Source organism: Xenopus laevis, chromosome 5L, assembly GCF_017654675.1.
Source record: "Xenopus laevis strain J_2021 chromosome 5L, Xenopus_laevis_v10.1, whole genome shotgun sequence".
Lineage (NCBI taxonomy): Eukaryota > Metazoa > Chordata > Amphibia > Anura > Pipidae > Xenopus > Xenopus laevis.
In genome coordinates, this window is record NC_054379.1 from 119,030,703 (window position 1) to 119,086,212 (window position 55,510).

At 39.3% G+C, this 55,510-nt stretch overlaps 1 protein-coding gene across 3 annotated transcripts; it reads right to left on the reverse strand.

The window, feature by feature from the left end:
• Positions 1–301: 301 nt before the first annotated feature.
• LOC108717013 (claudin-11) lies at positions 302–36,836 on the reverse strand. Of its 3 annotated transcripts, none has more exons than XM_041563342.1 (3): positions 36,415–36,836; positions 17,239–17,403; positions 302–4,675 (listed from the first exon to the last, which is right to left on the reverse strand). In XM_041563342.1, exons 1-3 carry the CDS (start codon positions 36,638–36,640, stop codon positions 4,440–4,442), a joined length of 627 nt encoding a protein of 208 aa, XP_041419276.1. In that variant the 5' UTR covers positions 36,641–36,836; the 3' UTR covers positions 302–4,439. The 3 variants fall into 3 exon arrangements, with proteins under 3 accessions (XP_041419276.1, XP_018119194.1, XP_041419277.1); XM_018263705.2 differs by lacking the exon at positions 36,415–36,836 and adding an exon at positions 24,199–24,516; XM_041563343.1 differs by lacking the exon at positions 36,415–36,836 and adding an exon at positions 19,079–19,706.
• Positions 36,837–55,510: the final 18,674 nt, after the last annotated feature.

The following is a 55,510-nucleotide window of genomic DNA, read 5'->3' on the forward strand; positions in this document are numbered from 1 at the left end:
AAGTTGTATGGGTGCAACACTGCCTACCCTTTTATATACAACTTCAATCTCCTTTTGATAAAATGAATACATTGAACACCTCTATACATTACTTCCTTATATTAATTTCCCACTTACAGATCTCCTGGTTCCATTGACACCCTTTGTCCTTCAGGGCAAATTACAATGCAACACTGAAAAACTCAGGATCGTGGATGGAGCAGAAGGGTAACTGACTGTGCTCTGTGCTTGTTCCAAAACATGGTGACCTGCTATTTCATACATATACCAATATCAATTATTAATAGACATAAACAACTTATAGACTGAGAACATTTTATTACATATCTCAATGATACAAATGGCTTTTGGTTTGTACGATACATATAAATGTTAGGATATTTATTTAAAAACGGTCATACAAATTTTGGCAAACTAACCAGTTAGTACATCTGTATTACAGATAATCTAGTTACATTATTATTTACAGTAGAAATGTCAATATTTTCTTTATAGTAATAGTATATTTTACATCGTTTATTGCCGAGTTAACAGAATTAAAGTTCTGGTGAATATACATCAAATATATACCCAAAGTATGTACAATGGAGAAAGAAAATTTAGAATTCAAGGCTAGATACCATTTCAGTGGAAAATTGATGGGAGTTTGTCAACATTTTCCCTTCACTCTGATCTGTTTTCCATACATAATTTAGCCAATGGATTCCAGATGAGAACACTGAAGCTCCATTTCTAATACAAATGCAAAACTGTAATTCACCAGGTAAAGAAAACCTTGGATTGAAGAATAAATACTGCATGCGTTGCTATGGATTGCAGCACTGCTTCAATTTTGGATAGTTATAAACCCCGCCATTTGTGTATATTACCCTTTTCTTGGGCTTAAGTACAGCATTCAAATAGAATTATGCCATTACCACTCAATCATACAAATTAAGGGCAGTGCAGACAGGATGCCATTAATATTTCATAAACTGGGAAGTGTAAATAAAGAAAAAGGTACACAAGAAGAACTTAATATGTAGTTTTACTTTAAATTGATATTTGCAGAGCAAATCTTTAGCCTGTGTGGACAAATAACCACTGCACGAGTGGATTTGCAAGTATGAACCAATCAGCAAATAGTTTTCTATAGAGAGTAGCAAAATGTAAGCTTTCAGGACAACTTATACAGCATGCCATGATACTGCAACCAAAAACCGCATGAAAGGCAGAGGAATCAAAAAACTATTTTTGCAACAATGTTCTTATACCCAGTGCTAGTGTGTATAACTGTCGTACTATTCCAGATACTATATGACACCATGCTCAAAGAAGGGACCTTAGTAGTCCCCAAAGCTCTTAAGGAGTAATGAAATACAATTTGCATGTCGCAATGTAATATTCTTCATTAGGCTTTTATTGCATTGCAAATCTTAATTGCACATTGCGAACTTTTAACACCTTAAAGTTTTGCTGCAAACATAACTTTTTCATTAAGAAGTTTTATTATATATACTGCGCACTATCGCAAACTAAACAAATGTAATCACTATCCTACTGGCGTGTGAAGGGCAAATTGTATGCAAAGCCAAAACTGTTCACTTTGCGAACATTTATTCACATTAGGAACGAATTAGGAATGATTTTTGCTTTAGAGACCAATATTACATTCCCCCCTTAATCTATATTTCCCTAGTTTTTTTATCAGCCTACTACAATGACAGCAAAGACCTGATTTGTTATCACTGGAAACAAATCAGCATCTATGTTAAATGAGCGCTTGCATCTCTGCCTTAGCTCCCACTATTCAAATTCAAAGGTAATTATTGTTTTACAACAGTTATTCACTGATTTCTATTGAGTAGTACACAACACCACTTCCACTGATAGCTGACTCTCCGATAAGGCCAGATGAAACAGTCATTTAGAAAATGACTGCTCCAAATCAGCCCTCTCCTTAGTATACAATCAAACACTGTTCCTGGCAATGCTGTGCCACAATTTCACTGGGTGCTTAGCCTCCAGCATAGCCTAGGCCCGTATGCATAAAAGCCTGATGCAATAAATTGTTGCTTTTTAAACCACAGTGCCATCTGTTTTGCTTCAGAGGAGAGTGACTTACAGATCACTGAGAGGAAAAATAATCAGGTGTATAAAGCAAATCCACAATGGTAAGTTTGTCTCTCATGTATTAGGGGGGATTCAACATGAAAAAGGGCAGCTGAGGTGTCCAGGGTAATGGACTGCAACTGTTACTGTGCTAAATGCTGGGTATTGTATCAAACAACCACAAGCCTGCATTTGAAATAATGGTGTTCTAATGATTTCAGCAGTCCATTGCATTAGTTGGTGTTGTTACTGCAAGGGCATATGGCAGTAGTTAACTGTAATGTGTCTGCTTGTTCAGCATTCCAAGTACAATAAAAGCCCGTAATTCATTTGTCAGATGTGTAGTTTTGCTTGGTCCAATATGTTTGATTTAATGACAAAACTACTACTGTATACACTGAACATCTAAGAATTGGTCACTTTATTATACACAAAACACAATGATGGTATTTATCTGTATATGATTTGGTGATTTCTGTTGTTCTGGGCATTCACATCTGGATTCTTACTTATTACAAAAGGATATTGAGTCACACAAAAAATATAAAAGGGCAGTCATCTTTTTGCTCATGAAAACACAACCTTTCATTCACTTTTTAGGAATAATTGTAAAATAATCTAGACACAATTTTTCTAAATATTTACCCTACAATTCGGCATTGATTCTGTGAAGGAGGGGTTGGGAAACACAGTTTGGCAAGAAAGAGCTGTTATTGGTACTGTTTGTTCACTTTACAAGGAGCAGATTGTGTGCTGGACTGAACCCCAGCTATTGTTTCTCATGCAGCGACAATGTGTTCCCTTTATTTCAGTTGGACTGAAGACCAGAAGGCATTGCTTGTTTAGCATGAAGAAATATAAACAACAAAACAGGACATAGTTTTTCAGCAAGCAATATGCAACTGACAATTACAGAAAAAGGGGATTTAAGGCACCATAAAACTGTCCTGTTAAACCACGTACACAATTAGAACGATAACACGCAGGGAGATTTGTCACCCATGTTAAAAAATTGTTACCATGGGCTAAAAAACTCATTGAAAATACATTGTCGCTTGCTAACCTTGTAATCGCTGCAAGTGAATTACATTACTAGCGGCGATTCAGTTTGATCGCGGGAAAGCTCATTTTTAATGTAGGCAACAAATCTCCCCATGCAACATTGCTCTTTCAGATGCAAAACGATTCACTAATGAGAATTCTGCTTGCCAGCAACATGGCACTCCTTTTATCTGCTGTCATAAACAAATGGACAATTAGGTTACCCACCAGTACACTATAATCAAACATGGGAAGGGAGAATTATACTAAAGTTATAGGAATGAAGTACATGGAACCAGATGTACAAAGTTCTCATTGCAGGATCCTCTTGTATTTATTGGGCCACAAGCCCAATTTAAATGGGTCAATGTTGCTTTAAAAAGGTAGTTTGAAATTCCAAATTGGTGAGCTGCTGAACAAAAACATTAAAGAAAACACAAAAACTAAATTGCAAATTGACTTAGAAATGTATGGTAAGAAAAGGTATGCTCCTTAAAGGACAAGCAACACATATATGTTCATGGATATTTTACTGCCTTCTTCTCTTGTTGAAGCCACAGTAAATGGCTTTAAGAATTAGGATACTATGGCTTCCTCAAGGTAGGGTTCAGGGGAGGCCCAGACCCCAGAATTAGAAGGGCAATTTTTGGGGGGGGGTGTAGATAAAAGTATTACATTTTCTAACAATTAAAAGGCTGTAAGTGATTTTTTAAGTTGTGGATCAACAACAGGATATCCTTGATTACTATAATCCCCTTTGACAGGTACCCACCCCCCTCTCACTGTGGCCCTGAGACCTCACACTCATTCCCAATTCAATCCATTAAAATGATGAACATTTTAGGCATATCTTAAATTAGATGTTGCAGTCAAACTAGAGGTACCAGAAATAGGTGTGGGAGGCCAGCGAAAGAATGATAACACCCACATAGCTAAAGGTGTTGCTTGTCCATTACAGCGTACTTGAATTCATTAATAAAACAGTATTAGGCAAGTTACACACAGAACATCTTTTCTATCAAGAAACATGTATCTAACCTGAACTCTGTTTACCTTACCGAGCTCTTCATCTCCAAGCATATTACTCTAAGCACCAATGGAATAAAAAAAAAAAAAACAGAGGTGTCTAACATTATTAACTGTAGAGGATAACACTTAGACACCTGGCACATTGCTTCATATTATGTCATTTATGTTTTAGAACAGCATACACAGATAAAACCGGAGGCACGTAAGTTCTCATAGTTCATCAGCAACAGTGTAATGGAGGTTCAGGTTAATCAGCCTTGGCTAAAATCACTGTATCCTTAGACATTAGCACTCTTGGCGTGAGATGGAGAGCCGGATCCTTGGGATGAGTAATAGAATCTGTTTTCCATGAATGCATTGAATTCACCCGCACAACAGACAATGACAGAGCCACCAAAAAGGCAAAATGCTGCCCCTATCCATCCAGCATACAAGGAGTATCCAAATGTAACGATGGTGGTCTCCCTGTGGGTGGAGACTGGAAACCATATAGTGGCTATAATGGTGCACAGAGCTAAAATTAAAAAAAAAAGGAAATAGTATTAGTATAATTTTTATAAAGTTATACCGCAAACACATCAGATTTTGTGAACTTATACTTTATAGTTAAATATATTCATTAAGAACAAATAGTCAGAGAGCTTCCAACATGGTCGCCACAGTGGTGACAACAGAGATGCATGCTATTATCAGAATTACATTTTTACAGCATGCGACCTATAAACTGCATTGTCCAAGTTAAGCAAAATGCAATGCAAGTTATCATGCCGGTATATTTTTTCATTGAGATCCTTAGCTAAGCCATTTCCTTTCATGTGGCACAGCTCAAATAATACAAATGTTAATGTCTGAAACAGACCAAAAATAGAGTTGTATGACGTTAAAGTTTTAATAATGTAAACATTTTCTAAATCCTCAAATTCCATTATCCTGCCATGGTTCCAGAATATGAATGTAGAAAGACTCATGGGCTTTAGCAAAACAATGTACCAATGGAATAGAAAAACTATTGTAATTGCCAGTTTCAAAACAATGAATGAAAAAAAAAATTTGGTACAGTTCCCAAAACAATGTACAACATGAGTACAAGGCTTATGCGCAGACAGTGTTTATATACAATAAATCATACACGTGTTGGATTTTACACAATTTTTATTCACTGAAATATAGCATCTTATGTATACGGATGTGTGTACCATCATAAACTATTGTGTCCCTGTCAATCCCTTGTAGGGCCACATCCATCCTACACTGTTCTAGTTGGAGAGCTCTGTGCTTTTCCTTGGACTATTTTAAGAGGAGAATGCAACAATTCTTATTTATCATGGGATCATCAAGTGTCATGCCTTTTCTTGGAAAGCACATTAATTTCACAAAGGACATCCACAGAATGGAAAAAAATTCGATTTAGGGTCACTGAGGGAAATTCAACTCATCAAAACAAGACTTTAAGCTCTGTTGGCAAGTAACATCTTTAAGGCAGTGAAATTCTAGCTGTCTGGGTAAGAGAATGAAAACTTCACTACAGAAATATGTTATAAAGCAATGCACCATCACAAAGGAATGAGTTTAACATATCCATTCAGTTTCAGTGAATTGATTATTGGAAGAGCATTAAACACATAACATCAAGAATGCAAAATAAGGACTCCTAGAGGCATTTGTAAAGAAGAAAATGAGTAATAAAAGTGATTGCCCGTGACTGGAAAAGATTAAGTGTGTTTTGCACTGGTCCTGTGGTCATCTAATCTGAATCTGACTAATCTTTTAATTATATGCAATATAAGTGCTCTTATGATACTCTGCCCAACTGAATTAGTTCCAAAGAAATTTAAGACACCATTGAGGTGAAAGTCATGACTGAAGATCCAATTCGTTAGTTATATGAAATCTGCAGCATGAGTCTACTAAACTCTGTTAGAGTAGGAGTCACTACTGAGCAGAGATCCACATATTTTAATTCATTTTCATTCACCACCAGACTTTGCAGATCAGCAAACTGAAGGTGCTAGCTGCCTTTGCTGAGGTTCGTTGAAGCTCTTTTATTCAATGATAGACTAATTGTAACCAACACTGGGCCGGGAAGGTTTTAAACAACATGAAGCCATTGAGAGCACTGAATTGTGTATTTGCATGTGTGTTTTTCAATGCCCAGTTATATGTCCCCACCCAGTGCCTGAAAGGCATGCATCTGTGGTTTATTATTACTTGGAGGAGGGGGTCAGAGCAATAAACTTGCCAGTTTCGCTCTCCTATTCAATATGCTAAAGTTTTATGTTCATATCTATGCACCTACTATATGTAAAGCATACAATGATGACCCTGATGCCAAGTAATGTAAATACTTCGAAGATATTGCCTTAGGCAGAATAACTTTGCAGCAAGTAGAGGCTCCCTTGCCCCCTCCTAATGCATTTGGTGCTTATATTCTGATAAGCAGATCCTTCTTAAGAAATTGAAAAATATGAAAGGATAAAATATACAGTAAGGATACTCTTTGCTCCATGTAAAGAGTAAGTGAATTTGCATCAGAATGAGACTCCTATAAAATACTTTTTACATAATGCAAATGAAATTTAAACAAATGCTACTTAGGGGCACATTTACTTAGCTTGAGTGAAGGAATAGAAGAAAAAATACTTCGAATTTCGAATGTTTTTTTCGGCTACTTCGAAATTCGACTACGACTTCGAATCGAACGATTCGAACTAAAAATCGCTCGACTATTCGACCATTCGATAGTCGAATTACTGTCTCTTTACAAAAAATTTCGACCCCCTACTTCGCCAACTAAAACCTACCGAACATCAATGTGAACCTATGGGGAAGGTCCCCATAGGCTTTCTAGCAAATTTCTGATCGAAGGAATTTCGTTCGATCGATGGATTAAAATCCTTCGATTCGTTCGATTTGAAGGATTTAATTGTTCGATCGATAGCGGTAATTCCTTCGATATTCGAAGTCGAAGGATTTAACTTCGATAGTCGAAGGGTTAATTAACCCTCGATATTCCACCATTAATAAATGTGTCCTATAATGTGATCCCATAGGTCCAAACCAATCCCCAGTCCCCCTGGACAGAGCACAGTTTCAGACGTGCTGTCAAGACTAAAACCCCTGGTCTGGCAATAAATGGATGAGCCATTGTGATTGATCCATCAATACTTCTGTGATGGTATCCTAGAAACATGTTCTACTTTGGGTACAACTAGTACAGTAAATGTGAAATATTGATGTTCAATATCTCTGGAGAGAGAAAAACAATTTAAGTGAAGTATCCTGCAAAACAGAGAATACAGGTATGGGACCTGTTATCCAGAATGCTTGGGACCTGGGGTTTTCCAGATAACGGATCTTTCCGTAATTTGGGTCTTCATGCCTTATGTCTACTAGAAATTCATTTAAACATTCAATAAATCCAATAGGCTGGTTTTGCTTCCAATAAGGATTAATTATATCTTAGTTGGGATCAAGTACAAGCTACTGTTTTATTATTACAGAGAAAAAGGAAATCATTTTTAAAAATTTGGATTATTTGGATAAAATGGAGTCTATGAGAGATTCCGTAATTCGGAGCTTTCTGGATATCGGGTTTCCGGATAAGGGAACCTATACCTGTACTACCACCACTATGTCAACATCTGCCCCACTGCTTCACACAATGACAGTTATTATTGTATGCAAAGAGTCGTCATTATACAGAATCATTTCTTGTAAATAAAAAAAAAAGACCTACAGCTGCCTGGGTGCGAATCATGAAAATAAGACAAACAAACTTTCTAGTCTTCATGCTATTGCTTGTGTCACCCCCCATTGTTATTTTAGAAGATCGTTATGTTTTGAGGAATCAAACTAAGTTTTTGTGGTTTACTTATGCTTTAGGATGCCTTTGATTTGTCAACATGCTGTATTTAGGAGTTTCTATCACATACTGATTGTTAACATAAACTGTTCAGCCAAAAATAGGATTTAGGAAGCATCTCCCATAGTCCATAATTGACATAATTGTAGCAAGCTAATACAAGAGCAAAATCACTCACCAGGTAGTAGAAAAACATTTTATTGTGGTATAGGTGAAGGCAAATGCAACATTTATGGTTGAAATTCCAACTTCTTGCCATCAGTGATGTTAATACCACCCTGAAAAACTGTATACGCATGTGCTTCTGCTACAAGAAATGGGGTAACCTGTGTTTTCTACTAGGCACTATCTAACTTTCTCACTTCCTTCTTTATGTTGTTTGCTCCTGTGGCCTTGCTGATGACCTTGTTTGCCCTAATCATGGGACTACCCTTTGTACCTTTGTGCCTGGCAATATCTTGGATGCGATTTTTAAAATAAGGCAAAGTGGAGAGAAAGATTTTCTAACTGTTGCTGTGATAGTATCAGGAATCCGTAGCTAGAATTTTAGTATGGAAAGGCTTACCCTGGCCTTATAGTTCACTCCATCAGCTCTCACTGCATCAGCCAATGCCGCAGGCCCACAGTTCACACACTATGGGAGGGAAGTTAGTCATGTATCGGTTCAGAAAAACTTCAATATAACATCATTAAAAACTAAAGTGCCACTATGTTACAAGTATAAATGTCTACCTGATGTTCCTTTATTAGCTCATTATCACTCATTGTTTTGGCACCTAAATAAAAGCAGATGTACCTAATCGATGTCATCAAAGGCAAAGCACGAGCGAGTGGTGGAAATGTCTCATCACCGCCCTAGACCCCGGACTAGAGAGGAAAATGCTGAATTTTCAGCCATCTGTTGATTCCACTCTCTTGTTTCTGCTCGACTTATGAACTGTAGTTATGCTATTCAAGGGCTGTGGTTGGACACTGCACAAAATATGGTTGCACTGAAATGTACATAAATGTTGCACATGGTGATGCCAGCATCATAGGCACAGCAGACTTGATGTCTCAGTCTCAAAGCAGGTGCATATTTTTGAATTCTTGATTTGGAGGCAAGTTTTGGTTGCATAATTGATACAAAAGAGAAGGTTCTAAAAGCTTTTATCTGGTCTTCCTCCACAGTAAATTCCAAACTGTACAATGCAAAGCTTCAGCTAGAAGTTCAATTCTACAACATAAGGGAACATGAGTGTGCAGACTGCAACTTTCTTGCAGCTAAGCAGTTAAATTCAAGTTCTGAGGGTCATACAGAGCAAATGAAAGTGGATCAGTTCAGCTGTGGAGCCTGATGACTCAAGGATGAATCACTCTTCTACATTACAGAGGATATTACTCCCCTCCCTTCCCAGCTCACCATGACTAATCTAATGTGTGCCGGGTGATAGATTGCCGTAGATTGAAACAAAGCCTAAACCCACCTAAACATGAGGTAGAAACTATAGTGCTACACTCAAATGATGAATCACTCCTCACAGGTTCAATACTTTATGCAAATATCAGCCATGGATGATGACAACTAAGATGGATCTTCAAAGTGATGTTTTTCAGAGCAAATGAGCACAGGACAGATTATTCTATAACAGGCTGGGCAAGATACTGCATTCACACTGCGCTCCCATTAAAGGAGAAAGAAAGTCGTTTAGCACTTAGGGGTGCCAAATGTTAGGCACCCCCAAGTGAATGTATTTACTTACCTGAAACCCAGGGCAGAAAACTGCACCGCCCCGGGGTTATTCCAGCGAGCACCACGGGGCGATCCTCTTCCGGCTTCTTCTTTCTTCACGCGGCTGACAATGCGCATTTGAGTGAAAAGCCAAACTTTAAAGGGCAAGTAAAGTCTAAAATAGAATAACGCTAGAAATGCTGTATTTTGTATACTAAACATAAATATGAACGTACTGCACCACAAGCCTAAGCCTAATCAAACAAATGATTTTTGTTTTCAAAGCTGGCTACAGGGGGTCACATGCTCAGTGTGGTCTGGGCTGCTTAGGGATCGTTATAAACAAAGCTGCTTGAGTTCTGCATGGCTGGGAAGTAAGGCGGGGACTCCCCCTGCTGTTCATAAGTATGATTGTTTCCCTGCTCAGCAGTTAGGGACCGTCTGACAATTCCTATCCACAGCAGTAAACGAAGGGAGAATTTCACTGCATACAGTCAGGTTTCTTATAAAAACGGTACACATTTTTAAATTAAAGTATATTGGAGATGGGTTTCGTTTGCATTAAAGAAAGTAGAAATGGGATTTTATTTTTTTGCCTTTACATGCCCTTTAACTAAAAAGTCCGCTTTTTCATTCTACTGCACATGCGTCCGTCCTGGAAAATTTGAAGAAAGAAGAAGCTGGAAGAGGATCGCTCCGTGGTGCTCACTGGTATAAGTAAAAAAAAATCAGATAAGTAAATACATTCACCTAACATTTGGCAGCCCCAAGTGCTACATGACTATCCTTCTCCCTTAAAAGGTATACTCTTCCTTTGAGATCAATAATTAATGGGGCTCATTTATAAAAACTAGGCAAATTTGAAACTGGGCAGTAACCCATAACAACCAATCTGTTGGAAGTCATGTCTGTGCTAAGAATGGGTGATAATCTCAAGCCTTTGTACTGGATATATCTTCATATAGTGTGAAAAGCTATGTTATCTGGAAAACCATTAACCAGAAAACTAGGAAATATGGAAAGGCCATCTCCCACAGATTCATTTTATCCAAATAATTTAGATTTTTAAATAAGATTTCCTTTTTCTCTGTAATAATAAAACAGTACATTGTATTTGATCCAAACTAATTATTGGAGGCAAAACCAGTTTATTTGTACGGAAGAGCACTGGGGCCAGCAAAAAAGGTTTGAGTTTAAAAGTCATAATTATGAGATTGAAAATCATTATTTCAACTTTATGAAGTCATAATTATGAGATTAAGGGGCATATTTATCAAGGGTCGAATTTCAAATTGAAAAAACTTAGGAATTCAGAAAGACCAACCGAAATTAAGTAAATTTTTTTTGGGTTGAATAGGTGAGTTTTTGATCGAATAGGTCCGTATTCGGCCAAATTCGAATCATATGAATCGAAGGAATAGCGCATTCGATCGAATTCCATTCAAATTTTTTCCCAAAAAAAACATTTATTTTTCAAAGTCCACCAATTGTCTCCAAATAGGTTCTAGGAGGTCCCCCATAGGCTAAAACAGCAATTTGGTAGGTTTTAGATGGCAAATGGTTGAAATCAAATTTTCAATATTCGAATTTTCGCATTTTTTTCAAATTTGACTAGTCGAAGTACACAAAAAATAGCTCGAAATTCGAATTTTTCATTCGAAAATTCACCTCAACCTTTAATAAATCTGCCCCCTAAAAGTCATAATTTCATTTTTTAAGTCATAATTATGAGATTACACGTCATCATTTTGGCTTTTTAAATCATAATTATGAGTTTTAAATGTCATAAATGATCAGAACTTTTTATTTTGCTGGCTAAAGTGCTTTTCCGTATATATTTTTTAGTAGTCTTAAGGTATGAAGATCCAAATTATTGAAAAATCTGCTGCATAACAGGTCCTATACCTGTATATATACAGGTGCTATGCCTCAGTACTGATGAGTAAGGCTTGTTATCCACTTTGGGTTCCCTATATTTACAATAAAGCTACAATGGCAGGGCAAGGGTGTCATTTGACTAATCTCGGGTACCCTGTAAATGGATAGCTGCACAATTTCCCCACAGTAGCCTCTTATTATTTTCTTAGGGTTATTTATCAAACAAATCATACAGAGCAGCACACTATTTGCAGCGGCACATTTTTGGGTCCATTTACTAAACTATGACAATTTACAAAACAAACAGGCTTATTTTCTATCACACAGTTTCTTGTCATTTGCAGGCTTAAATAAATGAAATCTAAAGAAAGGCCATAAAGATATGTGCCAATACATATGCAAGCATACTTGGATACTGATAGTAGATGACGTTTTGGAACTTTCTTTTATTCTGGGTGGTTTTTCCATCAAGTGAGCTTTCTGTCAAGATTGGTGATTGATTTTCTTGCAGCTAGACCTATTAATATAACAGACTGCCATAAAAATCCTTGGCAGCTATTGGGGTCTCTCCAAATGCGTTAAACTAATCCTAGGTTAACTCTAGCAGCTGCCTCAAGTGGATTTTTTATAACTAAGATTTTTAGGAATGGTGACAAATTGCATGGGAAATGTGTTAACCACTGGTGTTCTCCCACCCTTACTGTAGCTAGTGTCTTGTCTGAAAACTACCAAGTCAACCATGTTTTTTCCTATAAACACTTCTGGAAAATATTACAGGAGTATTGTAATAAAAGCCACTCTAAGGGTAATGTAATAAAAGGCACCCAGTTTTTCCCATGTCTAGTAATCCATAGCAACCAATCAGATTTTTGTTTTCAGAATCTGTAGATGCTAACTGCTGATTGGGTGCTATTGTTGACTAGACCACCTTTACATTACTACAAATGTTTGCACCGGATCAAGTAAATCATGGCAGTCAGATGATTGCTTTACAACAGGGGGCTAGTAGATGCTGCTAGCATTCCAAGGTTACCTTGAGCAATCTTTGCAAATTTTATTAAAATACATAATGAGTTCCCCATAGGTACTGCTTTAAGGTAGCACCCTATGTTACATGCCTGTTTTACTGTAAGAAACTAGTTATCTCGCCAGTAAATAAAAAATAACAAAATGTAGATATTTTATAACCAAGAACGCATGCAACTTTTTGGTGATTTGTTTTCCTGAATTTTTTTTCACTTTTTAAACATATTTTGTTCTAGATATTTAATCTAAAAACAATACAACAGTAAAGAAAGGGAAAAGACCAGAGAATAGATTGAAGAAAAGAAGGAGAGTGGGAAAACAGGTATGCAAAAAGGGAACGAAAGAGGAGTAAGCAGAAGAGTTGAAATAAAGGGGATAAATTAAAGAGCAAGAAGAGGAATGTAAGAATAAGTAGGTACTGTCAAGCTTTAACACATTATATATACAGGACACACTAGTTGGGTATTTGTACTATTATTGACAATTAGTGATGGGCGAATAAATTTGCCTGGCAGGAATTCGCTGCAAATTTCCGTGTTTCGCCGTCGGCAAGAAGATTTGCGAAAATTCTCCGGCGAAATTTCGTCGCAGTCAAAAAATATTTGGGCATGCATCCGAAAAGTAATTTGTGTCAACACTATTCGGACGCCCATTCACTTTAACGACAGCGTCAGCTTGACGCAGGCGCCAGTTTCCAATTTTCACAATTTTTCGGAAAGATGTGAGATTTTCATGATTTTTCTGCGCAAAATGTCAGATTTTCAAGATTTTTTTCGTGAAAATATCTGAATTTCGCGATTTGTCATAGAATTTTTGGTCGTTTCACAAATTTTGCAAATTTTGTAGGAAGTTTGCGGATTATTCAGAGAAGTGAAACGGAAGAAATTCGCCCATCACTACTGACAATACACATAAGAAGAGGGGAAGGATTAGTAAATGCCTCTGTATACAATAGCAGCTGATGTCACATATGTTTGACAGAAAAATAAAAACTTGTGAGAAGCAACTATGAGCATTAAATGGTATAGTAAAATATGCCTTGAGGGCTTCTTCTTTCTTCTCATCAATCAACCTGGACCACAGAGTTTGTAATCAGTTGTTTTCCCCTATTCCTAAACACGGATACATGAATAAAGCATAGAGATACTACTGGAACTGCTGCCAAAGTACCCATAGGTTATTTCCATGAGATTACATGCTTGAGCAGTATATTTTACCATTGCAGTTTGGCCATGTGTTGTAATTGCAAATAATAATCCAGAAAGAGTTTGTAGCATGGAACTGCTTATTTTAGTCAACTCTTAATAACCAGCCCTTACTTTAACCAGCAGTAGAGTTTATTAACTCCCCCCCCCCGCACAACTAGGAACAGTTTTATCAATTAATCTGCAAGGGTATTTTTGACTGTGGGAGGAAACATAGCATACAGAAACATGAACATACAAAAATAATCTAAAAATCAGCTAATATGGAAAAAATGAATCAACAGTTAGTTAACTTGATGGGAAAGGAACTAATGGCTATGCCACCATCCTGTGACAGGAAGTAAATACGAGTGGAGTATAATGGAATAATGAAGGCTTAGCTTCCCCAAAAAGAGTCCAACTTCTACCTATAACTCCAACTGTACATTCTTCAATGGTAGTCTCCCCAAACATTAATTTCAAAAAGGAAAGGAAGTAAATTAAATATAAACAAATAGCTATCTCACATTACTGGGATGGGAAATTAATAAATAGTTATATCACCCTACTGAGAGAGTGAATCAGTTCTAGGACAGGATTAAAATCAATGTGATTTAATAATTACATGTATTGGCATTACAGAAGGATGTCTGCTTAGTTTTAAGGTATTCTATGGTGAAAGTCATGGTTCAAAGTTTTAGAGTAACTGGTCATCTTATTGCAAACACACAAAGTAGTGCTATACAATCACTCTCACTGAGCAGACTGTGACTCTGTGTGCTCAGGTCTGGTCCATACTCCAAAATATATTTCAGCAGCACTCCGATGTAGTGAAAAAATAATTTATTTGTGCAAAAAGTGAAGCAACGTTTCGACTTGACCAGCTTGATAAGGGGCTCTTCTGGATAACGGGGAAACCCGTTCTCCAGAAAGCTCCGAATTATGGAAAAGCCATCTCCCATAGACTCCATTTTAATTAACTTTTTAAAAATTATTTTCTTTTTCTCCGTAGTAATAAAACAGTACCTTGTACTTCATTCTAACTAAGATATAATTAATCCTTATTGGAGGCAAAACAATCCTATTGGGTTCATTTAATGTTTACATGATTTTTAGGGCCACATGATCGGATTATAATGCATCCGATACAGGCGGTCAGATCGCGGGACCGCATAAATGCACAGATGCGGCCGCCATCCGACAGAATTTTTTAACCTGCCCGATCGAGATCTGGCCGACTTTTGCCCAGAGATCGATCGGGAAAGCCCATCGGATGACCCCACACGCGGGCCAATAAGCCGCCGACTCGGCCTTTTGACAGCTGTTATCGGCATGCGTATGGGGGCCATTAAAGTATCGAAATCCAAATTACAGAAAGACCCCTTATCTGGAAAGCACCAGGTCCCAAGCATTCTGGAAAACAGGTCCCACACCTGTACAAAAGTGAGCATCTTCTCTTTATACATACTCATTCAACACACAAAATATAACTGCTGTGGGCCACACACTGGCCAGGGAGATACTATGCCTTCAAAGGTTTTCATTGGCATTTTAATTGACATGGTTTATCCTCAATTTTTGCACATGGGACCATTTGCCCCTTATGTAAAGATGAAAGGTGTGCTATATACCAGTAACACTAAGATATACAGTGAGACAGTGAGCACGTCTGATACAGTATGAGTTGGAAGTAGAAGTTGCAGAGGCAAAATGTAAAACTATTCAGCATTCTTACTGGAAATTGATGTAATGCTCACTTATCCTATGCAATTTAAACCTGATAATATGCTGTGGCAGCACTGTCCAACCTTTTCCACCATGCGGGACTATTATTTAATACACTTTGGGGCAGATTTATCAAGGGTCGAATTTCGAAGTGAAAAAAACTTCGAAATTCGACCATCGAATAGGAAAGCCCGACATTCGCAGTCAAAGGATTTTTTAAGATCGTACGATTTAAACTAGGATCGTACTTCGATCGTATGATTTAAACGTACGATTGCACGATTTTACAAAAAAATCCTTTGACTTTTCAAAACTTAGCCAAATACTGGCTATGAGTTCTAGGAGGTCCACATAGGCTAACATAGCAATTTGGCAGGTTTAAGGTGGCTAAGTGTTGAAGTCGAAGTTTTTTAAAGAGACAGTACTTAGATTATCGAATGGTAGAAATAGTCAAACCATTTTCACTTCGAATCGAAGTCGAATTTAGTCTATTCGATGGACGAAGTACCCAAAAATTACTTCAAAATTCAACGTTTTTGAATTTGAATATTCACTTCGACCCTTAGTAAATAAATGTGCAACGCTCACATTATTAAAATTAAATTGCCATTATTTAAATCTATGTAGCCCTTGGGCTTGCTGGCTGGGGGTCATCCAAATCATTTGGAGGGGAATCTATGGCCCAGGGGTAGCCAAATGGACAGCCCTGGTCTATGGTAAGGAGTTTTAATCAGAGAAATTAGACACACAGCCACATGCATTTCTTATATATAAACTAGTAAAGCACCGAATCCACTATTCTGGATTCAGCCGAACCCCCGAATCCTTTTCGAAAGATTTGGTCGAATACCAAACTGAATCAGAATCCTAATTTGCATATGCAAATTAGTGGTGGGAAGGGGAAAACATTTTTTACTTCCTTGTTTTGAGACAAAAAGTCACGCAATTTCCCTCCCTGCCCCTAATTTGCATATGCAAATTAGGATTCGGTTCAGCCAGGCAGAAGGATTCGGCCGAATCTGAATCCTGCTGAAAAAAGGCCGAATCCTGGATTCGGTGCATCCCTAATATAAACGTATATGGAATGTGTAGTGATAAAAAACAAATTGACGTGGTTTGTGGGGTTTTTTTTTTTTGCGAAGCAGTGTTTTTTTTCTGAGAATTCCAGTATAGCTATGGCTAGATTTGGTAAATTGTGCACTATTTGTGGCACAAGTTTTATTGAGCGTGAAAGGGTGTCACATAATGTCGCTCATATGCATCAGAAACAGCATTGGCATGTGATTCATTAGACCATTGTGTGTGTACCCCAAATTCTAGCCCTGCTCCAAAACTCCTAGCAGACCATTAAAAGCTGTGACTGTTCAAGAGTCTTGTACACTGTCCTGCACATTGTTCATAAAGAACTCTAATAGCTGTTGCTCTGTACCACCAATAGCATATACTTTGTTCATCAGCTACTGTTTAACTTCAAATCCAACAGCTGTAGATGTGCAGCCTCTGACCCACCACCAGACCTCGCCTATCCCCGACACAGCATAGGCTGCCTAGGAAATGATCCTAAACATGATGGAACAAGACTGCATTATCATCACTTTCTTATCCAGTCACCAGGGCACTCGTGAAGAATAGTAGCTATAGAAATGCAAAAGAGCAATTAACAAACCAAAGACTGTTTCCTTTTGCCTTACCTAATATGACGATGAGTATTCCTCCCAGGCGAAATCGCTTGTGTTTCTCCGCGCCAGGGTCATGGCCCATTCGAATAAAGGGCATGGCAGAAAGAAGCAGGAACACTGCTGGAAGCCCCAGGAAAGAGCTTGTTATCATCAGGGCACGGGCTGCCTGGATATGAGCTGTCAACAGCAACAGGATACATTTAATTGCATGATAAGCATTGGAATACATCATCTGACATCAAGCAACACACCTGCACAGAAACCATGGCCCAACTTCAAAGCTCCACGCACAAGCCTTGACAGTGCAATATATACAGTAAAAGTCATACAAAGGCGTACAACAGTTCTATTAAAGGATGTGCAATGGTTTCAGCTTAGCAAAAATAAGCATCTGACATTGAGGTTTGATCACGGACAAGACCATATTCCTCAGTAAAACATCTTAGTGAACAATCACTTTCAATAAAGTAGATAACAAGGTCAAATTAGAAAAACATGAATTGCTATAAAAATAGTTTCCAAGGGGTTGCCATGAGAACATTTCATTTTTACACAGGTTTTATCAGTGTTCTGTTCATTTCCATCACATTTGAAGTTCAGATCTTATATACTTATATAGTTTAGCATTTGAAACACACAGTAAATGTTCTTAAATTGTTATTTTAATTGTTATTTGAAACTGGCATGCTACTTTTGATAACATACTCTCTCCTACTGTGTTTGAGTGTTACATTTGTTTTTACTGCGTCCTAGAATGGCTAATTCTAAGCAAGTTTTCAATTGGTCCTCATATTTCTTTCTCATAGTTTTTAAATTTTAAATGAATTACCTTCTTCGTCTAAATTTTCCAGTTTTCAATTGGGGTCACTAACCCCATCTAAAAAAACAATTGTTTTGTAAGTACGAATGTATTGTAATTGTTTTATGACTCATCTTTCTATTTAGGCCCTCTCCTATTCCTATTCCAGTCTCTCATTCAGATCAATGCAAACTGGAGAGTTACTGAATAAAAAGTTAAATAATTCAAAAATCACAAATAATAAAAAATGAAAACCAATTGCAAATTGTCTCAGAATATCACACTCTACGTGTTACAAAAAAGATCATTTAAAGGTGAGCAACCCTTTTGAAGTCATTTGAACTTGATTGAACATATGTCAAAATGCCCCAAATGCGTCTCTATTGCAAGTTTCGATAATGATACAAGCTCATATGCATTTTATTTATAGGTTGAGTCCTGCTGCATTTTTTGGACACGGCATCTATGGATTTTCCTAAAGCAATATTACCGTATATACTCGTGTATAAGCCGACCCGTGTATAAGCCGAGGTACCTAATTTACCGAAGAAAACTGGAAAAATTTATTGACTCGTGTATAAGCCTAGGGGTGAGAAACTGGTACTATTTTTGCTTTATGCTATGTGTTTACTGACCACAGGCTAGATTACAAAAAACTAAAATGATTTAAGGAAGGCACTCATCAAAAATAATTTTTATATTTGTACCTTTAAAAGGCATTTAGCTGCAGGGATCATGAACTGCTGTGCTTTCCCCCATATGAACAAGGAAATCCTTGTATGGGTAGCAATAGTAGCAATAGCAGGTGAAAAGTTTGCTCCAGTTTTGGTAACCCTCAGCAACCCCTGATGGGTGTATTATTTATGTGTGGGACGTGCATGTACGGACATAAACTAGATTTGCTACATAAGCAAATGTCCTTATAAGCGTTTATATACAGATGTGTTCCCTTCATGACATCATGCCTGTTACGCTACGATGCTGTGAGCGCTATACACCTATGTGCGTGTATGTGGAGTGTTTACAGACGTTGCTACGCGGGGCCGGTCTCACCTTCTCGCACAGGTTGCGCACTTGGCTCTCGTTGAGTTGCTTGCAGTCATTCAGCTGCTCGATCCACTGGTCCAGCTCTTTAGTAAACGTCTTGTCCTCCATACCAGAACCTTCCCTACAACCACACTATCCCACGGCAACACACACTACAAACACAAACAATTCCGCACTGTGCCGATCAGTTTGTTCCCCCTCCTCTCTGCCCCCGCTCCTGTCACACATTCACTGACACGGCCTACGCCTCTCGCAATACGGTAATGCGCACACATTGCAAAAAGGGGAAGGGCTGAGGAGTACTGTGTGACGAGAGCTTAGAGGGGAGGGGCTGAGGAAGCCACGAGCGGGGAGAAGTACGGGCAGCACGGAGGAGTCACTACACACACTGAGTAAGCGTCAACCTTTTTAGCTGACCCGCATATAAGCCGAGGTAGAGTTTTTCAGCACATTTTGGGTGCTGAAAAACTCGGCTTATACGCGAGTATATACGGTACATTGAACAAAGATTTTTGCGCAGAGACAGAATTAGAAATCTACAGAACGTGTGAAAAGGAACGGCTGTTAGTTTCTAGATTGTTATCAACTTTTTCCAACAAGCTTACATTTTTCCATACAATCTCTGGAAACAAAGGCTGTTAAAGTTTTATAGACAACAAGAGGTCCTGCAATGGGGTCCTGTCACTTTGGATTCATGGGAAATACAAGAAGAAGAATTGCAGGCCACTCCCCAGGATATGGAATGTCAATGCCTGTTGACTGGGGTATTTCCGTTCATGGAGTTTACAACAGGAAAACTAGTGCCATCCACTTAACTTCATTTGTAAGTTGGCATTTTACGTCTGCTGAGCTGATGAGAGGTGCCATTAACACTGTCCTTTTATATTCAACTTAGCTTCCGCAAATCCTCAGGAAATAACAGTAAACACTGTGTGCAAGATCATCAGCACAGATATAGAAACAATTAGTAAATCAATATAATTAAGCTGCGCCCAGTAAAAGTTGAACTGATTCAGCTGGGGAGTCTATGAGCATTGAAGGCCTAGTGGGTATGTGACTAATAATTTCAGTATATGTCACTGAAACAGATAATAATGCTATTGGGGAGGTGTAACTTTAAATAAACACTTCCAGCAACAAAGACTACTGCCAACAAAAGCAAATAAGAATAGATTTATAAATACTGTGTTGAGATATATGTCCTTCAACACAATACACGTGAATTATGCCCCAAATTAAGGTTTAAACATATTCTGTCCCAGATAGAATATAGGCTTCTCAGCCTCACTGGCTATACATAGTTTATCTGCAGGAGTGTAACTACAGAGAAGCAGACCCTGCGGCTGCAGGGGGGCCCCGTGAGGCCATAATTAATGTGCCAATTCCATATATATTGGTAAAACAGAAAACCTCTGGATATTTAGGGAGTCCCTAAAATTAATTTGCTGTGGGGCCCAATAACATCTAGTTCCGCCACTGTTTATCTGCCTGTGTATCTGATTCAGCCTAAGACATTAAAGGGGTGGGTCACCTTTCAGTTAGCTGTTAGTATGTCATAGAATAACAAATATTAAGCAACTTTTCAACTGACATTCATTTTTTATAGTTTTTGAATTATTTGCCTTCTTCTTCTGACTCTTTCCAGCTTTCAAATGGGGGTCACTGACCACATCTAAATAATAAATGCTCTGTAAGGCTACACACCTACTGTTATTGCTACTTTTTATTACTTATCTTTCTATTCAGAGCCTCTTCTATTTATATTTGAGTCTCTTATTCAAATAAATGCATGGTTGCTAGGGTAATTTGGACCCTAGCAAAAAATGGCTGAAATTGCAAACTGGAGAGCTGCTGAATAAAATGCTAAATAACTTAAAAACCACATACAGGTATAGGATCCCTTATCCGGAAACCTGATATCCAGAAAGCTCCGAATTATGGAATGGCTTTCTCCCATAGACTCCATTTTATCCAAATAATCCAAATTTTTAAAAATGATTTCCTTTTTCTCTGTAATAATAGAACAGTAGCTTGTACTTGATCCCAATTAAGATATAATTAATCCTTATTGGAAGCAAAACCAGCCTATTGGGTTATTTAATGTTTAAATGAATTTCCAGTAGACTTAAGGCATGAAGACCCAAATTACAGAAAGATCCGTTATCCGGAAACCCCCAGGTCCCGAGCATTCTGCATAACAGGTCCCATACCTGTACAATAAAAAAAATGAAAACCAATTTCAAATTGTCAGAATATCACTCTCTACATCGTATTAAAAGTTAATTTAAAACTGGCCACCCTTGGGTAGATTCACTCATTTAGTGAGGTTTTCAAATGAGGCAGCCTCACTACGCCATGCATGTGCTAGAAAAAACTGGATTCATACTGTATGATCTTTTGTCTCCTGGGCCAACAATTATATCACACAGGCATCATACAGAATGTTCATAAGTGTACTGTATTCCTGGCCAAAATTGGTCCTCAACCTTTGGGATTTTCTAGCCTTTCTAAATTATATGTTTTGACTGCCATAATCTGGAAATTACATTCTGGGATATGACAGAACAGGCCATAGCTAAATGTAATCCAGTAAACATGGTTTCTTAATGATTCTGACCTCATTTCAAAAGCTTGTTCTTAATCCTAAACTGTATTAATATATCTGTAAATCCTACTAGTAATAGATAGAATAATACATGCATCATCTGCACTAAATCACTCTGTCTTCCTTATCCCTAGGAGGCATCCACACAGTCTATATAAAATGCATATATATATATATATATATATATATATATATATATATATATATATATATATATATATATATATATATATATAGAGGCTTGGGATCTGTTTTTCGGAAACCCGTTATCCGTTATTCCCCATGATTGACACAGCAATCACTGATCGCCCACCCCTCTATGTCATGGCCCCGCCCCCTACCCGGTCTCCACTGGGGGAAAAGGTGGCAACCCTACTTGTACTGGATTATAACTAATATGCAATTACCCCTTATTGGAGGGAAAACCAGCCTATTGGGTTTATTTAATGTTTATATGATTTTCTAGTTGACTTAAGGTTTGAAGATCCAAATTACTGAACAATCCATTATCCGGAAAACCTCAGATCCCGAGCATTCTGGATAACAGGTCCTATACCTGTGTGTGTATATATATATATATATATATATATAAAATAAACAAATAGGCAGGTGCACACAGAGTACCAGAAAATGGCTAGGTGCTGGAACAAGGAATCGTAATTACAACCAACAAAAAAGTCCGCACTCATAGGTCTTGTGAAGAAAAACGTGGATATACAGTATTCAATGTTTCGGCTCCTAAACGCGAGCCGTCATCAGGAGGTCCTCCTGATGACGGCTCACTTTTAGGAGCCGAAACGTTGAACAAATCCACTTTTTTTCTTCACAAGACCTATGAGTGCGGACTTTTTTGTTGGTTATATATATATATATATATATATATATATATATATATATATACAGTATATATATTACATTATATAAAATGAGTGTAATATTTGTTTAGGTATAACTGTTCTGTGCTGGTAGAATTGAAAGCTGGAGAATTATCAGACACAAAGTTAAAGATGACCCTTGAAAATATAGAGTCAAAACTATGTGGAAATGTATGTAGACAGTTATCATGTATTTTCATAAACGTGTTTAATTGGCAATTGAACCACATTGAATTTTCCTTTGTAATTCCCATATGGGAATATAAGGATATAAATATTCTGTTGTTTTCCTGTTTCAGAGTTGTTAAAGCCTAGAGGGTACTTTTAATACTGCTGGCAAATTCTACAGCAATGGACTGTTGCACCAAGAACTGTACCCCATCTGATAAATCTGCTTTATGGGCCAAGATCAAATGAACTACAACTACCACTGTCATCAGACAGCCACTGACACTTGCAATGGCCTGCCCTGGCCCCAAACAACCCAGTATAGACCTGTAAGAACTGCATAAGGGTAAGTACCAACAAGCCAACTATAGAGTAGTATATCAGGTTTATGCTTTTATGGCCTGTTATGCATTGTAGTATGAGGTTTATGCCATTAATGATAATGTCAAATCAGGAATTATTTCAGTATTTTTTAGTTGCAATTGATCTTTGTAAAAGTAGCAGCAAAAAAATGTGAAATTGTTGATGCGGTGTGGGAACCCATTATCCAGAAAGCTCTGAATTATGAAAAGGCTGTCTCCCATTGACTCCATTTTATCCAAATAGTGTATTGTTATCAACTTTTCAAGCTAAATGTATAGTTTTTGAAACTATCCATAAACTGGAAAAAAAAAGCTGTGCCTACAAAACACTGGCAAACTCTTGGTGTGACATTAGCCAAATATATAAGCAAATAAGTAAATAGTCTGGCCAGTCTGGAACTGGAGGAGAATGCATTTGCGTACTTATTAAAATTTGGTTCTTTAAAGCAATACACTAAAAGAAAAAAGGGTAAAAGAAACAAGAATGGAAAGAAAAAAAGAAGTGATAAAAAAGGTGATATTGCAAAACTTCCACAGCAGCAGAGAAACTTGTTATTTTTACTTTTCAAACAAAAAGATCTAGTGATGAGTACAGTGAATCATACATAGTAACAGAACCAAGGCCAAGCTGTTCTGGGAGGTTCCTACCAGCAGTCCAGATAGCCAAGTTCTACGCATTTGTATTGGCTACACAGCCCACTCACCCAGGGACACATATTTTCCAGATGTTTCTAAATAAGCTAAATATTCTTCCAGTACATCAACAGTTCCCAGGATAGCACCCTTGGATAGTAGGCAATTAAACCCTCCCCATAGCACCCTTGTATAGAAGGCAATTAAACCCCACAGGATAGCAACCTTGGATAGTAGGCAATTAAACCCCACAGAATTGAAAACTTATTTGCAGTGTGCCAAATGCAACTACATTCCCCTCTAATCGCTATTCCCAGATATCATTGAAAAGTCAGTTACATTAGTAGAGATGCATATTATTGTGTGCAAGCTGAGTGTCCCCGTGTGTAAGGCAGCTGGGTACAAGTCTGGGTGCAAGTCTGGGTGCAAGGTGCTGGTGCTAATTCCCAGCAGGGAGAGTAAAGGGAAAGTTGAGGGTCTCACCAGGCAGTGCCAGGATGTCAGCCAGTGGCTTGCAGTGATACAGTCCCACAGAGATGATACAGTCTGCCCACAGCCCCCTGGAGCCCAGCTCATCCAGCTTCCTACACGTATTGATGCTGTAGTCACAGGTCAGCACCCAGTCATTAGTAGTGGTGGCCACTATCACCCCGATCCATCCGATCACACTGGAGATGAAGCCAAAGAACTGCAGGCACGTGCCACCCATTGCTAGTCACTGGCACACTGATCAGCAGAGGGAGAGGCAGTGACCCGGGGCTGAGGAGCTTCTGTAGGTGTATTGGGTGCGACTGTTCCCTCGCTACACACAGCACTCCCCCCACTCCTCTTCTCCCACCCACCACTGGCTGCAGGGACGCCAAAACCACTCCCAGCCAATCACAGAGCGCTGCCTGCGCTGGATTCTGCCCCACAATAAAGTGCAGCGGGACAAGTTGCATTCATGGCGCAGTTATAGATTAATTGCGCAATCTCATGTGTGCCATTCAGTAGCTACAGGTTTAGTAGTGTCGTAGTTATTAAATAGTGGTTACAACAAGGGGGAAGTTTCCTTCTTCTGCAACATAAAGTAACTTCAATGCTCTTCTGTGCCCTTGTACAAATGCTTCTGATTTAGCTGATACTTTTTACTCCTCCGCCACCAAACGCAAACTAAATGCCAAATAAACCGCTTTCCAGCCAAGATCTCTCCGTTATACGGGGACCTCTTTAATAAATGGGCAAAGAGCGACCACTAGTGGTGATGGCGAGTATCGCCGCTGCTTTGGGAATGGTCGCCTTCTTGTTTTTCTGACAGACCTGCTGACAATCTAGGGACGCAAACTGCTCCTGCTCTGTGTGGAAAAGAGAACTTTGTGGCATCCAAGCTACGTGAAAAAGATTCACATGTTGGAGAATGGTTGGGTCAGGGCAGCCATTGGAAATCACGGGGCCGTACAACAACATTTCCCACTCTACATCACAGTTAAAAGACCATGTTCATTTAACAAAATTTGGCAGGTTATGAAAGTTTGAACACATTTCTATGATTTTTTTCAGTAATTACAGTTTTGCTAATGAAGGTGAATTGCCCTTTAAGATGCGAGTCTAACTTTTCCCAAGGGACCGTTATCTAATATTGTTACAATTACTTTTTGCTTATCTGAAATTGTTACAAATGTTTCCAAGTGCACCTGGTGGCTGTTCTGGGCTCTCTGCCAAAAGCCAATTAAGTGAGAAACTTTGTTTCTTTTTCTGGCTGTTCAGTGCAGAGAAAAACGGGACTTTCCAGTACAAATGAGGGACTGCGGGCTGTTCTGTCAAATGAGGAACTGTTGGAAGGTATGCTTCGGCTTTTCGGCACTTCCGCATTCAGGACTTCGGAAGGAGGCGGCACTGCTTTGTCGCTGTCAACAGGGCCAGATTTACATAGTGGGTGCCCCTGGGCCCACTGTCGTTCGTCTCCCCTTTCCCCTCCCCTTTATTCTAGCAAATTTTCATCATCCGGACCGGAGCAATAGGGACTGTCGCACAGGAAATTTAAAAAATGATTGTATCTCCAGCACATCCCCAGTGTTTTTGAACCAATGTGGGTGTGATTGGCAGCATGCCGCCCCCCTAAAATCTTGCCACCCTAGGTGACCTTTCCACAAATCCGGGCCTGGCTGTCAAGGGGGGCCCGACTCTTTCAAAAGTTCAGCACTGCCGGGCCCCCTTCAGGCCCAGGCCCCGTACACTCGTAACCTCTGTGCCCCCCTGATGGCGGCCCTGGTTGGGGTAGACAGAAACGTTATTCTTATGTATGATTCCGATTTAAGCTGGCAATTGATGCAAAGATCCGATCTCGTACGATTTTCGGACCGCGCGTGGAGAGTCCCGACATTTTTTGTCCCATGGAGATCGGTCGTTTGGTCGATCGGACAGGTTAAAAGATTTCTGTTGGCTGCTGATATTATCTCTGCATGTATTGCCGATCTGCTGATATCACTGTGAGTTTCCCAGTAGAATTTGTCGGGCATACTTTCGTACGATTGTTGTGATGGGCAGGACTTCGGCTGGTTTGTTCTCTTTGCTGCTTTATTTTATCTAAATGGTTAGTGGCAGGTCGGGAGATGGCACCTAACGATCGTTCGTCCGATGTGATGGTAAATCTGCACATCTATGGCCACCTTTAGTCAAATCCTTAAGACCCCCATACACGGCCGATAAAACAACAGACCGAGACCGAGCCGGCAGCTTATTAGCCCGTGTGTGGGGCCATCCGACTGGCTTCAGATAGATATCTGCCTGAAAGTCAGGCAGATGTCGATTGGGCAGGTTAAAAAAAACTTGTCGGATCGTGCCTGCATCTGTGCGTTTATGCGGTCCCTCTATCTGGCTGCCCGTATTGGATGCATTATGAAACTGATTTTTAGGCCCAATATCGCCTACCTCAATGTGGGCATATCAGGGAGAGATCCACTCGTTTGGCGACATCGCCTAAGAGGCATGAAATGTGTCAGGTGAATATATATATCACAACATATCCATTCCATGTGTGTGTGACCCATATACTGTATATTTTAAAGGGGTGGTTCACCTTCAAGTTAACTTTAGTATGTTATAGAATGTCTTTTTCTAAGCAACTTTTCTTTTGGCCTTCATTTTTTCTTTTATATAGTTTTTGAATGATTTGCCTTCTTCTTCTTCTTCTGACTTGTTCCAGCTTTCAAATGGGGGTCACTGACCCCTTCTAAAAAAAACAAATGCTCTGTAAGGCTACAAATGTATTGTTATTGCTACTTCTCTTTACTCCTCTTTCTATGCAGCCTCTCCTATTCATATTCCAGTCTCTTAGGGTAGGACTACACGGATGTTTTTGGCACGATCCAACATGCTGCAACAAAACGCCGGCGACAAAACGCATGCGATGGAAATAATGTAAGTGATAGAAATGTCGGATGAAGTCACAGCGTTGATCCGGCGCGACATGACTGTCGGATGCAGACACCGCGTGTAGCGTCTGCATCCGACAGTCGTGTCACGACGGATCAACGCCGAACGCAGGAAAAATGCAGCATGTTGCATCTCAACCTGCGTTCGGCGCCTACATGCGCCTGTGTGAGTACAGCCTCATTGAGAAAAACTGAATGCGTCTACTCCTGCTCTCCCCTGCGGCTGAACGCATAAAAAAGAAATGCAGGGGAGCGCAGCTTCAAACGCTCGTCTGTAAGAGCCCTTAGGGTAGGACTTCACGTTGCGAGAGGAGCCAACACGTCGCAATGCGACAAAATGCATGGGACGTGTTGGATGTTCTAAAGAAAATGGAAGTGAAGGAGAAATCGCAGGTAAGAACTACATTTATCCGACTGTTGGATGAAAACACAACATTCGTTCATCACTATTCGGTGCTGGCCGGGAGTGGGTGGGGCAGCGCAGATGGGCGGGTGGGTTGTTAAGGGCCCTCTGAAGATTTTCTTGCAGGGGGGCCTGATTTTCTTGCAGGGGGGCCTGACACACTGTAGTCATGTCGCTGTGAACAACCCCTTTAACAGCCGGCTCTGTCTGCATTTAGTAGTACTAAAAATGAGTATTTACCCCCTAACTTACACATCATTCAGATGGGCAAGTTATAGAGCGAGAGAGGCTACAGCAGTGTTTGACTGAGCTAGTTTGGACCACCAGAAACCCAATCTCTAGGGCCTCCCTTCCCATTGCCTGCTTCAGATCTTCTGCATGCCACACAACAATGCAGATCCATCGCACATAACACAAACAAACCACACAATCGTTCCCTGCTCCCCACACCATTACTGCTGATTATTTCACAAATACTCCCTACTTTCAGCAGCACCATAGCCGCTAGCGAGTAGGACTAGTGGGAGCGAGGACGGGGGCCCACTGGCATTTTTTCCAGCAGGTTAGTTTGACCCTGGGCTGCAGGACGGAACAAGACTTGGCTTGTGTCTACTGATGCCAAAGATGCTTCTTACAATCGATTTTTATCTGGCGTGAGGCGCATAGTACAGTCAATTTATACAAACAGAAATGCTGGCTGAATGAAAACTAAGAGCTATGCTCCTGCACAGGCTGAGGGGAATTGGAAGTTACCCCTAATATCTCCGTAAAATAATCATAAACAGTAACATCACTTGTACGAGAGCAGTGCAACCTATTAGAGGCACCGATACTGCCCAACGCTCACTTTTTGATTGAGCTGGATCTTGCTGGACCCTGGACCTTAGGCATTTACACTTCCTAGAACAAAAAAGCGCCATTAGTAACATTCCCATAGGCATTTTTTCCCTCTGAACATGTTTCCTGTGAAAAAAATAATTTCCTGCATACCTTATTAATTGCTCATTTGCTCTATTACTAAATACAGTACCTGTGCTAAATGTTACATTCCAGTACATATACCATAACATTTCACAATGGATTAGAACATGCTAATCAACATGAAATGGAAGAATATGTTTTTGTACCTTTCGGGTCAAATATTGATGTAAAAGTGAGAAAAAAGTGCTCAACCCACTACTTTTGCATATTTCCATGGCTCCTCTGTGTATCTGAGTGTCGCAGGCACATTCTGCCAGAAGCTAGACTAAATCTCATCCAATTAGGCAGGACTGGATGGGAGACATACAAGGTGCTCTTGCTGCTGTCATTTTGGCACTCGCATCAGTCCCGCTTAGCCCTGACTGTGCCTTCCTGGTTGCTTCATGCCCCAATCCTCTCTCTGCTCGCAGTCCACCCTCTGGCCACAGTCCTAAATCTGATCCCCCTCCTGCCTGATCCCCCTCCTGCCTGACCCCCCTCCTGCCACAGACCCAGTCCCTGTTCTGCCCAGAGTCCTGATCTCTTTCTAGGCCTGCAGTCTAACTCTTCTCTCTGGCCATAGTCCTGATCCTGTTCCGCTACAGTCCCGGATCCCCTCTTTGCCCTGAGTCTCGATCCCCCTTCTGGCCCATAGTCCCAGATCCCCACCTGGCTGCGACCCCTCGATCTCCTCTCTGCACACCAGGCATGGATTTGTGGCAAATTTCCGTGTTTCGTCACCCGCAAATGTTTTCGTGAAACTGCGTTGAAAATTCGCAAGTGAAAATCCACCATGACAAAAAAAAAATAATTGGTGCGCATCGGACGCCCATTGACTTTAATGCATTTGGAAAAAATAGTCAAGTGTAAAAAAATTGTCATGTGTCAAAATTATTGCATTATGCATTTCATTCGGGACAGATTTGCCATCACTATCTGTTAGAACAATTGCTGCAGTTTTTCACTTAGCCCTAACTCTCTGCAACTAATGATAGATGGTCTCTGCACATTCGTATTCAGTATATCGTTAGATGCAGGGAGTATCGGCATAAAACTGACACAAGATGGCTTGATGGACTGTTTCCAGCATACCATTCTCTAGAGAAGCAGGTTAGTAATGTTCTGCTACTGCTGCCAGAGGCCTGAGCTTCTCCCTTCACACTTTATTATGCAATTCACAGCAATACTTTATTATGCCTGAATGCCTGAGCTAATTAATATAGTTTGGCCTTGTCTTCATACAAATTTGAGATAGTTCTAGTTACTTAACGTATGACTATTCATACCAATTTAATTCAAAGCAAATTTCTGCTTCTCACTCAATGCTAACCACCAAGGTGACAGATCCTAGAAACTTATATAATTTAGCTTGGTAGTGATGTAAACTATTTTAAATAAGTGAACTAGAAAATCCTATAGAATATATTACTATTATAGAGACATTATTCTAAAAATAGTAGGTGTTTTTTGCTAATTGGTAAGGCTTGAGTACACACTTTGCTCTTTGTGCATGACGATAAACACAAAATGAAATCTCTGCCACTTTTGAGCATCACATTTTCCAGTGGATTGTGCCAGCATCTCTTTGCAGTGGGCATAATGAAGAAGAGATGTGTAAATAAACATCTGATTGCCTGTGTAAATCAATATTTGTAACTGGTAGTTTCACTAGTGGTGATTTTATTCTGAATGTGTTAGTGGACAAGTTCTGTGGAGAGGAGATGTAAACTGCAGAAGGGAGGGGAGGGAGAGGACAAAGGCTAACGAATTTGAATTCTGGGAATAGGGCAGTGGCTGAAGAACTTAAATTTAATGGTCATGGCAAACAGGATTGGTTTGGTATTTATGCAGAATGTTTTTATCACCTATTCTACTAGCCTAAATGTAAGATAAATGTTAATGAATATGAGCACACGGATGAAGAGGTGTATGAACCAAACGCAGAGAGAGAGCAGATTCTGATGAAAAGGTTTATATATTAGGGTTTAGAGATGTCGCGAACTGTTCGCCGGCGAACTTGTTCGCGCGAACATCGGGTGTTCGCGCTCGCCGGAAGTTCGCGAACGTCGCGCGACGTTCGCCATTTTGGGTTCGCCATTGTTGGCGCTTTTTTTTGCCCTCTCACCCCAGACCAGCAGGTACATGGCAGCCAATCAGGAAGCTCTCCCCTGGACCACTCCCCTTCCCTATAAAAACCGAAGCCCTGCAGCGTTTTTTCACTCTGCCTGTGTGTGCTGAAGAGATAGTGTAGGGAGAGAGCTGCTGCCTGTTAGTGATTTCAGGGACAGTTGAAAGTTTGCTGGCTAGTAATCGTTTTGATACTGCTCTGTTATTGGAGGGACAGAAGTCTGCAGGGGTTTGAGGGACATTTAAGCTTAGGTAGCTTTGCTGGCTAGTAATCTACCTTCTACTGCAGTGCTCTGTATGTAGCTGCAGTGGGCAGCTGTCCTGCTTCTGATCTCATCTGCTGACTGCTGCAATAACAGTAGTCCTTGTAAGGACTGCTTTTATTTATTTTTTTGTTGTTTTACTACTACTACTACTACTACTATAAGAGCCCAGTGCTATTAGTCTAGCAGTGTTGGGGAGTGGGACTGGTGTGCTAATCTGCTGCTCCTAGTAGTTCAGCAGCACCAACTTTAATTTTTTTTTTTAATATTCATTTTTTTTTATTTTACTTTTTTTTATTTTACTACCGCTGTAGTAGTGTATAAGTTGACCTTTTAGGCATTATTTGCCCTGTAGGCATTATTTGCACAGTGTTTTCTTCAACCCGCCATCTAGCTGTGTGACCTTGTTCACATTCTGTCTAAATATCCATAATATTACCGTCTCCAGAAAAAACACCGGAGTGACTTTTTTCAAGCAGCCATAATATATTTTACGTAATCCGTATCCACCGCTGTAGTAGTGTATACGTTGACCTTGTAGGCATTGTTTGCCCAGTTTTTTTGGCCGCAGCCACTGAAGCACAGAGGCCAGAAAAAATATGCCATATAAATGCTGAAAATAGTCATTTTTTGCCATACGTTGACTCAACGTATATGGCAAAAAATGACTATTTTCAGCATTTATATGGCATATTTTTTCTGGCAACTGTGCTTCAGTGGCTGCGACCAAAAAAACTGGGCAAACAATGCCTACAAGGTCAACGTATGGCAAAAAATGACTATTTTCAGCATTTATATGGCATATTTTTTCTGGCAACTGTGCTTCAGTGGCTGCAACCAAAAAAACTGGGCAAACAATGTCTACAAGGTCAACGTATGGCGAAAAATGACTATTTTCAGCATTTATATGGCATATTTTTTCTGGCAACTGTGCTTCAGTGGCTGCGTCCAAAAAAACTGGGCAAACAATGCCTACAAGGTCAACGTATGGCAGTTGTTTAAAGAGAACAGTAGATTACTAGCCAGCAAAGCTACCTAAGCTAAAATGTCCCTCAAATCCCTGCAGACTTCTGTCCCTCCAATACAGAGCAGTATCAAGCAGATTACTAGCCAGCAAACTTACTATCATCTGTCCCTGAAATCACTAACAGCTCTCCCCCTACACTATCTCTTCCAAGCACACACAGGCAGATTTTTCAGATACATTTTTGCCCTTGATCCCCCTCTGGCATGCCACTGTCCAGGTCGTTGCACCCTTTAAACAACTTTAAAATCATTTTTCTGGCCAGAAATTTTTTTTTTAGATGTTAAAGTTCGCCTTCCCATTGAAGTCTATGGGGTTCGCGAACCGTTCGCGAACCGCTCGCGTTTTTGCGCAAGTTCGCGAATATGTTCGCGAACTTTTTTTCCGACGTTCGCTACATCCCTATTAGGGTTGGTGAAGGAGGTGTATTTTGTGGACAAACATAAAGAAAAGTTATCCAGAAACCCATTCCGAAGAAAGCTCAGAATTACAGGAAGGCCATCTCCCATTGACTCCATTTTATCCAAATAACCAAATTTTTTAAAAATTATTTCCTTTTACTCTGTAATAATAAAACAGTTATTTTTACTTGATCCAAGTCTACAAGAAAATAATTTAAATATTAAATAAACCCAATAGGTTGGTTTTGCTTATTGTAAGATACAATATTACCCTATTGGGTTTATTTAATATTTAAATTATTTTCTAGTAGACTTAAAGTATGAAGATCCAGATTACGGAAAGATCCATTATCTGGAAAACCTCAGGTCCCAAACATTTTTCAGAACAGGTCCCATAGCTGTATTGGTGTATTTAGGATAGAGGCATAATGAGCAAAGGACTGTAGGAAAAGAGATGCAGAGACTGGTGTATATAGGGGAAAGTGTGCAATGGGTGATGCCTGGAGGTACTGTGTAAAGCAAGGATCCCCAACCTTTTTAACCCGTGAGCAACATTCAGAAGTAAAAGGAGTTGGGGAGCAACACATGCATGAAAAATGTTCTTGGGGTGCCAAATAAGGGCTGTGATTGGCCATTTGATAGGCCCTATGTGGATTGTCAACCTACATTGAGGTTCTATTTGGCAGTACACCTGGGTTTTATGCAACCAAAACTTACCTCCAAGCCTGGAATTCAAAAATAAGCTCCTGCTTTGAGGCCACTGGGAGCAACATCCAAGGGGTTGGAGAGCAACATGTTACTCACGAGCTACTGGTTGAGGATCACTGGTGTAAAGCATGTACATGGGAGAGGAGTGGGGGATAAAAAATGTGCCATCCTCCCTGTCATCTCACTCTGCAATGGATCCTGACTCAAATGTTTATAGGAGACTGGAGACCACTTATATTTTAGTTAACATTTCTAGGATACAGTATCACATTCTATTTTTTTACAGGTTTCTAGCTGTCATTTCATACTTAAAGGGATACTGTCATGGGAAAAAAAAAATTCAAAATGAATCAATTAATAGTGCTGCTCCAGCAGAATTCTGCACTGAAATCCATTTCTCAAAAGAGCAAACAGATTTTTTTATATTCAATTTTGAAATCTGACATGGGGCTAGACATATTGTCAATTTCCCAGCTGCCCCAAGTCATGTGACTTGTGCTCTGATAAACTTCAATCACTCTTTACTGCTGTACTGCAAGTTGGAGTCATATCACCCCCTCCCTTTTGCCCCCCAGCAGCCAAACAAAAGAACAATGGGAAGGTAACAGATAACAGCTCCCTAACAAAAGATAACAGCTGCCTGGTAGATCTAAGAACAACACTCAGTAGTAAAAACCCATGTCCCACTGATACACATTCAGTTACATTGAGAAGGAAAAACAGCAGCCTGCCAAAAAGCATTTCTCTCCTAAAGTGCAGGCACAAGTCACATGACCAGGGGCAGCTGGGAAATTGACAAAATGTCTAGCCCCATGTCAAATTTCAAAATTGAATATAAAAAAAATCTGTTTGCTCTTTTGAGAAATGGATTTCAGTGCACTATTAACTGATGCGTTTTGAAAAAAACATGTTTTCCCATGACAGGATCTCTTTAAAGCTGGTGATGCTCAGGTGTTGACTATAGCAAACAATTGCAAACCACTGCCATAGAGAAATTATTTGACTCTAATTTGGTTATATTTGGGTAATACATGAGCACTATGCACAATATTCAGCATGTGGAATTTAGAGTTAATAGTAAAGCAGCTTAGTTATCCTTAACATGCTCTGTACATTTATATTCAGACAACATGATGTTATTTTTAGAAACCTGCGTGACTATTTGTTAGCTGTAGTGTAGTATATTTCTACATAATAAATGACAATACAGCTGCTTGTTTTAGCACGTTTGTATTTCCATTTACCCAACAACAGAATGCTGATATGTTACCTTGCCACAAATTATGGTGCCGTTGGGATGTTCCATGGGACTGCACATTCAGCACAGTCAGACCTTAAACCTCATAAGTTCCCCTTAAAAGGTTCCTCCTCCTAAAACCCGTGTTTTGCAGAGTGAAAGAAAATATAATTCGATGCAACTTCCATAATGTACATAATATAGTGAATAAAGGACCCCCTATTGTAAAATATAAGGATATTATAAGTCACCGAGGAGTTCCATAATGATATAAAAGTATGACCCCAACAAGGGGTAGTTTATTTATTATAATACACAAGTTTTAGTAAATCATGTGACAAAAATGACATCACTACTCAGCGTTTATAACTGATGACATCACTAGTCACCGTTTATAAAGATATAATTTACAAGATATTCATGGCTTTTGTGTATTATAAATGCATACATTATTTATATATTTTTAATGGAATTAAAGTTATTTTTACATGTTATTGCTAATAAAAACCAGTGGTGTCTTTGGTGGCTCAAACCCCCCCCTACAAAATTTGTTTTCTGGGCAACAACCCCCACTCTTTATAATTGTACCTGGCAAAAAAATAGCGCTTTTGATAAGTATTTTTACATTGGCATAAATGACACCTGGTAAAATTGTGCATTACTGTGTAGTAATATGCAAATATTCATCATACCGGTGTCTTGAAAAATTGCTAATGTTCTTGCAAATTTTTGTTTTTGACGAAAGTAAGATTTTCAAACTTCAGTATCAATGCCTCAACCGGCTGCTAAAACTACACGGTGAAGAACTTGCTCCTGTTCTGGTTCTGGCCCAGAAAACAGAAAGGGATTAACACCCACTGCTTTCAGCAGCAATTGCAGTTACAATGAACTTGCTTGAATTTATTTAATGAATGTGTATTGGAAATTGCTTACAATCAAATATTCTTTCATTGAGCAAACCAATATTTGGACATTTAAATTATTAAATATATTAATAAAACTTACAGTATGGGGCAAATTCATCAAGGGTCAAATATCGAGGGTTAATTAACCCTCGATATTCGACTGGGGAATGAAAATCCTTTGACTTCGAATATTGAAGTCGAAGGATTTTGCGCAAATAGTTCGATCGAACAATCAAAGGAATAATCGTTCGATCAAACGATTAAATCCTTCGAATTGAACGATTTGAAGGATTTTGATCCAACGATTGAAGGATTATCCTTCGACCAAAACAAGTTAGGCAAGCTTATGCGGACCTTCCCCATAGGCTAACATTGAGTTCGGTAGCTTTTAGGTGGCGAACTAGGGGGTCAAAGTTTTTTCTTAAAGAGACAGTACTTCGACTATCGAATGGTCGAATAGTCGAACGATTTTTAGTTCGAATCCTTCGAGTCGAAGTCGTAGTCGAAGGTCGAAGTAGCCCATTCGATGGTCGAAGTAGCCAAAAAAAACACTTCGAAATTCTAAGTTTTTTTTCTTCTATTCCTTCACTCGAAGTTAATGAATTGGCCCCTATGTATACATTTACATTTGTAATCAATCATGACATAATCCTAAAATTAATTTTACAGAAAGCACCGCATTTGCAATTAAAAAATAGAGATAATAAAACAATAGTCAGTAGGGACAGCCAGAGTTGTGTCTGTAAAAGTCTCTGCTAAAGACTCACAATAAAGCAGCAGTGACTATATGAAGGGAATTGTGCTAAGCTAATTGCATACCTGTCAGAAGCCCCCACACACAGGCAGATAAACTGTTGAATCGGTCTAAAGGACCAATATCGGCAGCTTTTATCTGCCCATGTATGGCCACCTTAACTCAGAAAAAGGTCCTGGACAGTTGGAGGTATACTATAAATGGTTTACACAGGGATATAAGTGAGAAATTTGCACATCTTCACTCATGATTCCGTATATAAGAGGTATGTGAATATCTGTTTTAAGGGGGATATGTTGAATACCATTTCCAAACTGATATCCTTCAACGTATGCCTCCTACAGCCAATGGCTGTGTGTTAGGAATGTACTTCAAAAACATTATTGTGGTCAGACAAACTACTGCTAGAAGGTGGTTCATATTGATGCTACAACTACATTTTTAGAAACCCCCAATATAAAATCACCCCAAACTGGCAGAGTAAGTGAAAGTTGAGAGTCTCACCAGGCAAAGTAAGGATGTCAGCCAGTGGCTTGCAGTGGTAGAGTCCTATAGCGATGACACAGTCTGCCCACAGCCCTCTAGACCCAACCTCATCCAGCTTCCTACACGTATTGATGCTGTAGTCACAGGTCAGCACCCAGTCATTAGTAGTGGCAGCTACCACCACCCCAATCCAACCAACCAAACTTGAGAGGAACCCAAAGAGCTGCAGACATGTGCCACCCATTGCTCCTTGTCCTCTTGGCTCTTTCTGGTGTGTAGAAATCTGTCAGTGTGGAATTCTGGCTTGTGTCTGTACAAAGATATCCCAGGGCTGCAAGTGGAAGGGAGAGCTTCCCGGTGATCTGGAACTCTTCAGCCCTTCAAATCACAGCTTTCTTTCTCCTCCCAACCACAGCTAACTATAATGGGCTGCACACACATTGGCTCATACAAGTGTCTTGCTTTCTGTTGATGAGAAAAGCCGAGAGCCAACAACAATTGCATCTTTGTGCAAAAACCTAGTTGATAACACAGCCCTCCTTTATACAGACACAGAAGATGTTTTGTTTTCTTATGTATACTTGTATTACATAATCAATTGAATCACTTGACTTGTTTAGTTTTGAATAAATAATTGATTATTACTGGATGGTCGTACCATTCCCCTCAACCAGCGAAACCACCAGTTTTATTTAATGGTGGATGGTGGCGTGCAGTTTCACCTTTGTGGAAAAGCAGCTCCTTGGTGGTGACACAAATACTGCAAATGAAAAAAAACTTTAAGATAAAAAAAGAAACCTGACATGAATTTGCTGGTTTGAAGAAGTACACGTTGGCACAAAATCTTATGCACTTTTCTGGGCCACAAAGGCTGCACTGCACATTATATTTTCATGTTGACGATAGAGCAAAATCTACATATCACATCATATTGGACTGACTTTTATCTGAATATGGCGGTATGTATTAATTTACATTACATGCATGCTAACAAATGCTTCCACTCACTCTATAACATCTGTCCCTTTTAATCACAGACACAGTGAGTATTTTGTGGAACTGGAACTCCGTTACGTTGTGGCAATTTTCCTAAAGCCTAATCTACAAAAGGGATCAGCTACTCTCCAAGCATTGCCTTAGACCAGATGGATTTTAAACATAGAAAATCTCCATAGATGCTCAGTAAATCTGCATCCATGTTTCACCAAACATTTAGTTCACCACAACATTTAGAGGCACATTTATCAATATTTGAATTTCAAATGCATGTGAGTTTTTTTAATGCACATGAATTTGATTTTACTGTAAATTTCGAAAATTTTAATTCGAATTTTCAATTCAACCTTTAATAAACCTGCCACTTCATTTCACCAAGCATTACATTTACTTCTGTTTGGCTGAACATTTAACTTCACACTATTCGGCCTTGTTGAACATTCCATTTGACTGATAGATATCAAAATCTGAGAAAGATTCTCCTTTTTTCTCACTTAAACTCAAAACCGAAAAATTTTGATCACAGTTTCTCAAGTTTTTGTGCTCTTGCACATTAATTTATCAAATCTGAATTTATCTCATTATTTTCTAAAATATACTCAGATCAAATCTTCACGGGTTATTTCCCCTTATTTATCAATACATGTTCCCGAAAAATTCCAGCGCGGGAAAAAACTCTAAACAATTGTGAAAATCTTACGAAAATTCAAATCGTACAAATTTTTTCGTTTTTTTGCCCGGAAACCACAAAATCTTAGTATTATTGCATGAAACCCAGCACAGATCAGGATATCTTTGAGACTTCTTCCAGACTTACATACAACATCAGCAGGTCTGAAATTTTCAGATTCAGACTTTTTCCATCCTTGGAGTATAATAAATCTGAGGTTTTTTTTCACTAAAAATGTGGATTTTATAGTAAAAAAAACTAGAATTTTTGAATTTTTGGCATTCGAACTTTAATAAATAACCCCCACAATGTTTCTTTGTTGCACACAAAGATAAACTAAAGAGTAAGTTCACAGAATTATCATCCTGCCCAATGGCTTGAATGGTTCTCATCACCTCTTCTTCTGCCATGTTTAGTTGGTGAAAAAAAAGACAAGAGAATTGGTAAATCACAAAAACATTTTTAGTCTAGATCGATGGTCCCCAACCTGACTCATGAGCAACAATTTACTCAGCAACCCCTTGGATGATGTTCCCATTGGCCTCAAAGCAGGCGCTTATTTTTGTATTCCAGGCTTGGAGGCAAGTTGTGGTTGCATAAAAACCAGGTAAACAGAGCCTCCTGTAGGCTGCCAGTCCACATGGGGCTACCAAATAGCCAATCACAGCCCTTATTTGGCACCCCAGGAACATTTTTCATGCTTGTGTTGCGTTGTGTTGGTAAAAAATGTTGGGTACCCACGTAGGGCCGGAACTGTGGTAGGCAGAGTAGGCTCGTGCCTAGGGCGCAAAGCTGGGGGGGGCGCCAGGCACGTACCTGCTCAGTTGCCTACCCCATGTCCGGTCCCGTCTCTACCCGACTGCCGCTTCTATTCCTTGAGTAAATGTGTTTCTGCGCATGCGCGCTGGAGCGCAGTTTTGCGCATGTGTTATCGAGCGCGCACTCAGCTGGCGCCGTGGCCTGGCTCTGTACCCACGGTCTGGATTGAGCTAAGGGAGTAGTCTTAAGCTTTGAATAATCTACCCTTAAAATACCCTGAACACTGAGGGGCAAATTTACTTAAGGTCGAATATCGAGGGTTAATTAACTCTCGATATTCGACTGTCAAAGTTAAATCCTTCGACTTCAAATATCTAATATTCTAATAATAGAATATTATTAATAATAATTAATAATAATATTATTATTAATAATAATATTTAGCGCAATTTAGCGCTATTTGTTCAAATCGAACGATTAAATCCTTCGAATCGTTCAATTAGAAGGATTTTAATCCATCGATCAAACGATTTTTCTTCGACCTAAAAAATATTGCTAAGCCTATGGGGCTAACATTGACTTCCAGGTCCGGACTGAGAATTAAAATAGGCCCTGGCATTTCAGGTATACAGAGGCCCAAACAGCCCCCACCAGCCCACTAAATATTGACTTTCTATGGCACCTTATAGCAGCCCCTCTGGCATTTGCCAGAACCCACAGATTGCCAGTCAGGCCTGGTTGACTTCGGTAGCTTTTAGGTGGTGAACTAGGGGGTTGAAGTTTTTTCTTAAAGAGACAGTACTTCGACTACCGAATGGTCGAATAGTCAAACGATTTTTAGTTCGATTCGAAGTCGAAGTCATAGTCGAAGGTCGAAGTAGCCCATTCGATGGTCGAAGTAGCCAAAAAAACATTCGAAATTCAATGTTTTTTTCCCTCTATTCCTTCACTCGAGCTAAGTAAATGGCCCCCTGAGTTTCAATAACCATTTAACCATTAACATTCCAATGCTGTTGAATTCCCCTTTAAACAGAATATTTCATTTAAATAAACAGCAATATAAAGTGTTGTTTTAAATGCAACATAATATTTATTGAAAGGAAAGTGTAAGGAAATGGAATGCTCTGTTAATTTAAATATTTAGTCAATGGAGTATTTTTAACTAAAACTATTGTTTAAATATTCAGAAATACGATGTTTGGAGAAACGCTACTGTATTTACAGAGAAGTGGAATACTTATTGAATTTGAATTCCAGGGGACCAGGGAAACTGACTGCCAGCAAATAGAATATTTATTGAAATGAAATGTTTTGGTACAGTGAATGTAACGGAAAAAAACAGAAACACATTTCCCATTAGAAATGAAATTCATATTCCTAACCGTTTCCAATTATCCCAATATCATCTTCTGGCTACAGAGAGGCACTGGCTGATATTGTTGGGCTCTTCATTAACTTCAGTACCACACTAAGAATCAATGCACAACAATAACAAAAGGTAAACTTGCTCATGCTAGTTTATAAAGAGGGGTTGCAGTGAAGCTGTGCCCACATAATTCTTGCAGGCAGAAAACCCAATCTGCTGGTGTTTTAACAGCAACACAAAGGCTGCAGGGTTGGGCAATACTGATACAGAGTATTACTTAATCTATCTTGGCTTTAAATTTGCCAAAATCCTATATAAAAACTGCAAAGTAAATAGCATGAGACTAAATATCCGGTGCCCTAACATGAGAATTCTCTTATTTCCTAATAAACATGCAAGTGGAGACCACTAGTGGACATGGCCACTACTGCAGTCACTAATCATAATAGATGAGGACAGTCCTAAGCAATTGCCTTTTCTAGTCACCAACAGAAAGAAAATTTATATGCCAATATAAACAGATGCTTTGCTTGAAAACCAAAGTGGATATTGTTAGTTTATAAGAACATGGAGGAGAATAATGAAACTGCGTAAACAATTAATCTCTAGACATGTACAGGTATGGGGTGCTTTATCCAGAAACCTGTTATGCAGAAAGCTCAGAATTAAGTCTGTCTCCTATAGACTTGATTTTATACAAATAATTCAAATCACCCCCCCCCCCCATTTACTCTGTAATAATAAAACAGTACCTTGTACTTGATACAAAACCAGGCTATTGGGTTTATTTAGGGGGTTATTTACTAAAATCTGAATGTATCTCATATTTTATTTAAAAAAAAACTCCTATCCCCGATTTTATTTTAGTTATTAATAAATAAAAAAAACTAGCTTTAATCGGATTGCGGAAAAAATCAAGTGAAAACCCAAATGGCTGAAATTTTTTTTGCCTGAAACCCCCAAAAAGTCAGATTTTCTGACTAAACCCAGCGCAGACCACGAAAACTTCCAATTAAAATAGGTGCCTCTCCCGTTGAATTATACAGGACCTCAACAGGTCTGAGGTGGCGGATTTTCGGATTCGGCCTTTTTGCAGCATCGGGGTATAATAAATCTTGAACATTTTTTTTTTTTAACATTCAGATTTTAATAAATAACCCCCTTCATGTTTACATGATTTTCTAGTAGACTTTAAGTATGGTGATCAAAATTACAGAAAGATGTGAAATCTGGAAAACCCCAGGTCCTGAGCATTCAACCGGTCCCATAACTGTAGTAATAAAAGAGAAACAGGTCCCTTGGCAATTCATTTTTCCAGATTTAAAAATGCCGTATAAAGTGTTTCTGAAGATGCATGCATGCCAAGAAATGTTTTCAATTAAACTAATGGATGGAGGCTCTAAAAGCTCAGTGACCTTTGTGCTGTTCACCTTGTTGCCACTCAGTATTAAGTTTGAGGCATTGCTGTAGAAGGTTCCATTAGTACCGTATGAATAGGCCGCATGATGTACATGTCTCTGTATAGATGTAAATTAAGCTTTTTATTCTTCCACATTATGATAAACCATATCTAGTAGCGTTGAGTCTAAAGCAACTGCACTTGCTGATTTATCTTGAATGTATTTCACCAGTCATCCGGACGGCTTCACCTGTGAAACATTTTGAAGATGACTCTGCAGTCCAGTTGCTTTAGGCTCATTACTACTATATCTATGTACACTTCCCCCAACATAGGCACTGTGTGATTTAACACCTTAGTAACCAATGACACATGCATACAGATATTATTGTTGTCTGTTGTCTCAGCTGAGAAGAATCCCACAAAGGCTAATACATAAATAGATCCTGTGCAAAGACAGCATGCCACCACTCCCAAATTTGCAAAATCCCCTCAACCACAGGTGTTTTGCAATGCAAGTAAAATAGCCCCTTCTACCCACCCCATTCCACTCACTACTTTATCCCACCCTGATTTTGGCCATTGTGGCTTTGTCACAAATCCTGGCCTGCATGTGTCGCAATGTTGGAGTGCTGCATTTTACCTGCGATATACTGTACTTTCATGCTTGCAGGAGGTCCACATTGTGTGAATGTTAAATTGATTTCTATACAAACATAATATATGTCTCTAAATGCAAGCACACACACACAACAATCAGGAATGACCCACAACAATCATCAGAACAATCTGATGCAGAATCTATAAAGCTGGGTATTGGGAAAGGACAGTGATGAGTCCTTCAGGCAAGAAACAGCTAAAGGCTCAGAAAAAGGAAACAGAATGTATAAAGGCACAGTTGGAGATCAACAGAATTAATGGGAATGTGGCAGGAAAAGGATGGAGCTAGTGAAGACAGAGACAGAATGGAACAAATCAGAGCAGTAAAGGATCATAGAACAAGCAGGAAAAGGACAAAGAGGATGACAAGACAGACTACTCAAACAGGAAGCCAGAGGTTGGAGATCAAAAAGAAATATAGAAGATCAGGCAGAACAAGGCAAAGCTACACAAATTGGGCTAGATAGTCAGAACATGTAAGCTTTCTAAGATCAGCATATTGTGTGAGAAGGTGAGGCAAGGCAAGGATTCTCAGCTTTAACCAAAAGCTGGTTTATGTGAGTGCTGCCTAGCAATGACTGGCTGCACCGAAACATGGAACTGGAATTTGTCAAGCATAACAGGGAAGGCTGGTGGTAAGCCCAGGTTCACCTGGAACATTACCCAGTGGTTATGTTAATGCAGCCTCAACCTGAGAGTTTTTTCTTCCAGATCCCAGTGAATGCAAATGTAGTGGAATGAGGATTTTAATCCTTGCCTTGTTGAAACTGTTACTTTCAACTATAGGCTGAGTCTACTGGGAGAGTCGATCCTGATAAAGGGTGGGTGTTCCCCCCCGAAACGTTGAATGTTTGGTGGCTGAATAAAAGGGGATACTCCCCGACTGCATTAACCAGTGTGTGTGCGGATCCGTTTTCTATACACATGCGTTGCTAAGGGACCCGGCCAGGTCAACGGAAGAAACGCACCACCACTTGCAGGATTGGTGAACTACAGGTGTGCGGTAGGAGAAATTACATGGTAATCAAGAGTGATGATTTACCCATTCACATGGTTAGGGAAGCTAGAAGTTTTGTATTGTCTAGGCACGGCCGCCATCAGAAATCGCAGGGCCCCATACGAATAAATTTCCTGGGCCCCCTGGGCTGCACTCACCACAAGCCCTGAGTACAGGTCCGCCCTCCCCACCCCACAGGTCCACGACACACTAAAAAAAAAAAAACATTGGTGGCTATGGTTCCCACATGTAAATAAGAAAATATTAGTGGTCAGGGCCCCCCCATTAAAAAAAACATTTGTGGTCAGGGCCCCCCATTAAAAAATATTGGTGGCTAGTACCCCACAAGGGGAAAAACAATTGGTGACCAGGGCCCCCTCCCACTTGTAAGAAAATTGGTGGTCAGGGACCCCCTTAAACATCCATGTAAAAAAACTTGCCCCTCCCAGAAGTGCCCAGGGCCCCACCACACAACAGGGACCACAAAGGGTTACCTTTAGGGGGGACCTGCCATGTTACATGGCAGGGCCCCCCTAAAGGTGAGTTGCCAACTACAGAAGGAAGGAGGGTAGCACAGGTGGCTGCATCTACTTCCAGTGACAACATTTTCTTCCCTTATTGGTCACAGAATTTCAAGTTGGAGAAGTTCAAACCTCAGCTATCCAATCCCTGAGCAGCTCAACCAGGACTTAAACTCAGTGACCAATAAGGGAAAGGAATGGACAGAAGATACCTCCCCTTGTGCTCCCGCCCTGCCTTCCCTAAGTCAGCAGCATTCAGAAAGCAGGGGGGTGGCTAATCAATAAATTGCGGCGTGGCTGGGCCCCCCTTACCTTCGGGGCCCCCTACAACTCTCTCCCCTGTCCCCCCCCCTGATGGCTGCCCTGTGTCTAGGCCTATAAGGTGTGTTCCCTGGTGCATAAAGGGGGATTCCAAGTTGGAAGGGGTTGATTCTGCTGAAGAGTCTGAGGCAAGTGGTCTCAGTAGGAGAAGAACTAAAAATAGGACTAGCTATTGTGAGGGCTAAACATCTTCCTCTTGAAACATCTTCCTCTAAGGGTGAGAGATAGGATTAGGGTAATTTGTAGAGCAGCCAAAGACTCCAATGATGAGAGCAGAAATGGTACACTAGGCATTACCCACTAGTGTAGGGAGGAAAGGCAACTGTCTTAGGGATACATATCAACTGCATTGCATTATGGTAGTTAACCCCTAATTATAAAATAAAAGAAGCTGCTATTTCCTTTGCCTCAGTTTCGGCTGTCTAAAACTGAGTCATGGACAGAACAAAGGACATAAATGATGATAACTAACCTTTGCTAAACCTGTTTGCTGTCTCCTAGGGAGATTACTACATTTATGCAAGATTGACACTCAAAGAATGATTGATGATTGAGGTCAAAAAAGCAGACACCAGGGCCCTAAGGCTTTCTAAACTAGCAGAGGAACAGAGGTGTTGGTGTTTCCGCTTGTCTGATGGAAATGGAGCAAAAGGTTATACACACTGAGACTTTTCTCCTATATACCTAAACAACCACGACGGTGGGCAAAGGCTTTACTTTCTATTCAAGGATGGACCAACATTTTGAGAGTCTCCAGCATAACCTAAAGGTATATGAAATGGCTACAATCAAGAAGTAGTTAGGGGAATTATAGCTGGCCACACACTTTTAAATGAGAGGATTCTCATTCATGGCTCATTTCAAATTTAGGGTTATCTGTCCATATGTAGCTAGCATATTAGCAAGTAAAATATACTGTTTATGTTGTATCCCACCCCAGTAACAACCATGAAGTAGAAGTTTTAATCTCTTTGTGTTTTGCTTCTTCATGTACTGAAAACACATGAAAAGATAGTTATTCCATAAAAAATGAATCTATTTTTCACCATTTAAATACTGACAATAGAATGATGAGAACACCCTATTCCATGGCGGGTAATGGCTGGTGTCCACGGACTAATAATAATAAATGTAATATCGATATTGAGACCCCCAGTCCGGATGCACAGAGAAAGGCCAGACCTAAAACAGATAGGGTAAAGGGAAGGCAGATGGTGGTCTCAGGTAAATCACACTATTGCGTGCTGACCAAAGGTCACGGCCATTAAAACAGTGGTATGTTCTGATTTGTTCCCCAACATGCAAAACAAAAGTAATTTCCCTTTTCACATACGAATTGTTTCCTCGTGAGGCGACTTTGGAAATCAATGCGTTGCGAGGCCCAATAAGTGGACCTGGACCTCTGGAGGAGCTTAGAGCAGTGAAAATAACTGTACAAGGACTGTGTAATTCCTTCTAACATAAGGCTTATGACAATAGGACTTCATGTAACCATTTCATATGTAATTCTCCTTACCAACCCTGCTGGTAATTTGTTGCCTCCCATTCCTTGCACAGCAAAGGAGCTCTGAGCAAAAGTCAAACATTTAAGGGACCCTGAAAGATAGGATGAGATTTGGGGTGGATAGCTACTGTATATGCTCTTATATACAGTATATATATATATATATATATATATATATATATCTTTCTCTCTCTCTCTCTCTCTCTCTCTATATATATATATATATTTATTTATTTACGTATACAGTCATCTGAAAAAGTTTGGGAACCCCTCTCAGCCTGCATAATAATTTACTCCACTTTCAACAAAAAAGATAACAGTGGTATTTCTTTCATTTCCCAGGTACATCTGAGTACTGGGGTGTTTAGTGAAGCACTATTCATTTGTCTGAAATTAAATCAAATGTGAAAAACTGCCTGTGCAAAAATGTGGGTAACCTTGTAATTTTGCTAATTAGAATGCATGTTACTGTTCAATACTGATTACTGGCAACACCAAATTGGCTGGATTAGGAACTTCATAGGCAAGTGCGTCCAATCATGACAAAAGGTATTTAAGGTGGCCAATTGCAAGTTGTGCTTCTGTTTGACTCTCCTCTGAAGAGTGTCAGCATGGGATCCTCAAAGCAACTCTCAAAAGATCTGAAAACAAAGATTGTTCAGTATCGTGGTTTAGGGGAAGGCTACAAAAAGTTATCTCAGAGGTTTCAACTGTCAGTTTTAACTGTAAGGAATGTAATCAGGAAATGGAAGGCCACAGGCGCAGCTGCTGTAAAACCCAGGTCTGGCAGGCCAAGAAAAATACAGGAGCATATGCAGAAGATTGTGAGAATTGTAACAGACAACCCAAAGATCACCTCCAAAGACTTGCAAGAACACCTTGCTGCAGATGGTGTATCTGTACATCGTTCTACAATTCAGTGCAATTTGCACAAAGAACATCTGTATGGCAGGGTGATGAGAAAGAAGCCCTTTCTGCACTCACACCACAAACAGAGTCGCTTGTTGTATGCAAAAGCTCATTTAGACAAGCCACAGTCATTTTGGAACAAAGTACTTTGGATTGATGAGACAAAAATTGAGTTATTTGGTCATAACAAAAAGCGATTTGCATGGCGGAAGAACACGCATTCCAAGAAAAACACCTGCTTCCTACTGTCAAATTTGATGGAGGTTCGATCATGCTGTGGGGCTGTGGGGCTAGTGGGCCCTTAAAGGAGAATTCAACCCCTAGGCGCAAAAATCCCTCCCCTGCGTTGGCCCCCCTCCACCCTCCCCCCCAGCCTACCTCCCCCTTGGGCAAATGCCCCTAACAGTTTCTGATTCCTTTTTCCGGAAACTTTGTGACTTTCGGCGCATGCGCAGTAGATCCTTACCGGTAAATGCCTCCTACTGCGCATTTGCCACCAAACGCCGCTGCATACAAGAAGAAGAGTGCTCGGGAGAAGATGGCTGCCATGAACTCCACTGGAGAGGACCTAGAAGGAGGGGTAAGTAACAAGTTAAGGGTATTTGCCCGGGGCGGAGGGGGGGAGGGATTTTTGCGCCTAGGGGGTTGAATTCTCCTTTAAAGTCGAGGGTCGGATGAATTCAACCAAATATCAACAAATTCTTCAGGATAATGTTCAAGCATCAGTCACAAAGTTGAAGTTACGCAGGGGTTGGATATTCAATGAACCTAAACACACTTCGAAATCTACAAAGACATTTATGCAGAGGGAGAAGTACAATATTCTGGAATGGCCGTCACAGTCCCCCGACTTGAATATCATGGAATATCTATGGGATGATTTGAAGCAGGCTGTCCATGCTTAGCAGCCATCAAATTTAACTGAACTGGAGAGAATGTGTATGGACGAATGGTCAAAAATACCTCCAAAAAACTTGTCTCAGTAAAAATGGGAAAACATTTGAATGTAACTAATTTGTATTCTACAAATCTATTTTAAAGGGATACAGCCATGGGAAAACATGTTTTTTTCAAAATGCCTCAGTTAATAGTGCTACTCCAGCCGAATTCTACTCCACTGAATTCTGTTTTTCAAAAGAGCAAACTGATTTTTTTTTATATTTAATTTTGAAATCTGACATGGGGCTAGACATATTGTCAGTTTCCCAGGTGCCTCCAGTCATGTGACTTGTGCTATGATAAACTTATGTCACTCTTTACTGCTGCACTGCAGGTTGGAGTGATATCACCCATTCATTCCTTCCCCCGCAGCAATCCATCAGCAGAACAATGGGAAGGTAAACAGATAAAAGCTCCCTGGTAAATTTAAGAACAGCACTCAAGAGGAAAAATCCATGTCCCACAATTACATTAAAGGGATACTGTCATGGGGAAAAAAAATTTTTTTCAAAATGAATCAGTTAATAGTGCTGCTCCAGCAGAATTCTGCACTGAAATCCATTTCCCAAAAGAGCAAACAGATTTTTTTATATTCAATTTTGAAATCTGACATGGGGCTAGATATGTTGTCAATTTCCCAGCTGCTCCAAGTCATGTGACTTGTGCTCTGATAAACTTCAATCACTCTTTACTGCTGTACTGCAAGTTGGAGTGATATCAACCCCCTCCCTTTTTCCCCCCAGCAGCCAAACAAAGGAACAATCCCAAGATTGGAGTGCTGTCACAGGTCTGTATCACCGGGTTGGTGTCAGGTGCCTTCAGGTGTCGGGCTCAATACTGCCCAAAAAGCCCAAAAATTGTGTATCACAAAACAAGAGACCTGCGGCACAACTGTTGCAATTGAAAAAGTGGTTAGTATTTATTCATCTCATAAAAAAACGGCAACGTTTCGGGCCTCCACTGTGCCCTTTATCAAGCACAGTGGCTTGATAAAGGGCACAGTGGAGGCCCGAAACGTTGCCGTTTTTTTATGAGATGAATAAATACTAACCACTTTTTCAATTGCAACAGTTGTGCCGCAGGTCTCTTGTTTTGTGATAAACAAAGGAACAATGGGAAGGTAACCAGATAACAGCTCCCTAACACAAGATAACAGCACTCAATAGTAAAAACCCATGTCCCACTGAGACACATTCAGTTACATTGAAAAGGAAAAACAGCTGCCTGCTAGAAAGCATTTCTCTCCTAAAGTGCAGGCACAAATCACATGACTGGGGGCAGCTGGGAAATTGACAAAATGTCTAGCCCCATGTCAGATTTCAAAATTGAATATAAAAAAAATCTGTTTGCTCTTTTGAGAAATGGATTTCAGTGCATAATGCTACTGGAGTAGCACTATTAACTGATGCGTTTTGAAAAAAACATGTTTTCCGATAACAGGATAAGTAGGAGAAACAATAGCCTGTCAAAAAGCAGTTCCAGTGCAACACTGGCTCTTTCTGAAAGCACATGACCAGGCAAAATGATCCGAGATGGCTGGATCACCATTAAAAGGACGGGTGTGGGGGTGCTACAGCCACATGGAAGTCTGGGCATTCTTCCTGCAGTAGAACTCTAGACACTCTGCTGAATTCATTTGTGAAACAGGGGACCAGGGAATGTTCATTGATCATTTTTTTCTTTTTTGCTTATTTTTCAATTCCAAAATTGGAGGCAAGTTTTAGTCGCATAAAAACCAGGTTTTTATGCAAAAGTTGGGGACCCCTGCCCTATTGTATCATATCCCTGTAACAGATATCAAACAACCAACGATACAAATGGAAAGGTAAAAGAAGCATCAAGACATTTTAGTCACAATCTTATTTTTATTAAGGTTTTAATCCACCATTGGAATTCAGTATGTACAAGGAATGACAATGGAAAACAGCACAAAAATACATTTTGAGGTATAAGCAGAAAGCACAGTATGTAATGTTGCAATACAGATTCTTCCACTTTGTGTAAACTGATTGACCAGAGAAATTATGTTTTTCAATTTTTCTTTCTTTCTTTTTTTTATCTATATATAAAACACCTGTTATTTTTCTTGTGAGGTAGGACAGTTTTGAATCATGTAATTCACAACCACAGTTACTTATAGCATTAACTGTACATCACTGGAAAATAGTATAAAACGGAGAAATCAAAATAGGACCGCAACGAGAATGGTTTCACAGTTTTAAACATTTTCCAATTGTGACTAAACAACATGAGTTTTTTACACATGCTCTCTATTCAGTATTTCACATTGTATCATGCAACAAATAATTTGCAGAATAGGTATGAAAACGTAAAATAGCTCTTTGCCAAAAATAATCTTAATTTCTCTCTTCAGAAACAGCAGCGTGCTGAAATAGATCTTTTTTTGAACAGGCAAACACATTAAAAGAATACATGGCCCACAAGTACTCATTTGTGTGCATTAAAAAATGCAGGGGGGGCTAACTACGTGTGCAAATTTGCATAAAATTGCAGATTACATAGGAGTTAAAATGTAGGGAAGCAGCAGTATACATTGTAATGTGTCCTGTGACAGCAAAGCAAACTATAGTCATTCCTGCACCCAGCTAATATATATTGCACCTCCGGTTTTAGCATCATAATAACATCACTTATTGGATGTAGAACCCATAGAGAAAAAAAACTTTATCAAATGATAATATATTAATAATATTACAATAAAAACCCTTTGTTGAAAAAAAATAATATACAAACATATAATATCCTATTGTATGCACTATGGCTTTAAATACAGGCCTACATACATTTCACATAATGGTTTCTAATCGTTTGTTTCTGTAGCCAGGCCATCTATTAAAGTGAGATGCAAAAATCGCCAATATTTTTGCAAATTTGGATTAAAAAGAATTTGGATCTTGGCAAGATGTTTAGATTACACCTCAAAAGGAATTCATAGGATATTGTACCCTTGGGTTTCACAAGCCTATGGAGCTAGACCACTAAGCACTAATTAGGGTTTGTTCATACTAATTCTTTGGTTAGATGTGCCTAGAACAAGCAAGGTTAGCATAAACAGCTAGGCTTAAGCAGTCACCAGTCGCCAGTTAAAGGAGAACTAAATCCACAAAAATAATATGGCTAAAAATGCCATTTGTTATATAAAGAACTTATGACAGGACTTCATACTTGTCACAGGGGGTCACCATTTTGGAAAGTGTCTGTGACACGCACATGCTCAGTGGCTTCCGGGCAGCTGTTTAGAAGCTAAGCTTACGGGTCGTCGCAAATTATCAAGCAGAAAATGAATTTATCCTGTAATATAAGCTGATACTACAAGGCTGATTATTAAATTCTGATGTTAGTTACACTGGTTTCTGTGCTGACAAGTAGTAATTATCTGTATTAATTATTAATCACCCTTATGTTGTGACATTTAATTATAGATATCCCATTTATTGTGCATTGATCCCTAAGCTCAGTACCTGACATTAGTACAGAGCATGTGCCGTAAATCAGCAGAAAAGAAGATCGGGGGCTACAGGGGCATCTTTGGAGACACACATCTTCCCTGCTAAAGGGCTGTGGTTGACTTGGGCTGGTACAGAAACCCAAAACATAATGTACAACATTTCTAGCTACTTCTTTAGTTACACGTTAGTTTTCCTTTGTAAAGGGATGCAAATAAAATGGGGGCCCATGGGTGGTATTGCAAGCCTCTTCTTCCCAGGAAAACACCTGTTTTGCAGGGGCTGATTTTATATAACTAGGAGCAGCTCTAAGTGCAATATCATAAAATATCATAGATAAATTAATTGAGCTCATCTACACTACTGCTATGCCCAGTTTTAAGACTGTGCCTACTATGGAGCATGAAGTAATAGGGAATCTGTACCCAACACCTGCCTTGACCGGCCACTACTTTAGCCATTACCATTACTAAGAATGCTTTTCTCAGCAAGTAAGAGGGGTGATATGCGAAGCAGTTTCGTAGTTTGAAGAACAGATATAACATGACTGAGAGCAATCATTAAGCTGCTGCTGGCTACAACTATCCTAACTGTATTACAAGTGACTCTAATTTCACTGTTGCAGCAACAAAAATCACCAACGTGAACAAGCCTGTACCCTGAAACAGAATTAAACACATGCTAATGAGTGCTACGAATGGAGTGTAACGAGCACTTGCATACAAAACTCCATCCACCTACTTATTGATATTCAAAGATACACCCGTGTGAACCGTGAGCTTAGTTCCCTAGGTAAACCAAAAACAATAATTTTCATGTAAGTGCGCACTGTAAATGACTGACTGAATAGTTTATCTAGTATGGCAGAAATGTGCATAAGCACAAAAAGAGGTAGAAATTGATTGTCTCTACACTCATTTGTGCCATAGGGGTAAAAGAAGCCAAACAACAGGCACAAATTAAAGATCCAACCATTTGCACCTTTCCTTTTTGTGTGATCATTGATCTAGACATTCTTAAGAATGTCTTCGTTCTTAGGGGAACTCTTGTTTTATTCGTATTAAACAGGGGTGTAACTACAGAGGAAGCAGACCCTGCGGTTGCTGGGGGGCCCAGGGGTTATAGAGGTCCCATGAGGTCCTATTTCATAAATAATTTCTATAAATATTGGTAAAACAGGTCAACCTCTTGACATTTCGGGGGGCTGGTCAACCATTAGTCATTTTGGGGGCCTAAAAAATAATTTGTTGTGGGCCCAGTAATATGTAGTTACACTACTGGTATTAAACATCATTAAATGCATGATAAATAATGAATATTCTAACCAAGTCTTGCTAAACAAGTCTGTACAGGTTACTACTACTACTACTATGCACTTGCTATACTGCAAGATTTTATTGCCCTCTGCCCTATTGCAACAAGTCCCACAAAAATGCAATGCGCTTTAATTTGTCTCGACTCGATTACAAGTTATCTTTGGAACATCAGTGGATGCAAAGCTGACAATAATAAAGGTTCCCTTAGTTATATAAGCGATGGGATATATTCACAACCAACACATCCCGTGTAGCAATAAAGAGATGGGTGATAGCGTACTTTTGCACAGCGGGAACAACGAGATTAAAACATTTACAACACATGGCAGAAACATAACAACTACATGGTTATCTATGCAAAGAGACAGAGCGCTTTATGTGCTCAAAAAGAAATATCATTAGTATGGACTAAACTAACAACCTAACTGTCACAGAGAAAACTACATGAAATTCTCAATGTGCATTTTTCTGTTGTAAAATTTAAATTTAGAATTTCTGTCATTGCTTAAATACATCATATAAATATTACAAATCCAAGCACATAAGTCAATGTGCTTACACTTAATGAGTGTTTCTTCTAAAGACTACTGCAAGTGCAGAAAAAATACAAAAGCAAGCAACTTTATAAATAGAATGAAAATATAAAAAAAATCTAATTTTTTTTCTTTTCTATTTTTGTTGTTGTTTGGGAATAACTCTGTGTTGTGAGCAGCTTTGTAATTCCACTTGTGCACAATAGTGATGGAGTGAACATGCCACAAGAATAACTATAAGTCACTTACGAAGAGGCACATTTATCAAAGGTCGAATTTCGAATTTATGAGAGTTTTTAAAAACTCCCCTAAACTCACATAAATTAGAAATGTATTAAAAACATTACATTTTTAAACTCTGATGAATGTAATTGACCCAAAAATGAATCTAATTTTAAAAACTTGATTTAGTTTTTTTCTTGAATGTCAGGAAGGCTGCAAACAACTCAAAATTGATCCTGGAGGTTTCCCATTGACATAAACAGCAATTCAGCAGGTTTTAGGTGGCGAATATTCAAATTCAAGTTCTTAAAGGGCCAGAGTATGATAAATCTCGAAAATCAAATTACATTTTTTTAAAAACTCGAATTTAAATAACTCCCTAGTTGAATTTGACCATAATAAAACGTGAACATTTGAATTTCTAATTCAAATTTTCAATTCGACCCTTTATAAATCTGCCCCTAAAAGTCGGTAGTATTACAGTGTGTTGTACCCATCGCAAGCACAAAAACAGGTCATCAGAGTAAATGGTAAATCAATATTAAGGTTTGTAATTCTACAAGAAGAATAATTGTTACAGCATCTCATTACACAAGGCTGGCTACTCTCTAAATAATATTACAAGCATTACAGGCTACATCTAAAGGACCATGCAAAGCAACTTTCCTTTTATTTGGCTTAAGTGCTGGAGAATAATTGTACTAAAAAAAGCATTTTTTTTACAAAACAATCATAGCTGGCACAGAAATTAGGAAACAATACCTAATACCCGTGGCCAACATGACACCCTAACTACAAGCCATTTTAGTCTGTGGACTTTGCTGCAGAATCCAAGCTCCAAGAATCCCCTAAAATAAATTAAATCCTTAAATGCGCTACAGCTATTTACGGATGCAGCAGTGTTCAAAATGTTCCAAATAACAGGTCAATTAGCCAGGGTAGCACATGTTCAAGAGCCAAATGAGAACAGCATAATGACTCCATAAAAAGAATCAGTGAAGAGCTCAAGAGAAGGCAAGGGACCATAAAATTATTCTGATGGACCACACATATCCCAAAGGCCTAGAGATGGACAGTGCTGCTCTGATGAATATGTGTACTTCGTATGAAGGGTGGGATCATTTTCACATACAGTGAAGCTGAGCATGGCATGGCTAAAATCCCAGATGACCAGATCATGGACCCAGCATGTTGTGGCGATTACAGTTAACTACAATGCCAAATAACGACCATGCTAAATGATACAAACAAGAACTTCAACTACATCCAATATTGCTGGACATAGCTAACCCCTCCCAATAAATATAATGTCAATTTGATAATAGTACTCTTCGGATCACCCTCCTCCTCATCTTTTTTGCCTCTCTCTTAGATATGAACAGTTTTACACTTCTATATCTTGATAGCGGACTAAATGGAAATGGCAGTGTTCTGGATGCTATTCTCCATGCTATTCAGTTTTCTCCTTCTTTTAGATTTTAAGTACTTTAAGTGGAAAAGCACAGTAGAGAGTTGTGTATAGAGATACCACCTGTCATTAACCCTCTTTGCCAAATGCATTAAACAGCTGTTTCGAACTGCTAAAATAAGAAGAGGAAAAAACAGAAAGAAGAATTAAATTTGAGGGTAAAAGTGCTCAGGAAATCACTCAAGGATGAACAGTTTTTACATGATTATTTTTTGGGGTTTAAGCTCCCTGCTGCTACACAGGATTAAGCCCTGATGTTAATGGCCTATCTGTACATATAAAACAAGGTTTTTTTATTCTTGAAGATCCCAGGTGGGAATGGTTTTCTCCACTTGTCCAGCGACTTGCTAAAATGGAAGGGTGCAAAGGCAATGGCTGGAACCTTATAATGGCTTGTGGTGCTTTTCAGTTGGCCGATATATGCCTGGCTTAGAAGCATTGCATATGAAATAAGCTGTGGCACAGTTTGCAAAGTGGTGCCTTACTATTGCACATGTCACATCCATTCAATAAATGTGATGGTCATTTTGCCCATTGTCAACGGATGCCATACCAATAATCTTATGGTCCCAAAAATGCAGTTTATTGGAAACATTCTTTTGGAAAACTGGCTGTACACATAATTCTCATTGTGTTATAAGGGGGGGTGCACACCTGAGATCATCGCTCAATTGCAACAAGGACAGCAACTTCAGTGGGAGTTGCACAAACATTAAGGGGATTGTTTACTAAAACTCAAATGTATCTAATATTTTTATTAAACCAAGCTGGTTCAATAAAAAAAAAAAAACTTACATTCACAATTTTATCTTATTTATCAATAACTTGAAAAAGTCAGGTTGGGAAAAAACTCTATAAAATCAATCGAAAACCGGAATCGTACAGATTAGATCTGTGAATAGCTCTATATTTTTTCAGTTATCACCCGAAAACTCCAAATTTTTTTTGATTATGGTATAAAACCCAGCGCAGACCACAATATCTTCAAAATGTAAATGTATTTTTGCCAAAAAAACCCCAATCAGAAAAATTCATGGTTTAGTAAATAACCCCCTAAATGTAGGGAT

Coding starts and splice junctions, on each gene's coding strand:
- LOC108717013 (XM_041563342.1), bottom strand. CDS start 36,640: ATGGGTGGCACATGTCTGCAGCTCTTTGGGTTCCTCTCAAGTTTGGTT. Junction 17,404..36,414: donor TGACATCCTTACTTTGCCTG/GTGAGACTCTCA, acceptor TGCTGTTGACAG/CTCATATCCAGGCAGCCCGT. Junction 4,676..17,238: donor AATACTCATCGTCATATTAG/GTAAGGCAAAAG, acceptor TTTTAATTTTAG/CTCTGTGCACCATTATAGCC.